Source organism: Nerophis lumbriciformis, linkage group LG24, assembly GCF_033978685.3.
Source record: "Nerophis lumbriciformis linkage group LG24, RoL_Nlum_v2.1, whole genome shotgun sequence".
Classification (NCBI taxonomy): domain Eukaryota; kingdom Metazoa; phylum Chordata; class Actinopteri; order Syngnathiformes; family Syngnathidae; genus Nerophis; species Nerophis lumbriciformis.
The window spans coordinates 34,340,028-34,412,116 of record NC_084571.2 but is presented as its reverse complement, the minus strand read 5'-3'; the positions used below and the strand labels follow the sequence as shown (position 1 = coordinate 34,412,116).

Sequence of the window (72,089 nt, the reverse complement as noted above, 5' to 3'; positions counted from 1 at the left end):
AATAAGCCGGAGTTCTTTGAACGCAGATTTCTTGCCGGGACATATGGTACAATGCAATCGACAAGATAGGAAGGAGCTAGACCGTGTAGTATTTTATACGTAAGTAGTAAAACCTTAAAGTCACATCTTAAGTGCACAGGAAGCCAGTGCAGGTGAGCCAGTATAGGCGTAATATGATCAAACTTTCTTGTTCTTGTCAAAAGTCTAGCAGCCACATTTTGTACCAACTGTAATCTTTTAATGCTAGACATAGGGAGACCCGAAAATAATACGTTACAGTAGTCGAGACGAGACGTAACGAATGCTTGAATAATGATCTCAGCGTCGCTAGTGGACAAAATGGAACAAATTTTTGCGATATGTGGGCTTTGTACCGAGGATGTCGTTGTGGCTTGTGCAGCCCTTTGAGACACTTGTGATTTAGGGCTATATAAATAAAGATTGATTGAGATTGATTGATTGATATTACGGAGATGAAAGAAGGCCGTTTTAGTAACACTCTTAATGTGTGATTCAAAGGAGAGAGTTGGGTGGAAGATAATACTCAGATTCTTTACTGATTCGCCTTGTGTAATTGTTTGGTTGTCAAATGTTAAGGTGGTATTATTAAATAAATGTCGGTGTTTAGCAGGACCGATAATCAGCATTTCCGTTTTCTTGGCGTTGAGTTGCAAGAAGTTAGCGGACATCCATTGTTTAATTTCATTAAGACACGCCTCCAGCTGACTACAATCCGGCGTGTTGGTCAGCTTTAGGGGCATGTAGAGTTGGGTGTCATCAGCATAACAATGAAAGCTAACACCGTATTTACGTATGATGTCGCCTAGCGGCAGCATGTAAATACTAAAGAGTGCAGGGCCAAGAACCGAACCCTGAGGAACTCCGCACGTTACCTTAACATAGTCCGAGGTCACATTATTATGGGAGACGCATTGCATCCTGTCAGTAAGATAAGAGTTAAACCACGACAAAGCTAAGTCTGACATACCAATACGTGTTTTGATACGCTCTAATAAAATATTATGATCGACGGTATCGAAAGCAGCGCTAAGATCAAGAAGCAGCAACATAGATGACGCATCAGAATCCATCGTTAGCAGTAGATCATTAGTCATTTTTGCGAGGGCTGTCTCCGTAGAGTGATTTGCCCTGAAACCGGATTGAAAAGGTTCACAGAGATTGTTAGACACTAAGTGTTCATTTAGCTGCTGTGCGACAATTTTTTCGAGGATTTTCGAAATAAAGGGAAGGTGGGACACCAGTCGGTAGTTTACCATGAGGTCAGGATCAAGGATCAACATGGAGGTTGACGGCTGTTATATCTGTGGAAGTGTAGAGGATGTCAATCATCTATTTGTGGTATGTGATACTGTACATGTGTTTTTGGACGAGATCAGAGATTGGCTGAGAGACAAGGGTGTGGAGATGTCCTCATTCACTATAGAAGAAATCAAATTTGTCATATTTACAAATGATGGTAACATAGAAATGCTTGTCAATCATATTATGCTGCGAGCAACATTTTTCATACATAGATGTCGATTTCTGAAAGTAAAACCTTAATTTTCTAATTGGCTTAATAGATTCAAATGATCAATTACATCTTGGAAAATAGTTAAAAGTACAAATACCCTTAAATTGATGTCGTTATTGAATTATATTTTAAGTGATTTAAATGAGCCCTTTTTTGTATTTTATATTTTATCATCATTATTATCATTGTTTATTGCTATTTTTAATACTCTTTTTGTATTTGCTTTTATTTTTTTTTCCTTGACATGTTTTGTTAATGTCATATTTGCTCAGTCCGATGGATGTCTAAAATTGTTGAATATGTGGCAAGTGCTTTAATTTGGTTATATGTTTGTTCAATAAATAAAAAATAAATTAAAAAAGCACTCTCCAGTCTTTATGTACATCCGGTTGGGTCACATTGCAAATATGTATTGCGAATGATATTTATATTTATATTTATAAAAAAAATATATTTTATACAAGGTCATTGAAAATAAAATAAACCATATGAATATTGATAATTCTAAATGATATGCAGTATTTTCTTGTTATTATTAGTGTACGGCGACAAAAGCAACCCGGAAATAAAGCGTACTGACGTCATCAGGAAACATAAAGCACATTTAGAAAACAACAAGGTTTTTACAACCACACTTATACACATACAATGAATAGTTAATTTCAAATAATCAAAATATTTAATTTTTTAATTTGTCTTATTTCGGTATATTACCTTGACAAACGCAACCAGGAAGTGTAGAGCGTGACGTCATCACGCACAATGCAGCTGCGAGAACGCGCTCGTTCCAAACTGGAAGCAAAAACACGCTAACTTTTAACGGAGCAAAGTGTGAACGAATACTGAAAGTAAAGCGTCCTGGTGCGTCGTGAGGGGGTAAGAAATCGCAACATTTAGGTCCGAAGACTATTCTTAATGTTTGGTAGTGTTCTTTTTTTTTTAGACGCTAGTAACATTATCATGGCTAATGTTAGCATCGTGCAAGCTAACGCTAGACAAGTAGTCTAGCAGATGATGGATTTGATCCATTTTTGTGCAAGATGGGAGGTCATTGTCATGATTGTGATGATCTTTTACTGCCTTTTTCTTGATTTGGGCATCATTTGTGGAGAAAATAATGCAACCTAAAGAAATCAAGCTGATAGTATATATTTGTACCATGAATTGATTAACGTGGACCCCGACTTAAACAAGTGGAAAAAGTTATTGGGCTGTTACCATTTAGTGGTCAATTGTACGGAATATGAACTGTACTGTGCAATCTACTAATAAAAGTTTCAATCAATCATCCATCCATCCATCTTCTTCCGCTTATCCGAGGTCGGGTCGCGGGGGCAGCAGCCTAAGCAGGGAAGCCCAGACTTCCCTCTCCCCAGCCACTTAGTCCAGCTCTTCCCGGGGGATCCCGAGGCGTTCCCAGCTGGGAGACATAGTCTTCCCAACGTGTCCTGGGTCTTCCCCGTGGCCTCCTACCGGTCGGACGTGCCCTAAACACCTCCCTAGGGAGGCGATCGGGTGCCATCCTGATCTTGATCCTCAATCAATCAATCAATCAAAGTTTATTTATATAGCTCTAAATCACAAGTGTCTCAAAGGGCTGCACAAGCCACAACGACATCCTCGAAGAAATAATGATGTGAATACCAAAGCATTTGTAAATTCCACCCATTTTCTGGGAGAAGTGGTGCATTATCTGACAGAAATGCAGGGGTGCCGATATTTTTGGCCATGACTGTATATATTCATTATGATTCTGCTTTTTTTTTTTTGGTTGATTGAAACTTTTATTAGTAGATTGCACACCCAAACTTTTTCCACATGTTTAAGTCGGTCCACGTTAAGCAATTCATGGTACAAATTAGGGATGTCCCGATCCAGGTTTTTGCACTTCCGATCCGATACCGATATTGTTTTTGCACTTCCGATCCGATACCGATACCGACCGATAATGTATTAAAGTTTAACGTTATTTAGCCTATTTAGTTGTCAGAATCATGCTGAAAAGGGTTTTAGTACTCTTGATAACAACTAGCCAGCTGAATTAGGGGAGTTTGAATAATACACAATGGTTGGTAACAAGAAACTGACCTGTTTATTCAAGGAAAAACACAAAATAGACAAAATTATACATGACAAACAGAAATGGCATCATTGAAACTAGGGCTGGGCGATATGGCCTTTTTTTAATATTGCGATATTTTAAGGCCATATTGCGATACACGATATATATCTCGATATTTTGCCTTAGCCTTGAATGAACACTTGATGCATATAATCACAGCAGTATGATGATTCTATGTGTTTTGATTGATTGATTGAGACTTTTATTAGTAGATTGCACAGTGAAGTACATATTCCGTACAATTGACCACTAAATGGTAACACCCCAATAAGTTTTTCAACTTGTTTAAGTCGGAGTCCACTTAAATTGATTCATGATACAGATATATACTATCATCATAATACAGTCATCACACAAGATAATCACATTGAATTATTTACATTATTTATAATCCGGGGTGTGGAGGGGGGCGCCGGATGTAAGTGTCAAAAAGACAGCCAAAAGAGTTTGATATGAGAATAAATCTAAAGTTAAAATATAGGGTAGAAATGCATCCATTTGCAGGAAATGTAGTCTTGATTTTCAACATTTTCTTTCAAGGCTTGCATGTCTACATTAAAACATTCTTCTTCATACTGCATTAATATATGCTACTTTTAAACTTTCATGCAGAGAAGGAAATCACAACTAAAAAAATCACAAATTTTTTCATACGGTGTTGATGTGGAAATTTTTGCCTCGGCATTTTGATGGTGTGGGCGTGTGGTACCAAATGGAGATAAGCGTCTCGACAGACGTTACAATATTTGAACAATGATGACGAAAACTGTTTTCTCTGTCGTGTCCGTGTGACGAAAATTGCGCTTATTTTTTTATTTGATTTTGTGCGTGGCATATAATTGCTATGCGCAGAGGACGTTTAAACAGTGCGCAATTGTACAAGCGCGCACCTTAGAGGGAGCGTTGGTCACACGGCTGCGCTAGCATCACAGCTAACGTTAGCCATGCTGCTACCTCTCTGCTGGGAGAGGACGTATACGTATGTGACGTGTGACGTGACAGTATGTGACGTGTGTAAGAAGGTGCGCTTGCTGTCTGTGAGAGGGAGACACAGGAAAGAGTGAGAAGAGCCTGTCGTGTAATGCCAGCAGCTAAAAGCAACTGCGTGAGAATCCACAGACCTGTGGATGTGTTGAAGGTGTGCTGGAAAATGCGGAACGGAAATTAGGGAGCTGCAGAAAAGTGGAATGTATTATTTAAATAGGTGCGTTGGAAAACGCGGAGCGGATTTTTTTTTAACTGGATCTGGATCGGCATTTTCCCATGCCTTGCCGATACGCATTTTTTTGCAAATATCGGCGGCCGATCCGATCCAAATATCGGATCGGGACATCCCTAGTACAAATATATACTATCAGCATAATACAGTCATCACACAAGTTAATCATCAGAGTATATACATTGAATTATTTACATTTTTTACAATCCGGGGGGTGGAATGTGGAGGGGGTTCAGTCATCAACAATTATATCATCTGAGAAATGGACATTGTAACAGTGTAGGACTGACTTGGTAGGATATGTACAGCGAGCAGTGAACATAGTGAGCTCAGAAAGCATAAGAACAAGTATATACATTTGATTATTTACAATCCGGGGAGGTGGGATGTGGTGGGGGGAGGGTGTTAGTCTAGGGTTGTAGTTGACTGGAGGTGTTCTTTTAGTGCGGTTTTGAAGGAGGATAGAGATGCCCTTTCTTTTACACCTGTTGGGAGTGCATTCCATATTGATGTGGCATAGAAGGAGAATGAGTTAAGACCTTTGTTAGATCGGAATCTGGGTTTAACGTGGTTAGTGGAGCTCCCTCTGGTGTTGTGGTTATGGCGGTCATTTACGTTAAGGAAGTAGTTTGACATGTACTTCGGTATCAGGGAGGTGTAGCGAATTTTATAGACTAGGCTCGGTGCAAGTTGTTTTACTCTGTCCTCCACCCTGAGCCAGCCCACTTTGGAGAAGTGGGTAGGAGTGAGGTGTGATCTGGGGTGGAGGTCTAGAAGTAACATAACTAGCTTGTTCTGGGATGTTTATAGTCTTGATTTGAGGTGTTTTGGAGGTGCTGGGGTACCGTAATCGAAAATGGGTCGAATGAGAGTTCCCGCTAGAATCTTCATGGTGCTTTTGTTGACCAGAGAGGAGATTCTGTAGAGAAATCTTGTTCGTTGGTTGACCTTTTTGATTACCTTGGTTGCCATTTTATCACAGGAAAGATTAGCCTCTAGAATGGAACCTAGGTAGGTGACCTCATCTTTCCTGGTGATAACAATCTCACCCACTTTTATAGTGAAGTCACTGACTTTCTTAAGGTTGATTTGGGACCCAAATAGGATGGATTCCGTTTTACCTAAGCCACAACGACGTCCTCGAAGAAATAATAATGTGAATACCAAAGTATTTGTAAATTCAACAATTTTCTGGGAGAAGTGGTGCATTATCTGACAGAAATGCAGGGGTGCCAATATTGTTGGCCATGGCTGTATATATTCATTATGAGTTTGCTTTGCATAGAATAGAAAGTACTTTATTGATCCCTGAGGGAAATTCAGCACCACAGTTCGCTCACAATAGACAACAAACACTTAAGTATTTTTTACATGTGAATAATATAAATACAGTCTATTATTCACAAAGGTGTGGATCAAGATGATCACAACCGCAGTAAAGTGAAAAACACTGTTAGGAATAGGGATGTCCCTATATTTGCCAAAAATTGCGTATCGGCAAGGCATGGGAAAATGCCGATCCAGATCCAGTTTTAAAAAAAACTCGGGTCCGTGTTTTCCAACCGATTTAAATAATACATTCCACTTTTCTGCTGCTCCGTAATTTCCGTTCCGCATTTTCCAGCACACCTTCAACACATCCACAGGTCTGTGGATTCTCACGCAGTTGCTTTTAGCTGCTGGCATTACACGACAGGCTCTTCTCACTCTTTTCTGTGTCTCCCTCTCACAGACAGCAAGTGCACCTTCTTACACACGTCACATACTGTCACATCATACGTCACATACGTATACGTCCTCCCCGAGCAGAGAGGTAGCAGCATGGCTAACGTTAGCTGTGATGCTAGCGCAACCGTGCGAGCAACGTTCTCTCTAAGGTGCGCGCTTGTGCAATTGCGCACTGTTTAAACGTCCTCTGCGCATAGCAATTATATGCCACGCACAAAATCAAATAAAAAAATAAGCGCATAACAATTTTCGACACACGGACACGACAGAGAAAACAGTTTTCGTCATCATTGTTCAAATATTGTGACGTCTGTCGAGACGCTTATCTCCATTCGGTGCCACACGTCCACACCATCAAAATGCCGAGGCAAAAATTTCCACATCAACACCGTATGAAAAAATTAGTGATTTTTTTAGTTGTGATTTCCTTCTCTGCATGAAAGTTTAAAAGTAGCATATATTAATGCAGTATGAAGAAGAATGTTTTAATGTAGACATGCAAGCCTTGAAAGAAAATTTTGAAAATCAAGACTACATTTCCTGCAAATGGGTGCATTTCTACCCTATATTTTAACTTTAGATTTATTCTCATATCAAACTCTTTTGACTGTCTTTTTGACACTTACATCCGGCGCCCCCCTCCACACCCTGGATTATAAATAATGTAAATAATTCAATGTGATTATCTTGTGTGATGACTGTATTATGATGATAGTATATATCTGATAGTATATATCTGTATCATGAATCAATTTAAGTGGACCCCGACTTAGACAAGTTGAAAAACTTATTGGGGTGTTACCATTTAGTGGTCAATTGTACGGAATATGTACTTCACTGTGCAACCTACTAATAAAAGTCTCAATCAATCAATCAAAACACATAGAATCATCATACTGCTGTGATTATATGCATCAAGTTTTCATTCAAGGCTAAGGCAAAATATCGAGATATATATTGTGTATCGCTATATGGCCTTAAAATATCGCAATATTAAAAAAAGGCCATATCGCCCAGCCCTAGTTCAATGATGCCATTTCTGTTTGTCATGTATAATTTTGTCTATTTTGTGTTTATCCTTGAATAAACAGGTCAGTTTCTTGTTACCAACCATTGTGTATTATTCAAACTCCCCTAATTCAGCTGGCTAGTTGTTATCAAGAGTACTAAAACCCTTTTCAACATGATTCTGACAACTACCGGTAAGTAGGCTAAATAACTTAAAACTTTAATACATGCTCGGATAGGCCAGTATCGGTCAGTATCGGTATCGGTCGGTATCGGATCGTAAATGCAAAAACAATATCGGTATCGGATCGGAAGTGCAAAAACCTGGATCGGGACATCCCTACTCACAATAGACAATAAACACTTAGGTATTTTTTACATGTAAATAATATAAATACAGTCTATTATTCTCAAAGGTGTGGATCAAGATGATCACAACCGCAGTAAAGGGAAAAACACTGTTAGGAATACTAACTTTTCTTTGTTTGTTTCCTCCCAAGGGTTAATAAAAAATGTCTGCTGCCGAGCCCATCATCAGGTCCAAACAAACCCAGAAAGATGTCAATGGGATTTCCACAGAAGTGGTTTGCACGGAGTTCAGCAACTATATATTCGTGGTCATCACTCAGTACGGTAAGATCGGAACACTGATATCTGTCACGCCCGAGTCCAGATGCGACGATTATAGCACCCCGATGTTCTCCACCAAAGTGCTTCTGGGAAAAGATGAGGTAAGAGTGGGGATTTTTCTGATTTGCTGGGGGGTTTTTTTGTATTAATGATATGTTTGTTTTTCTAGCCTTTGACACACGTTTGTGGCAAAAACCTGGCATCGTTTGTGTCGCAAGAGGCCGGCAACAAGCCCGTCTTGGTAGGATTGGCGCTTAAGGATTCTTCGGTGGACGCCATTAAGCAAATCAAAGATGTGATCAAAAGTTGTCAGGTGTGGTAGAAATGTAAATAGACAAGAGGGATGATTTTTTATTTTATTTTTTTTTCTGAAAAAATAATCCCTAATACTGTACCAAGATGTCATGTGAATTTTTAATGCGCTGTAAATATTCAAGTAAACTCATGTAAAGAAATGTACATTAAAACATGGATAAAAACTTTGAAGGTTTGTCCATTTCTGTGCTTGCAACTTCATTACCGTATTTTTCGGACCATAAGTCGCAGTTTTTTTTCATAGTTTGGCCGGGGGTGCGACTTATATAATGTACAAGTTACACCTTTTGAATGCAATTACTGAAATAAATCAAGTTTTTCAAAATATTCTAATTTACTGGCTTATACCTGTAAGTCGCACCGGCCGAAAATGCATTATAAAGAAGGAAAAAAAACATATATAAGTCGCACTGGAGTATAAGTCGCATTTTTTGGGGAAATGTATTTGATAAAAGCCAACAGCAAGAATAGACATTTGAAAGGCAATTTAAAATAAATAAAGAATAGTGAACAACAGGCTGAATAAGTGTACGTTATATGAGGCATAAATAACCAACTGGTATGTTAACGTAACATATTATGGTAAGAGTCATTCAAATAACTATAACATATAGAACATGCTATACGTTTACCAAACAATCTGTCACTCCTAATCGCTAAATTCCATGAAATCTTATACGTCTAGTCTCTTACGTGAATGAGATAAATATTATTATTTGGGATTTTACGCTAATGTGCTAATAATTTCCACACATAAGTCGGTCCACTCTGTTTCCTGAGATCCAGGGTCAACGCAGCCGTCTACCAGCAAGTTTTAGAGCACTTCATGCTTCCTGCTGCTGACCTGCTCTATGGAGATGGAGATTTCAAGTTCCAACAGGACTTGGCGCCTGCACACAGCGCAAAATCTACCCGTGCCTGGTTTACGGACCATGGTATTTCTGTTCTAAATTGGCCCGCCAACTCCCCTGACCTTAGCCCCATAGAAAATCTGTGGGGTATTGTGAAAAGGAAGATGCAGAATGCCAGACCCAAAAACGCAGAAGAGTTGAAGGCCACTATCAGAGCAACCTGGGCTCTCATAACACCTGAGCAGTGCCAGAAACTCATCGACTCCATGCCACGCCGCATTAACGCAGTAATTGAGGCAAAAGGAGCTCCAACCAAGTATTGAGTATTGTACATGCTCATATTTTTCATTTTCATACTTTTCAGTTGGCCAACATTTCTAAAAATCCCTTTTTTGTATTAGCCTTAAGTAATATTCTAATTTTGTGACACACGGAACTTTGGATTTTCATTTTTTGCCACTTCAAATCATCAAAATTAAATGAAATAAACATTTGAATGCATCAGTCTGTGTGCAATGAATAAATATAATGTACAAGTTACACCTTTTGAATGCAATTACTGAAATAAATCAAGTTTTTTCAAAATATTCTAATTTACTGGCTTTTACCTGTATACTCCGAAAAATACGGTTTACGGATTTCCCCAAACAGTTAGTGCTCATAAGTTTACATACCCTGCGAGAATTTATGATTTCTTGGCCATTCTTCAGAGAATATGAATGATAACACAAAAACTTTTTTTGCACTCATGCTTAATGGTTGTGTGAAGATATTTATTGGCAAACAACTGTGTCTACTCTTTTTAAATCAAAATGACAAAAGAAAGTACCCAAATGACCCTGATCAAAAGTTTACATACCCCAGTGACTTTGATCTGATAACATGCACAAAAGTTGACACAAACAGGTTTGAATGGCTAATCAAGGTTCCAATCCTCACCTGTGACCTGTTTGTTTGTAATTAATGTGTGTGTATACAAGGTCAGTGAGTTTCTGGGCTTCTGACAGACCATTGCATCTTTCATCCAGTGCTGCACAGATGTTTCTGGATTCTGAGTCATGGGGAAGGCAAAATGATTGTCAAAGGATCTGAGAGAAAAGGTAATTGGACTGCATAAAACAGGAAAGGGGTATAAAAAGATATCCAAGGAGTTGAGAATGCCAATCAGCAGTGTTCAAACGCTGATTGAGAAGTAGAAAATGAGGGATTCAGGTAGACCAACAAAGATTTGAGCCACAACTGGCAGGAAAATTGTTGAAGATGCAAAGAAAAATCTACAAATAACTTCAGCTGAAATACAGGACTCTCTGAAAAATTGTGGTGTGGCTGTTTCAAGATGCACAATAAGGAGGCACTTGAAGAAGAGAAGCCTCAAAACTTCTGGAACAAAGTAATTTGGAGTGATGGCTTTCTTCTGGCGACTCGACCATGCAGCCCATTTTTCTTCAAGTGCCTCCTTATTGTGCATCTTGAAACAGCCACACCACAATTTTTCAGAGAGTCCTGTATTTCAGCTGAAGTTATTTGTGGATTTTTTTTTTGCATCTCGAACAATTTTCCTGGCAGTTGTGGCTGAAATCTTTGCTGGTCTACCTGAATCCCTCATTTTCCACTTCTTAATCAGCGTTTGAACACTGCTGATTAGCATTCTCAATTCCTTGGATTTCTTTTTATACCCCTTTCCTGTTTTATGCGGTTCAATTACCTTTTCTCGCAGATCCTTTGACAATTATTTTGCCTTCCCCGTGACTCAGAATCCAGAAACATCTGTGCAGCACTGGATGAAAGATGCAATGGTCTGTCAGAAGCCCAGAAACTCACTGACCTTTTATACACACACATTCATTACAAACAGGTCACAGGTGAGGATTGGAACCTTGATTAGCCATTCAAACCGGTTTGTGTCAACTTCTGTGCATGTTATCAGATCAAAGTCACTGGGGTATGTAAACTTTTGATCAGGGTCATTTGCGTACTTTCTTTTGTCATTTTGATTTAAAAAGTGTAAACACAGTTGTTTGCCAATAATTAGCTTCACACAACAATTAAGCATGAGCGGAAGAAAGGTTTTTGTGTTATCATTCATATTCTCTGAAGAATGGCCAAGAAATCATCAATTCTCCCAGGGTATGTAAACTTATGAGCACGACTGTATAACCAAGTGCCCATCCATCCATTTTCTACCGCTTGTCCCTTGTTCTGATGAAATGCAAGACAGTACCTGTGTCAAATATTCATATTCTAAGCAGGAGCGATGTGAACGGAAGCATGATGTAATGATTTAATATTACAAAATTATACAATAATCATTTCTTACTGGTATAACGAGTTGTCAACAGTCGAACATTTTTTGAAAGTTTTGAAGATCCGTTCCATCCCAACCTTACAAACTTCATCTTGGTGAAAACAACGTAAATGGTGGCGTCCCATTAAGTCAGAGGTGTCAAAGTCGTTTTCCACTGAGGGCCACGTCGCACTTATGTGTGGCCCCAGAGGGCCGTTCTAACAGTGAATACTCTTATTACACCATTTTTTGGTAGATTAAAAAAAAAACTAAAATGTAAAAAAAAAACATGGTAAGTTGCAATAAATTCACCTCAAAATGTTGTGTATATTACTGTAAATGGAACTCGCTGGAATAAAAAAGACAATATAACATACATCCATAAACGTGGACGCATGTGGAAGAAGTGCAATATATTTATCTGTACAGTAATCTATTTATTTAGTTATATACATATATATTTATATATATATATATATTTATTTATTTTATATATATATTTATATATTATTTATATATATTTATTTATTTATATATGCACCTTATTGCTTTTTTTAATCCTGCACTACCATGAGCTTATGTAACTAAATTTTGTTCTTATCTCTGCTGTAAAGTTCAAATTTGAATGACAATAAAAAGGAAGTCTAAGTCTAAGTGGCAAAACAGTACTGCTGTTTTTATGGTAAAAAAGAAAAAGGCAGTTCAGTTGCCAGAATTTTACTGTAAAATTGACTCTTTTTTTTTTTTTTTTTACTGTAAATTTTTTAAAAAAATGCAATTTTGCAGTAAACTTTTGGCACCTGAGCCGCCAGTTTTATTTGGTTGCTGTTGTTTTTTTTTACCGCAAATCAAAAACTGAAGATTTTTCCAGTGAAAAAATTTACTTTTTTTTTTTTATTTAGAGAAAAATGCTGTAAAAACCACAGTAAATTGCACAATTTTACCATGAAATCTATTGCTACTTTTACATTGCACAATTTGATGGATAACTGGCTTTGAAATAATTATTAATAGTATTTATTTCTTTTTTTTTTTTTTTAATGTTTAATGTTTGATAATATATTTTTGCATAATTAGACAATATTTAAGTGAACATACATATATAGATAGATAGTATTTTATTGATTCCTTCAGGAGAGTTCCCTCAGGAAAATTAAAAGTGGACTACATATATTTTTTTTCTCCCATAATAGAAAGAAAGAATGCAATTAGTTAGACAAGTTACAGTGCTTTATTGATACATGTTATTTCCAAGCTTTCGAGGGCCAAATAGAATGAAGTGGCGGGCCACGTCTGGCCCCAGGGCCTGGAGTTTGACACCTGTGTACTAAGTTGTGGTCAATATGTGTTAGAAGTAAGGCTGTCACACGCCATTAAAATATCTAATTGTGATTAATCGCATTTTGTCTGGAGTTAGCTTGTAATATTGTGCATTAATTTCAGATATATTTTTTTTTTTCAATCTTTAACAAACTTAGGTTATTTTCAATACTGTCACAATAAGACTGGACAATTTGTTTGCTTTAAGAACATCTTTGTTTACTAGAATTCTTTTTTTAAACAGCTCAACACAAAATGGACAAAAACACTCTAACAGACACACAGAAACACTTGCTCTCATGGAGGCTTGTTTAAAAAACAAGTGTTAAGGTTTCATAACAGCGCCACCTTGTGGAATTTTTGTTCAAAACAATAATAGCACAGACAAGTGCATGTTTTGTCAAATGGTTTACATTTATGTGTGTTGTGGTTCATATATGTATATATATATATAGTTACTTTTTTGAATTTGAATTCACTTTTATAGTTTATTGTTCCGATGTAGTAGGTCAAGCGTAGACACTGTAGGGTTGTGCAACTTTATTATTATTATTATTCTAATATAATTGACACTTTTATATACATGTTAGTTATTCTTACTAATTTGTGTATTTTTATCTGTATTATTAAAATTATAAAAAGTTATTTAAGTTAGGAATATTTACAGTAAAACTTTTTTTTTTTTTACAGTTAATATTTGTATATATATTAAAGTGAGTACATTTCAATCATTCTGATCCACATCTTAAAAAATAACAAAAATAAAGAGCCAGTTTTTTGAACGGCTTTTTTAAAGAAACGGCTACACAAAATCCTGCTCCCTTCAAAGAGCCATAAACTCCAGTTCAGGAGAATACAAGTTTCCTAATTTTCCTTCACATGACTATACGATATATTGTTGGTGACCACGTTGTTAATGACTGAACGATTTGAAAATCATAATTATGTGAAATACTCTGAACTACGACTGTAATACCAACCCTATTTTTGTTTATTCGTCGTCATTTTAAATGGTATACGTAACGTCCTGAAATGTCCGAGTCGTCTTTGCGGGCCCATGAAGGCACCGCCATGACGTCACCACGCTTTAAAATAAACAATGTACAAACAACACAAGCTTTGCACTTTGTTTTATATATATATATATATAGTGTATTCTATTTTAGTTACTTTATTGAGTTTACAACCCCCTGGCGCTGATTTGTACTGTTTTTGTACTTATTTTGAATATTATTATTTATTGATTGTTTGGAAATGTAGCAGTTTATTAATAAAGATTTATAAAATTAAAAAAAAAAAGTAAAAAAATAATGTACAAACTACACAGAGGTGCATGTTTTGCCAAATGGTTCTTATTTTTGTGTGTGGACTAAAAAACGTAACCTAAAAAATATATATATATATTTATATATATAGTTATATACACACACACACACACACACATATATATATATATATATATATATATATATATATATATATATATATATATATATATATATATCCACATATATATATATTATTGTTTTATTTAGTTACTTTTTAAAATTTGGATTCACTTTGATAGTTGATTGTAGGTCAAGTGTAGACACTAGGTAGGGTTGAGCAACTTTCTATTAATTTATTTTTTACTTTTTTTATCATGTAGTAATTATTAGTCTAATATCATTTACACTTTTATGTACATGTTGGTTATTCTTACTTATTTGTGTATTTTTATCTGTATTTAAATGCTAAAAAGTTATTTAGGTTAGGAATATTTACAGTAAAAAAAAATTACAATTATGACATTTGTATATATTAAAGTCATATTTGAGTACATTTCAATTATTCTGATCCACATCTTAAAAAAGAAGAAAAATAGAGAGCCAGTGTTTTGAACGGTTCTTTTAAAGAATCAGCTGCACAAGATCACGCTCTCTTCAAAGAACCGTAAATCCCACCCCTCGTTCAGGAAAATACAAGTTTCCTAATTACATCACTATACGATATATTGTTGGGGACCATGTTGTTAATGGCTGAACAATTTTAAAATCATAATTCTGCATGATGCACTGAACTACGACTGTAATACCAACCCTGTTTTTGTTTCACCGTCGTCATTTTAAATGGTATACGTAACGTTCTCCCATGTCCGAATCGTCTTTGCGGGCCCGTGAAGGCACCGCAGTGACGTCACCACGCTTTATCTTTCCCACGTGACGCGTTCACCTGTTTCCCCAACCTGTTTACCGACTGCCGACCGAAAGCCGCTCCCCGAGCGGTCAATTTCAAACACTCTCGGTGTTTTCGCTCCATATTTTTTTGTTTAAAACTAATTCGGGGGGTTGAATACATTCAACAGGTGACTTAGCGAGGTAAAAGTTTGGATTTTGTAGGTTTTTTTGGGGGCGTGTTTTACCCCGGACTACGACCTCACTGTCAGCTTGGGCCTACCTGACAAACAAGGAAGTGGGGGAATTCGCTTTGTTTTCTAATATTATTAAATGATGCCTCATGTGCTTGGTCGGTGACTCTCTAAGGCGATCAAACTTTGATGGTGAACTGTAGACGTTGGACCCGGAACCCGAACTGACTGTACAGTAAACAAGATAAAGGTTACAAGGTGAGCTCATTTTTCATATACTAGCATACTGTACACATGCAAAATGATCATTCTGCCTGTACAAAGACAACAATACTTAGACTTAGACTAACTTTATTGATCCACCAGGCAAATTGTTCCACACAGTAGCTCAGTTTGAAAGGATGGAAAGGATAATGCAGGTATTAAGTAGACTAAAAATGTACCGTAGTAGCAATTTAAGATATATATGTAATATTTACATATTAAATATACAGTATATAATATATACTGATATATTCCATCCATCCATTTTCTACTGCTTGTCCCTTTTGGGGTCGAGGGGGGTGCTGGAGCCTATCCCAGCTGCATTCCGGCGGTAGGTGGGCTACACCCCGGACAAGTCGCCACCTCATCGCAGCATACAGGTAAAAGCCAGTAAATTAGAATATTTTGAAAAACTTGATTTATTTCAGTAATTGCATTCAAAAGGTGAAACTTGTACATTATATTTATTCATTGCACACATGAAATAAACATTCAAATGTTTATTTCATTTAATTTTGATGATTTGAAGTGGCAACAAATGAAAATCCAAAATTCCGTGTGTCACAAAATTAGAATATTACTTAAGGCTAATACAAAAAAGGGATTTTTAGAAATGTTGGCCAACTGAAAAGTATGAAAATGAAAAATATGAGCATGTACAATACTCAATACTTGGTTGGAGCTCCTTTTGCCTCAATTACTGCGTTAATGCGGCGTGGCATGGAGTCGATGAGTTTCTGGCACTGCTCAGGTGTTATGAGAGCCCAGGTTGCTCTGATAGTGGCCTTCAACTCTTCTGCGTTTTTGGGTCTGGCATTCTGCATCTTCCTTTTCACAATACCCCACAGATTTTCTATGGGGCTAAGGTCAGGGGAGTTGGCGGGCCAATTTAGAACAGAAATACCATGGTCCGTAAACCATGCACGGGTAGATTTTGCGCTGTGTGCAGGCGCCAAGTTCTGTTGGAACTTGAAATCTCCATCTCCATAGAGCAGGTCAGCAGCAGGAAGCATGAAGTGCTCTAAAACTTGCTGGTAGACGGCTGCGTTGACCCTGGATCTCAGGAAACAGAGTGGACCGACACCAGCAGATGACATGGCACCCCAAACCATCACCCAACCATGCAAATTTTGCATTTCCTTTGGAAATCGAGGTCCCAGAGTCTGGAGGAAGACAGGAGAGGCACAGGATCCACGTTGCCTGAAGTCTAGTGTAAAGTTTCCACCATCAGTGATGGTTTGGGGTGCCATGTCATCTGCTGGTGTCGGTTTTTCAAAATATTCTAATTTACTGGCTTTTACCTGTATATTCCATGCATCCATCTTCTTCCGCTTATCCGAGGGTCGGGTCGCGGGGGCAGCAGCCTAAGCAGGGAAGCCCAGACTTTCCTCTCCCCAGCCACTTAGTCCAGCTCTTCCCGGGGGATCCCGAGGCGTTCCCAGGCCAGCCGGGAGACATAGTCTACCCAATTTGGATATATTATTTTATTTTATATTTGTATATAATATATACATATAACAAATTCCAATTACCATGTACAGGCTTCGAATTTTAACTTTTTAAGGTCAAGGCAAGTGTTGCCTTAAATGAGGGCAAGTTAGAAGGGCACTATATATCGGTTGGTATCGGTAATTAAAGAGTTGGACAATATCGGGATATCGGTAAAAAGCCATTATCGGACATCCCTAATTATAAACAAAGAGAGGTAGCTAACATAGAGGCGGTCAGGTAATAGACAGATATCATCTATTGCTGTATGGCGAGTGATTATGTAGCTGGATGGAGTGCGGAATGAAGGAGTTCTTGAATCGGAGCCTGTTGTCGTATGAGCTCCGCTGTCAATCAATTGTCTGGTGGAGGTTGGTGGGCAGGATTGTCCATGATGGTGAGCAGTTTGTCCAATGTCCTCCTGTCCCTCACTAACACAAACACCTCAAACTCTGTGCCAATAGTTTGGCCGGCTTTCCGGATCAGTTTGTCAATCCGGTTTAAGTCCCATTTGCTGGTGCTGCTCCCCCAACAAACCGTTGCAAAGTACAGGGCACTGGCCACAGCAAACTGGAAAAAGATCTCCAACAGCTTACTGCACACATTATAGCAGTGTTTTTCAACCTTTTTTGAGTGAAGGCACATTTTTTGCACACCATCAGCAGAAATCATTAAAAATCTAAACTCAGTTGACAGTAAAAAGTCGTTGTCGCAATTGTTGGATGTGACTTTAAAGCATAACCAAGCATGCATCAATATAGCTCTTGTCTCAAAGTAGGTGTACTGTCACCACCTGTCACATCACACCCTGACTTATTTGGAGTTTTTTTGCTGTTTTCCTGTGTGTAGTGTTTTAGTTCTTGTCTTGCGCTCCTATTTTGGTGGCTTTTTCTCTTTTTTTGGTATTTTCCTGTCGAAGTTTCATGTCTTCCTTTGAGCGATATTTCCCGCATCTACTTTCTTTTAGCAATCAAGAATATTTCATTTGTTTTTATCCTTCTTTGTGGGGACATTGTTGATTGTCATGTCATGTTCGGATGTACATTGTGGACGCCGTCTTTGCTCCACAGTAAGTCTTTGCTGTCGTCCAGCATTCTGTTTTTGTTTACTTTGTAGCCATCAGTTGTCTGCATAGCCTTCCCTAAGCTTCAATGCCTTTTCTTAGGGGCACTCACCTTTTGTTTATTTTTGGTTTGAACATTAGACACCTTTTTACATGTGCGCTGCCTCCCGTTGTTTCCGACATCTACAAAGCAATTAGCTACCGGCTGCCACCTACTGATATGGAAGAGTATTACACGGTTACTCTGCCGAGCTATAGACAACACCGACACTCAACAACAACACATCATTTGCAGACTATAATTACTGGTTTGCAAAACATATTTTTAACCCAAATAGGTGAAATTAGCAGTGACGTGCAGTCACTAGAGGCAGGTGAGGCGGGGCCTCACCTGCCATCATGGAAAGAAAAAAAATGTAAAAAGAAAAAAAAATAATTAAATTGTTATATGTATCCAGTGATTATACTATAAAGTTATTTTCCATTTAACTTCACCAGTTTTAGCTTATTTTTATTCAAAATCGCTGAATTTTCACATTTGCCATTCAATTACTGAGAAGAGACGGTGCGGTGAACAGCAGCCAGTTGAGGCACGTCACTCAGTGCCTCAACAAGGATTGCGGACTCGGCTAACTGCTGGCCTGCTGTGCAGTGAGACTGTATTGCTATATGAACTATATTATACATTTCCATAGTTTAGTTAGCTGAGGTATATAATGTACAGTGTATGTTGTCAACAACTGTATGTGTGTAACGTATTTCTTGTGCTGAGCGATCGTAAAACGGCTGCAAAAGACGCACTGGCTGAGGCTCCAGTAACCCCGCCTACTGCACCCCCGCCGTAGAATTATTATATCAACTAAAGCCCACACTTAAACTTTCCACGTGCAAGATTGAATCTATTTAAAACAATTATTTCATAAGAAGCCAAAAAGTGCAAAAACAATAATGTTGGTGTTGGAGGAGTTGTGAATGACTGCAGGGCCGCAACATTAGGTACACCTGCAGTCTGCAGGTGTACCTAATTCACAACTCCTCCAACACCAACATTATTGTTTTTGCACTTTTTGGCTTCTTATTAAATAACTTTTGTAACCTATTTTCATGGGCTTTTTCTCTTTGTGATGTTATGTTCCTATTCCTGTATATATGTTATACAGTATATGCCTTGAGCTCTTATTTTGAAGGCGCTAAGAGCGGAAGTGATGTCACGTTGCGGAGGTTTTTGAAAGAAGGTAAATAAAGTGGTCCTCGTGTAAACTGGAGACTCCGTGTTTGTTATTTTGTAGTTTCATACAGTATAGGCGACATTTATAAACCCTCGGTTACACTTTTTTAAATAGATTCAATCTTGCACGTGGAAAGTTTAAGTGAGGGCTTTAGTTGCGGCGCATTGACTTAATTTCTAAGTAAAGGTAAGACCATAATAACGTTTTTTTTATTAAATGTGCTTTTTTGTGTGCTACAGTTTGTATGTGTAAAGTTAAAGTACCAATGATTGTCACACACACACTAGGTGTGGTGAAATTTGTCGTCTGTATTTGACCCATCCCCTTGTTCACCCCCTGGGAGGTGAGGGGAGCAGTGGGCAGCACCGGCGCCGCGCCTGGGAATCACTGTTGGTGATTTAACCCCCAATTCCAACCCTTGATGCTGAGTGCCAAGCAGGGAAGAATGCTGGTATGAGCTTTTAAACATAACCCGTTAACTGCTGCCAATCAAATGGTGAATAAGATACTCTTTAGGGTTCATATGTTTGTAAATCTGACTATGATGAAGTCAGTGCCTCACTGCACGTCACTGGAAATTAGATAATATCCCACGGCACACCAGACTGTATCTCACGGCACACCAGAAAAAGAGTCTGCTCATGCCCTTCTTGTATACAGCTTTGCTGTTGTCCTACTAGTCCAGTCTGCTGTTCAAGTGGACTCCCAGGTACTTGTACTGCCCCACCACTGCCACCTCCCGGCCCTGGATTTTGATGGGCTCCACAGGGGTCATTTTCTTCTTGCTCGTGAAAAAGTTAGCTTTTAAAGTGTCATACAATATTAGTCATCTTTTACCATACATAATGTATTGACCCCCCTCGTTTTCTAGCTAACAGGTGAGCATCACAATGGAGGACATGGACCTTTCATTAGAGAACACCTCCATTGTTCACCTGACCGCGCCCATACTTCCGGACACAGCGGACATCTCCAACATGACCATCCTTCGCACGGGCAATGGCACCATCGTGCATGACCAGATGTTCCTAAACACGCTGCCCGCCCGCGGCCTCTCCGGTATCTTTGTGTGGTCCGCCTTGCTTATCACCTGCCATCAGGTAAGCTTATCCAGGAAGCTCATTTGTGTTTATTACAGGGCTGGGCGATATGGCTGAAAACTGTACCATGATATACGGTACAGGCCAAAAGTTTGGATACACCTTCTCATTTCAATGCGTTTTCTTTATTTTCATGACTATTTACATTGTAGATTGTCACTGAAGGCATCACAATTATGACACCTGTGAAGTGAAAACCAATTCAGGTGACTGCATCTTGAAGCTCATCGAGAGAATGCCAAGAGTGTGCAAAACACAATAAAACTAGCAAAATTATGTGTTAAATGGTTTTTAAAGTAATACCTCTGTGACATGAAAAAACACAATTACCGTATTTTCCGCACCATAAGGCGCCCTGGGTTATAAGCCGCGCCTTCAATGAACGGCATATTTCAAAACTTTGTCCACCTATAAGCCGCCCCGTGTTGTAAGCCGCATCTAACTGCGCTAAAGGAATGTCAAAAAAACAGTCAGATAGGTCAGTCAAACTTTAATAATATATTAAAAACCAGCGTGATGTGGGCGCGCATGGAGTCGTATATCAACATGGACGGAGCTGCGTGAAAAAAGCCACCCGGCCTCTTCGCGTAAACTTCCCTTAACCACTCGCTCATCTTTTCTACATCCATCCATCCTTTCGAGTTAGCTTTTATGATGACGCCGGCTGGAAAGGTCTCTTTTGGCAAGGTCTTCCTTTTGAATATCACCATGGGAGGAAGTTTCTGGCCATTAGCATGGCAAGCTAGAACCACAGTGAAGGATGACTTCTCATTCCCTGTGGTGCGAATATTCACCGTACGTGCTCCCGTTGTATCCACAGTGCGGTTCACAGGAATATCAAAAGTCAGTGGAACCTCGTCCATGTTGATAATGTTCTCTGGCCGGATCTTTTTTTCAGCTATCTTGTTTTTACAATATGCACGGAAAGTAGCCAGCTTTTCTTGAAAGTCTTTAGGCAGTTGCTGTGAAATAGTAGTCCGTGTGCGGATGGAGAGATTGCGTCTTTTCATGAACCGGAAACCTGTCGCTTAGTAGGAGCCATTTTGTGGTCTTTACAGATGTAAACACACAAAGGAAATGAAACGTAATATCCGCGCGCTTCTTCTTCTTCTACATGGGCGGGTGGTTGCTTACAGTAGAAGAAGAAGCGCTTCCTGTTCTATGGGGGCGGGTGCTTACCTTGGCGGTTGCTTGCGTAGAAGAAGAAGCACTTCCTCTTCTACGGGGAAAAAAGATGGCGGCTGTTTACCGTAGTTGCAAGACCGAAACTTTATGAAAATGAATCTTAATATTAATCCATATATAAAGCGCACCGGGTTATAAGCCGCACTGTCAGCTTTTGAGTAAATTTGTGGTTTTTAGGTGCGGCTAATAGTGCGGAAAATACGGTATTGTAAAAAAAAACCAAAAAAACCCGGTGTTTACTTTTTGATATCAAAATAAAACACAAAGCAGTTTGACTAATGAAGATAAAGTCTAATAAACAAAATGTGTTCTTCTCCAACGCCCCCTTGTGGTTCAGTACAACAGTTTGGCCAACAACAATGTTTCCTCACCTCATTAACTCTCAGTCACAGCAGCTGATGGACGCTGTATTGTCAAAATGTGAGCAACGTCACATAGTTTTTCTCCTTCGCTGTTTACTTTTATTGTGAGGACAAGTGTCTCCAATATTGTCCACACCTGTCTCCATCTAACAGCAGTGCCCTCTTAAACGCACGGCGGGGAGCGAGGGAAAATGACTGTAGCGTTTTTGATTGATTGATTGAAACTTTTATTAGTAATTTGCACAGTTCAGTACATATTCCGTACAATTGACCACTAAATGGTAACACCCGAATAAGTTTTTCAACTTGTTTAAGTCGGGGTCCACGTAAATCAATTCATGGTCCCGGACGAGTGGGTGCTGCAAGGAATTCTGGGAATATGTTCTGTTGTGTTTACGTTGTGTTGCGGTGATCAGAGCAAAGGTTGGCTATTTTGAAGAAACTAGAATATAAATCATGTTTTCAGTTATTTCACCTTTTTTTGTTAAGTACATAACTCCACATGTGTTCATTCATAGTTTTGATGCCTTCACTGACAATCTACAATGTAAACAGTCATGAAAATAAAGAAAACGCATTGAAATGAAAAGGTGTGTCCAAACGTTCGGCCTTATATTGTTTGATAACCACTGTTCTTTTTTATGACCTATGGAAATATGGACCAGGGGAAAACTATATTAAATTAAAATAGATTTTTTTTATTTCAAATGTAGCCTTCATCTGATTATAATCCTCTCAGCTATCAAGACGGAAAGGAAATGTCAACACAACCATGAAAAACACCCATCAATAAGTGTACCGTATTTTTTGGACTATAAGTCGCAGTTTTTTTCATAGTTTGGCCGGGGGTGCGACTTAAAGTCAGGAGCGACTTATGTGTGAAATTATTAACATGAAACGAAATCCGATATTCCGATATTCCGATATTGTCCAACTCTTAATTACCGATTCCGATATCAACCGATACCGATATATATATACAGTCGTGGAGTTAACACATTATTATGCCTAATTTTATTGTGATGCCCCGCTGGATGCATTAAACAATGTAACAAGGTTTTTCAAAATAAATCAACTCAAGTTATGGAAAAAAAAAGGCCAACATGGCACTGCCATATTTATTATTGAAGTCACAAAGTGCATTATTTTTTTTAACATGCCTCAAAACAGCAGCTTGGAATTTGGGACATGAGGAGGTTGAGGTGGGCGGGGTTGGGGGGGGTGTATATTGTAGCGTCCTGGAAGAGTTAGTGCTGCAAGGGCTTCTGGGTATTTGTTCTGTTGTGTTTATGTTGTGTTACGGTGCGGATGTTCTCCCGAAATGTGTTTGTCATTCTTGTTTGGCGTGGGTTCACAGTGTGGCGCATATTTGTAACAGTGTTAAAGTTGTTTATACGGCCACCTTCAGTGTGACCTGTATGGCTGTTGACCAAGTATGCAATTGCATTCACTTGTGTGTGTGAAAAGCCGTAGATATTATGTGATGGGGCCAGCACGCAAAGGCAGTGCCTTTAAGGTTTATTGGCGCTCTGTACTTCTCCCTACGTCCGTGTACACAGCGGCGTTTTAAAAAGTCATACATTTTACTTTTTGAAACCGATACCGATAATTTCCGATATTACATTTTAAAGCATTATAATATCGGGAGTCCGATATTATCGGACATCTCTACTTAGTAACTATCAAAATCATCCTCCTAGTTCAGGGGTCGGCAACCCGCGGCTCTAGAGCCGTATGCGGCTCTTTAGCGCCGTCCTAGTGGCTCTCTGGAGCTTTTTCAAAAATGTATGAAAAATGTAAAAAGTTGAGGGGAAAATATTTTTTGTGTTGTTTTAATATGGTTTCTGTAGGAGGACAAACATGACACAAACCTCCCTAATTGTTATAAAGCACACTGTTTACATTAAACATGCTTCACTGATTCCAGTATTTGGCGAGCGCCGTTTTGTCCGACTAATTTTGGCGGTCCTTGAACTCACCGTAGTTTGTTTACATCATACTTGCCAACCCTCCCGAATTTTCCGGGAGACTCCCGAAATTCAGCGCCTCTCCCGAAAACCTCCCGGGACAAATATTCTCCCGAAAAACTCCCGATTTTCAGCCGGAGCTGGAGGCCACGCCCCCTCCAGCTCCATGCGGACCTGAGTGAGGACAGCCTTTTTTCATGACGGGAGGACAACAGGGTGACAAGAACTAAATCATCCAGACTAGAGATAAATTGTATTATTATGTTCATTTTACCTAAAAATAAATATATTTATTAATGTAAAAAACAAACAAAAAAAATAAAAAAAAATTATATTTTGCTAAAAACATCAAAATTAATTGTATTTTTATTTCTATTTTTTCGTGACTCCTTATTACATCCAGCCATACAATTATACATTAAAATAAACATATTTGAAATAATTGATTTTAAATTATCATAATAATTCATTTAAAATGACCATATTTAATTATTAAAATAATTGCTTGTTTATCAACAACTTTAGCATTTATTCATTACATTTTGAAACTCTCAGAAGCCAAGTTATGTTATATTCCTTAATATTTATTTATGCAAGTTTGAAGTATCAATTATCTAAACACAGTTTTGTTTGCATATTTTCAGGATGTAGTTATATATATTATTATATTATATATATATATAATATATATATATATATATATATATATATATATATATATTATATTATATATTATATATAATATATATATATATATATATATATATATATTATATATATATATAATATAATAATATATATATATATATATATATATAATATATATATATATATATATATATATTATATATATATATAATATAATAATATATATATATATATATATAATACTTGACTTGGTGAATTCTAGCTGTCAATATACTTCTCCCCTCTTAACCACGCCCCGCCCCCGACCACCCCCCCACCCCCCACCTCCCGAAATCGGAGGTCTCAAGGTTGGCAAGTATGGTTTACATGTATAACTTTCTAGGACGTGTTTTATGCCACTTCATTTTGTCCACCAAACTTTTAACGTTGTGCATGAAAGGTGAGTTTTGTTGATGTTATTGACTTGTGTGGAGTGCTAATCAGACATATTTGGTCACTGCATGACTGCAAGCTAATCGATGCTAACATGCTATTTAGGCTAGCTATATGTACATATTGCATCATTATTCCTCATTTGTAGCTATATTTGAGCTTAGTTTCCTTTAAGTCATCTTAATTCAATTTATATCTCATGACACACTATCTGTATGTAATATGGCTTTTATTTTTTTGCGGCTCCAGACAGATTTGTTTTTGTATTTTTGCTCCAATATGGCTCTTTCAACATTTTGGGTTGCCGACCCCTGTCCTAGTTGGTCGCTTTAGGACTTTTGTACTGAGCAGCCTGGACAGGTATCACTTTACTTGCAATTAGTTTCTTTCCTTTTTCTATGGTTACTATCACATTTTCCCTCGCTGCATTTATGCCTGTCATTCTGAAAAAAACCGAGGCAAATAAACAACACAGTTTATGTGCGAAATATTAAGGCACGTGTTTCCTGACATTTTAGATCGTGTGATGTTTCTATGGCGGTTTATATCCACATCAAGGAGAGTGCACCACATAATAATACATCATAATGTAAGGTGTAATTAAAGATGGCTGGGAAATGACACGCTGCGCGCACCGCCGCCGTCACCGCCCTCGCCAGAGGACCAAGAGCAATTGTTCAATCCATAAAGGTTTATTACCTCACTCTTTACCTTTTCCGAGCTCAGTGTTTGAGGCCACGCTCCGCTGTAACCGGGAGTTACAGTACATGGCCCGGCTCGCTCTGTACGTGGTCACTGTTTGAACAGCTTGGCGCTTTATTAAGTGTAAAAATAAAAAGAAGAGTCAGATAACAAGGCATATTTCTATATGTGCATACAGTATGTCCCACTGTGTGCTGATAGCTTATCATGGTTTCATCATTGACTCACCGAGCCCAGCTATCAGTCTTGACATCAGGAGAGGCGGTGCACCAGGCAAAGTTCTACTTTTAAAACCGGGGTCGGCAACCCGAAATGTTGAAAGAGCAATATTGGACCAAAAGTACCAAAAAAAATCTGTCTGGAGCCGCAAAATATTAAATCTTTCTATAAGTGAACACATGATGTACGTGTCTATAGATAGATAGATAGTACAAACCCCGTTTCCATATGAGTTGGGAAATTGTGTTAGATGTAAATATAAACGGAATACAATGATTTGCAAATCATTTTCAACCCATCCATCCATCTTCTTCCGCTTATCCGAGGTCGGGTCGCGGGGGCAGCAGCCTAAGCAGGGAAGCCCAGACTTCCCTCTCCCCAGCCACTTCGTTCAGCTCTTCCTGTGGGACCCCGAGGCGTTCCCAGGCCAGCCGGGAGACATAGTCTTCCCAACGTGTCCTGGGTCTTCCCCGCGGCCTCCTACCGGTCGGACATGCCCTAAACACCTCCCTAGGGAGGCGTTCGGGTGGCATCCTGACCAGATGCCCGAACCACCTCATCTGGCTCCTCTCGATGTGGAGGAGCAGCGGCTTTACTTTGAGCTCCCCCCGGATGACAGAGCTTCTCACCCTATCTCTAAGGGAGAGCCCCGCCACCCGGCGGAGGAAACTCATATCGGCCCTTTGTACCCGTGATCTTGTCCTTTCGGTCATAACCCAAAGCTCATGACCATAGGTGAGGATGGGAACGTAGATCGACCGGTAAATTGAGAGCTTTGCCTTCCGGCTCAGCTCCTTCTTCACCACAACGGATCGATACAGCGTCCGCATTACTGAAGACGCCGCACCGATCCGCCTGTCGATCTCACGATCCACTCTTCCCTCACTCGTGAACAAGACTCCGAGGTACTTGAACTCCTCCACTTGGGGCAAGATCTCAACCCATATTCAGTTGAATATGCTACAAAGACAACATATTTGATGTTCAAACTGATAAACTTTTTTTTTTTTTGTGCAAATAATCATTAACTTTCGAATTTGATGCCAGCAACACGTGACAAAGAAGTTGGGAAAGGTGGCAATAAATACTGATAAAGTTGAGGAATGCTCATCAAACACTTATTTGGAACATCCCACAGGTGAGCAGGCAAATTGGGAACAGGTGGGATGCCATGATTGGGTATAAAAGTAGATTCCATGAAATGCTCAGTCATTCACAAACAAGGATGGGGCGAGGGTCACCACTTTGTCAACAAATGCGTGAGCAAATTGTTGAACAGTTTAAGAAAAACCTTTCTCAAGCAGCAATTGCAAGGAATTTAGGGATTTCGCCATCTACGGTCCGTAATATCATCAAAGGGTTCAGAGAATCTGGAGAAATCACTGCACGTAAGCAGCTAAGCCCGTGACCTTCGATCCCTCAGGCTGTACTGCATCAACAAGCGACATCAGTGTGTAAAGGATATCCCCACATGGGCTCAGGAACACTTCAGAAACCCACTGTCAGTAACTACAGTTGGTCGCTACATCTGTAAGTGCAATTTAAAACTCTCCTATGCAAGGCGAAAACCATTTATCAACAACACCCAGAAACGCCGTCGGCTTCGCTGGGCCTGAGCTCATCTAAGATGGACTGATACAAAGTGGAAAAGTGTTCTGTGGTCTGACGAGTCCACATTTCAAATTGTTTTTGGAAACTGCGGACGTCGTGTCCTCCGGACCAAAGAGGAAAAGAACCATCTGGATTGTTCTAGGCGCAAAGTTGAAAAGCCAGCATGTGTGATGGTATGGGGGTGTATTAGTGCCAAAGACATGGGTAACTTACACATCTGTGAAGGCGCCATTAATGCTGTAAAGTACATACAGGTTTTGGAGCAACATATGTTGCCATCCAAGCAACGTTACCATAGACGCCCCTGCTTATATCAGCAAGACAATGCCAAGCCACGTGTTACATCAACATGGCTTCATAGTAAAAGAGTGCGGGTACTAGACTGGCCTGCCTGTAGTCCAGACCTGTCTCCCATTGAAAATGTGTGGCGCATTATGAAGCCTAAAATACCACAATGGAGACCCCCGGACTGTTGAACAACTTAAGCTGTACATCAAGCAAGAATGGGAAATAATTTCACCTGCAACAAAACAAACAGGACCTTGTCTCTCTTGTTTTGTCATCTGTGCATGTGTGTTTACTCGCTCTTTTTTTAATTACAAAAATATAAAATTCAAGTCTCACACAGTCAAGATGATGGTAATTATTATGGCTCATTAGTGGACTAATTAAGCATGAACTAATAGGCTTAAAAGTGTTTTCCAGAAGAATACACAACATCGCGGACGTGCTTTTTCTCTTTCTGCAGACAGCTGCAAATCCAAACACTTTAAAACTGAGGTCTGCAACCTGCGGCTATAGAGACGCATGCGGCTCTTTAGCGCCGCCCTAGTGGCTCCCTGGAGCTTTTTCAAAAATGTATGAAAATAGAAAAAATGGGGGGTGGAAATATATGTTTGTTTTAATATGGTTTCTGCAGGACAGACCTGGGCAAATTAAGGCCCGGGGACCACATGCGGCCCGTTGAGCTTTTCAATCTGGCCCGCCGGACATTCCCAAAAAAATTTTTTAGATCTTTAAGATGGAAACTGTAGCTGCTTTTATGATGTGCAGTGATGTTTTCTAATGACTAAGTCTTGAACTATACAAAGTATTTCAATGGTTGGAATCTGCGCTTTTGCATGGTATACTAGTTACTAGAGATGTCCGATAATATCGGACTGCCGATAAATGCTTTAAAATGTAATATCGGAAAGTATCGGTATCGGTTTCTAAAAGTAAAATGTATGACTTTTTAAAACGCCGCTGTACGGAGTGGTACATGAACGTAGGGAGAAGCACAGAGCAGTTGTGTCTCCCAGTCATACTAGCTCTGTTATTTTCCGTTTTTTTCGACTGTTTTCCGTACCTTGGAGACATCATGCCTCGTCGGTGTGTTGTTGAAGGGTGTAACAACACGAACAGGGACGGATTCAAGTTGCACCAGTGGCCCAAAGATGCGAAAGTGGCAAGAAATTGGACGTTTGTTCCGCACACTTTACCGACGAAAGCTATGCTACGACAGAGATGGCAAGAATGTGTGGATATCCTGCGACACTCAAAGCAGATGCATTTCCAACGATAAAGTCAAAGAAATCTGCCGCCAGACCCCCATTGAATCTGCCGGAGTGTGTGAGCAATTCAGGGACAAAGGACCTCGGTAGCACGGCAAGCAATGGCGGCAGTTTGTTCCCGCAGACGAGCGAGCTAAACCCCCTATCGACCCTAGCTTCCCTGGCTTGCTGACATCAACTCCAAAACTGGACAGATCAGCTTTCAGGAAAAGAGCGCGGATGAGGGTATGTCTACAGAATATATTAATTGATGAAAACTGGGCTGTCTGCACTCTCAAAGTGCATGTTGTTGCCAAATGTATTTCATATGCTGTAAACCTAGTTCATAGTTGTTAGTTTCCTTTAATGCCAAACAAACACATACCAATCGTTGGTTAGAAGGCGATCGCCGAATTCGTTCTCGCTTTCTCCCGTGTCGCTGGCTGTCGTGTCGTTTTCGTCGGTTTCGCTTGCATACGGTTCAAACCGATATGGCTCAATAGCTTCAGTTTCTTCTTCAATTTCGTTTTCGCTACCTGCCTCCACACTACAACCATCCGTTTCAATACATTCGTAATCTGTTGAATCGCTTAAGCCGCTGAAATCCAAGTCTGAATCCAAGCTAATGTCGCTATAGCTTGCTGTTCTTTCCGCCATGTTTGTTTGTGTTGGCTTCACTATGTGACGTCACAGGAAAATGGACGGGTGTTTATAACGATGGTTAAAATCAGGCACTTTGAAGCTTTTTTTTAGGGATATTGCGTGATGGGTAAAATCTTGAAAAAAACTTCGAAAAATATAATAAGCCACTGGGAACTGATTTTCAATGGTTTTAACAATTCTGAAATTGTGATAATGTTCCCCTTTAACATGTACAAGACACATAAGAACTGAAATTTCATTTTCGGCACAGTCCCACTTAGGGATGTCCCGATCCAGGTTTTTGCACTTCCGATCCGATACCGATATTGTTTTTGCATTTCCGATCCGATACCGATACTGACCGATACTGGCCTATCCGAGCATGTATTAAAGTTTAAAGTTATTTAGCCTACTTAGTTGTCAGAATCATGTTGAAAAGGGTTTTAGTACTCTTGATAACAACTAGCCAGCTGAATTAGGGGAGTTTGAATAATACACAATGGTTGGTAACAAGAAACTGACCTGTTTATTCAAGAATAAACACAAAATAGACAAAATTATACATGACAAACAGAAATGGCATCATTGAACTAGGGCTGGGCGATATGGCCTTTTTTTAATATTGCGATATTTTAAGGCCATATTGCGATACACGATATATATCTCGATATTTTGCCTTAGCCTTGAATGAACACTTGATGCATATAATCACAGCAGTATGATGATTCTATGTGTTTTGATTGATTGATTGAGACTTTTATTAGTAGGTTGCACAGTGAATTATTACATATTCCGTACAATTGACCACTAAATGGTAACACCCGAATAAGTTTTTCAACTTGTTTAAGTTGATTCATGATACAGATATATACTATCAGATATATACTATCATCATAATACAGTCATCACACAAGATAATCACATTGAATTATTTACATTATTTATAATCCAGGGTGTGGAGGGGGGCGCCGGATGTAAGTGTCAAAAAGACAGCCAAAAGAGTTTGATATGAGAATAAATCTAAAGTTAAAATATAGAGTAGAAATGCACCCATTTGCAGGAAATGTAGTCTTGATTTTCAAAACGTTCTTTCAAGGCTTGCATGTCTACATTAAAACATTCTTCTTCATACTGCATTAATATATGCTACTTTTAAACTTTCATGCAGAGAAGGAAATCACAACTAAAAAAATCACTAATTTTTTCATACGGTGTTGATCTGGAAATTTTTGCCTCTGCATTTCGATGGTGTGGACGTGTGGCACCGAATGGAGATAAGCGTCTCGACAGACGTCACAATATTTGAACAATGATGACGAAAACTGTTGTCTCTGTCGTGTCCGTGTGTCGAAAATTGTTATGCGCTTATTTTTTTATTTGATTTTGTGCGTGGCATAGATTTGCCGTGCGCAGAGGACGCTTGAGCAGGCGCGCACCTTAGCGGCTGCGCTAGCATCACAGCTAACGTTAGCCATGCCGCTACCTCGCTCTCTGCTGGGAGAGGACGTATACGTATACGTATGACGTGACAGTATGTGACGTATGACGTGACAGTATGTGACGTGTGTAAGAAGGTGCGCTCGCTGTCTGTGAGAGGGAGACACAGGAAAGAGTGAGAAGAGCCTTTCATGTAATGCCAGCAGCTAAAAGCAACTGCGTGAGAATTGTGGATGTGTTGAAGGTGTGCTGGAAAATGCGGAACGGAAATTACGGAGCAGCAGAAAAGTGGAATGTATTATTTAAATCGGTGCGTTGGAAAACACGGACCGGAGTTTTTTTTAAATCTGGATCGGCATTTTCCCATGCCTTGCCGATACGCAATTTTTGGCAAATATCGGCAGCCGATCCGATCCAAATATCGGATCGGGACATCCCTAGTCCCACTAAGAGCAGACATACGTTACAAGGGGACAAGACGGGACCGCCAACGGATCAGCCACTTACGGCGCTCCTCATTAAAGGTGGGAAAAAGGTGACATTGGGAAAGGGGGGAAAGAGTAAAAAAAATATCAGTCTAAGGCTGGACCCTCAGGAGGGGTCCAGACTGAGTCCGAGGGAAAAAACCTCACATAGCATAGCACACATACCCATGATACATGTAATCACAACAACTCGCAACAGTGGGAGGGTGGGGGGGGGGGATTTGGGGCCACTCAGCCATCCACAACCCCGGAGGAATTAAGCAGTGGTGAAGGCGTTGATTGGGGGCGGGGCGGATGCGTGCATGTATGCCCAATTAACTTTGGTGAGATGTTGAAATGTTTTTGTGGACTGGGGCCGATCTCAAAGTTCGACACCAGGTGTGATTGGGGGGAAAAAAGGAAGGTCAAAAGCGTCCATCGTTGAGGAGTCCTCGGGGGAGTTCTTCAGAACAGCCTGTTCCTGATAGCATCAAGGCCATTCGAGGGAGTCAAATCCTAGATGAATAACCAATTATGTAATGTTAGTTTGTGTGTTTTCATTTGTAGATGTTGGAAAATGTGCTGTGGACCAAATACCGTCGCTGCTTGTGTCACAATGTGCAGGCCAAACAATAAATCGTTGAACTTGGAAGAGATTGCAATTGTATTTTCCCGTTCAAATAAATCCATTTATCTGCACATAGCAGTGGGAAAAATGTATTATTTATTCTCATCTGAATTTCTGTCATTGTGTTTGCGCTGGCAGCTCTTTACACAGAAAGGAATAGATTTTCAGCAATTAATCACAGCCAGGCTGCACTGACCAAGCGGATTATTAATGTGCAAGAAGATACTCTGCATACTTCTGATAAACACAGACTATCACAACAGCAGTCTGTTGTTTTGATTCCCATGCGGCTTTAACCCTGTTACGTCTTGTTTGCCAACGTTGATATTGGATTTGTGATTTGCCAACAGATCTACACGCACCTGAGCTCCTACACCGTCCCCAACGAGCAGCGCTACATCATCCGAATCCTCCTCATCGTGCCCATTTACGCCTTCGACTCCTGGCTCAGCCTGCTGTTCATCAGCAACAACCAGTACTACGTGTACTTCGACTCGGTCCGAGACTGCTATGAAGGTACGTGCACCGTGGAGGACGGTCTGAGCATCACCGCCGCCCCACTCGGATTTCAACATTTGCCAGGGGGAGAAAAAAAAAAAGGAACTCGCCAAACCAGTCAAGGTTGTCATGTTAATTGAAAGCTGATACTGCATGAAGAGGGCATTGTTTTTTTTCACTTTAACCAATAGACCTTATTCAGTTCATTGAGGGCCACATTGTAGTTATGGATGTCCTCAGAGGGCCGCTTGTAACAACGAATGATATATGAATTTGCCTATGCATTTGATTATTATATGTATTTTTGGCAGTGTTGGGTTAGTTACTGAAAACCAGTAACTAGTTACAGTTACTAGTTACTTTATTTCAAAAGTAACTCAGTTACTTACTCAGTTAGTAACTTCCCCCCACCCACACAAAGCACGCCTTTTCTTTCCACCGCTGCAATAAAACACACTCAGATCTTCTGTTTCTATCCGATACTACATGAAAAATAACGTAAAATAACGCAGTAACGCATCATGTAGCAACGGTAACTGAGTTACTGAATATAAAAAATAACGCGTTAGATTACTAGTTACCGCCGAAACTAACGGTGTTACAGTAACGCGTTACTTTGTAACGCGTTAGTCCCAACACTGATTTTTGGTAACACTTTAGTATGGGGAGCATATTCCAAGTAACAAAGACTTAATTTAGAGTTATTTGGACACTAGGGGAACATATAAGGGTTAGGGTTAGGGTTAGGAATAAGCAATAATTCTGAGGTTATTGAGGGAAGACTCTTAGGTCCACTAGTGTGCCGTGAGAAATTATGCAACTTCACCTAATTGGTCCAAAAAAAATTTTTTGCAAATCAATAATTATAATAATGTGCTGATGTCTAGTGCAGTGTTTTTCAACCACTGTGAAATACAGTCTGGTGTGCCGTGGGAGATTATCTCATTTCACCTATTTGGGTTAAAAATATTTTTTGCAAACCAGTAATTATAGTCTGCAAATGATGTGTTGTTGTTGAGTGAAATCAGCCTCCTCCATTTTGAAAATGATGACAGGTGACGTGACGAGTTTGACCCGGCGGAAATTCTAGGCATATGCTAATTATTTTGCGAAACGAGTTTGACCCGTCGGTAATTCGAGACATGCGCTGATAAAAATAATATTTTGCGTAACGAGTTTGACCCGCCGGTAATTCTGACAAGGCGGTAATGCTATGCATGCGCTGATTATTTTGCGAAACGAGTTTGACCCGGCGGTAAATCTAGGCAGGCGCATACTATATACCCGGCGGCAATTCAAGGAAATACGGTATGCATTGTCATGCGGTACCTGCATTTTTTTTTTCTGTTAAAATGGAAAAAACAAATACAATTAGTAAGAAAAGATAAAGTACTTTATTGACGCATATTATTTCCAGGCCATGGCGGGCCACATATAAAGATGTGGTGGGCCAGATCTGGCCCCCGGGCCTTGAGTTTGACATCTCTGAGTTACAGCCTCAACTTGAGGTACACAAGTTCCAACGCTTAAATCCAGTGACGTGCCTCACCTGCCATCATGGAAAGAAAAAAAATGTAAAAAGAAAAAAAATTAATTAAATTGTTATATGTATCCAGTGATTATACTATAAAGTTATTTTCCATTTAACTTCACCAGTTTTAGATTATTTTTATTCAAAATCGCTGAATTTTCACATTTGCCGTTCAAATACTGAGAAGATACGGTGCGGTGAACAGCAGCCAGTTGAGGCATGTCACTCAGTGCCTCAACAAGGATTCCGGATTCGGCTAACTGCTGGCCTGCTGTGCAGTGAGACTGTATTGCTATATGAACTATATTATACATTTCCATAGTTTAGTTAGCTGAGGTATATAATGTACAGTGTATTTTGTCAACAACTGTATGTGTGTAACGTATTTTTTGTGCTGAGCGATCATAAAACGGCTGCAAAAGACGCACTGGCTGAGGCTCCAATAATCCCGCTTCCTGCACCCCCGCCGTAGAATTGTTATATCAACTAAAGCCCACACTTAAACTTTCCACGTGCAAGATTGAATCTATTTAAAAAAGTTATTTCATAAGAAGCCAAAAAGTGCAAAAACAATAATGTTCGTGTTGGAGGAGTTGTGAATGACTGCAGGGCCACAACATTAGGTACACCTGCAGACTGCAGGTGTACCTAATTCACAACTCCTCCAACACGAACATTATTGTTTTTGCACTTTTTGGCTTCTTATTAAATAACTTTTGGAACCTATTTTCATGGGCTTTCCTCTTTGTGATGTTAAGTTCCTGTTATGCGCTGTTATACAGTATATGCCTTGAGCTCTTATTTTGAAGGCGCTAAGAGCGGAAGTGATGACACGGAGTGGAGCGGAGGTTTTTGAAAGAAGGTAAATAAAGTGGTCCTCGTGTAAACTGGAGCCTCCGTGTTTGTTATTTTGTAGTTTCATACAGTATAGGCGACATTTATAAACCCTCGGTTACACTTTTTTAAATAGATTCAATCTTGCACGTGGAAAGTTTAAGCGAGGGCTTTAGATGCGGCGCATGGACTTAATTTATAAGTAAAGGTAAGACCATAATAACGTTTTTTTTATTAAATGTGCTTTTTTGTGTGCTACAGTTTGTATGTGTAAAGTTAAAGTTAAGTTAAAGTACCAATGATTGTCACACACACACTAGGTGTAATTAAATTTGTCCTCTGCATTTGCCCCATCCCCTTGTTCACCCCCTGGGAGGTGAGGGGAGCAGTGGGCAGCAGCGGCGCCGCGCCCGGGAATAATTTTTGGTAATTTAACCCCCAATTCCAAGCCTTGATGCTGAGTGCCAAGCAGGGAAGAATGCTGGTATGAGCTTTTAAACATAACCCGTTAACTGCTGCCAATCAAATGGTGAATAAGATACTCTTTAGGGTTCATATGTTTGTAAATCTGACTGTGATGAAGTCAGTGCCTCACCAGCCATCAACCTCACCGCACGTCACTGCTTAAATCCCGCCTCAAAGATAATAATACTGAGTTTTGATTGACAGCGTCAGAAAGGCATAAATTGTTTTCCACCAGAATGCGTTGGATTTATTGTTTCAATTCTTGCTAAGTTGTAATTGTAATTCTGCATTTTAGAATGCATGACAAAATACAGTATATATATAATTGAGCAGATTAGTTTCAACTTTGCAGGCCAATTTAGTGGCTGATTGATGGCGGGGGTCACATCAAGAGGCGGGAAGAAGGGAATCCCACGCAGCCAGCCCTTTCCTCCCTCGACTGGACACCATCTGCATTAGCTTCCTTTTAATCCCTCCTTTAAATAGCAACAAAGGATTAGGAAGGGATTTCCAAGACACACAACCTTTGCAAGCTTCTTAATGTAAGAAGCGAAACATTTATTGTTCCATAATGTCGCACTAATTATCCTTTATCGCGCGGAAGTTGGATTGGCCTTTTTTAAATGAAGTTCTAGTTAAAGGGGCTGGGAACTTAGTCTGCACTTTTTGAAATGACTGGCATGCATTGGACAATGTGGAGTTAATTAATTGGTAATATAAAGGGAAAATCTCCTTTTTTTTTTGTTGCAGCATTCGTCATTTATAATTTCCTGAGTCTGTCCTTTGAGTACCTGGGAGGAGAGAGTGCAATTATGTCCGAGATCCGAGGGAAGCCAATACAGTGAGTATTCTGCATGATCTAAATAATGTCTATGGCAGGGGTCGGTAACCCAAAATGTTGAAAGGGCCATATTGAACCAAGAATACAGAAAGAAAATCTGTCTGGAGCTGCAAAAAATGAAAAGCCTTGTATAAGTGTTATCATGATCTGTTTGTATTAGCTATTAGGGATGTCCCGATCCAGGTTTTTGCACTTTCGATCCGATACCGATATTGTTTTTGCATTTCCGATCCGATACCGATACTGACCGATACTGGCCTATCCGAGCATGTATTAAAGTTTAAAGTTATTTAGCCTACTTAGTTGTCAGAATCATGTTGAAAAGGGTTTTAGTACTCTTGATAACAACTAGCCAGCTGAATTAGGGGAGTTTGAATAATACACAATGGTTGGTAACAAGAAACTGACCTGTTTATTCAAGGATAAACACAAAATAGACAAAATTATACATGACAAACAGAAATGGCATCATTGAACTAGGGCTGGGCGATATGGCCTTTTTTTTAAATTGCGATATTTTAAGGCCATATTGCGATACACAATATATATCTCGATATTTTGCCTTAGCCTTGAATGAACACTTGATGCATATAATCACAGCAGTATGATGATTCTGTGTGTTTTGATTGATTGATTGAGACTTTTATTAGTAGGTTGCACAGTGAAGTACATATTCCGTACAATTGACCACTAAATGGTAACACCCGAATAAGTTTTTCAACTTGTTTAAGTCGGGGTCCACTTAAATTGATTCATGATACAGATATATACTATCAGATATATACTATCATCATAATGCAGTCATCACACAAGATAATCACATTGAATTATTTACATTATTTATAATCCAGGGTGTGGAGGGGGGCGCCGGATGTAAGTGTCAAAAAGACAGCCAAAAGAGTTTGATATGAGAATAAATCTAAAGTTAAAATATAGGGTAGAAATGCACCCATTTGCAGGAAATGTAGTCTTGATTTTCAAAATGTTCTTTCAAGGCTTGCATGTCTACATTAAAACATTCTTCTTCATACTGCATTAATATATGCTACTTTTAAACTTTCATGCAGAGAAGGAAATCACAACTAAAAAAATCACTAATTTTTTCATACGGTGTCGATGTGGAAATTTTTGCCTCAGCATTTTGATGGTGTGGACGTGTGGCACCGAATGGAGATGAGCGTCTCGACAGACGTCACAATATTTGAACAATGATGACGAAAACTGTTGTCTCTGTCGTGTCCGTGTGTCGAAAATTGTTATGCGCTTATTTTTTTATTTGATTTTGTGCGTGGCATAGATTTGCTATGCGCACAGGTGCGCACCTTAGAGGGAACGTTGGCTGCGCTAGCATCACAGCTAACGTTAGCCATGCTGCTACGTCTCTGCTGGGAGAGGAAGTATACGTATGTGACGTATGACGTGACAGTATGTGACGTGTGTAAGAAGGTGCGCTTGCTGTCTGTGAGAGGGAGACACAGAAAAGAGTGAGAAGAGCCTGTAGTGTAATGCCAGCAGCTAAAAGCAACTGCGTGAGAATCCACAGACCTGTGGATGTGTTGAAGGTGTGCTGGAAAATGCGGAACGGAAATTACGGAGCAGCAGAAAAGTGGAATGTATTATTTAAATCGGTGCGTTGGAAAACACGGACCGGAGTTTTTTTTTTAAACTGGATCTGGATCGGCATTTTCCCATGCCTTGCCGATACACATTTTTTGGCAAATATAGGCGGCCGATCCGATCCAAATATCGGATCGGGACATCCCTATGTGATACGGTCAGTGATCAGGTCAATGCATGCGCCAATGCAAAAAGGCTCTGGCAAATTTCACTAAAATTCACCCTGACTGGGTTTTAGATAAAACTGTTACCAAGTTTTGAGGGAATAAATGTGAAACATTTTTAAAATGTTCCTTTATGACATTCTGACAATAAAATTGCATGTGTGTCCAGACATTGTGATCTTGTTTTAGGGTACTTGAATTCATGCAAGCTAGTAATAACCTGTAATTAATCAAAATTTATCAAAATTCAAAGTGTGATTTCTTTTTGTTAGCCTTTTTGAAAAATATGTATAAATATATGAATTTAGTGTGCGGTCCTCTGTTTAAACAACACTGATGTAATTGAACAAAGACAAGTAGATCAGATACAAGCTGTTAGCTATCATTGTTCAGCCAATAAGGAAGTGCAATAAAAATAAAACAATCATTTACCCGTACACTGTTCATACTATTACAGTTTCACTTACTTACATTGTTCCACTTTCCTAAAAAGGAACCATAGCAATTATGATGTAGTGGATCATATCTATTTATTACCTTTTGATGCGAGAATTGTACTTATTTAAGAACGGTTTGCCGGCAGATTTCATTCAAAAATGAACACAAAAGCGAAGCATTTTAATGTATTATGCTACTTTTAAGACCCTTCTTAAAACCCATTTTTATTCACTGGCTTTTAACCCAGCATGAGACTTTAAACTGTTATTAACTTTTTTAACTGTTTTTAACTTTTTAACTGCTTTTTATCTAACAAATTGTTCTTAGGATAATTAGGGACAGAGGACCCTATTGTATTTCTAGCGTTTTATTATTATACCTCCGCCTCTTTGAGCTGTAATTTGACCCACTTAACATGCTTCAAAATTCACCAAATTGGACACACACATCAGGACTGGCAAAAATTGCGATCTAATCAAAAAACCACACCCCAAAATTGCGCTCTAGCGCCCCCTAGGAAGAAAACACAGACAAAACTGCCTGTAACTCCCAGTAGGAATGTCGTAGAGACATGAAGCAAACACCTCTATGTAGGTCTCACTTAGACCTATATTTCATACACTGACAACCCCCAGCAAAAATCAACAGGAAGTTTGCAATTCCCCCTTCAAAACAAAAGTTGTGTAAAAGCAGTCACCTTTTTTCAAACATTATCTCCTCTGAGCGCGTTTGTCGTGTCGGATTCAAATTAACACAGTAGAGAGATTGAACCCTTCTGATTAAAAGTTGATGAAAGAGTTTTAATTACTGCTCCGGTTTGGATTTTATGAGCCCTCAAAGTCGGTCCCGTCCATCGCTGCTTGCAGCTTTAATTTGTATTTGCTTTTTCAATGTTTTAAATGTTATTTTTTAGTCTGTCCTTTGCCTCTATTTCTTTGTGGTGTACAGCCCTTTGTTCTTCAACTGTGTTTGTTTTTAAAGGGCTTTATAAATAAAGTTGGTATGGTATGGTATTTTGTACACTATTCTGTACCAAAAATGAACTGAGTATACATTTTTGTCACATTCGGTGCTCTCGGGACACACATTACTGTAAAAACGTCATTCAAAAGTCACTTTTGCATAGCAAGGGACCTGTGACTGAAGAGTGACTTGAATGTTTCTCCTCTTCTCCGTGCAGATCGAGCTGCCTGTATGGTACCTGCTGTCTGGGCGGAATGAGCTACTCCATCGGATTCTTACGATTTTGTAAACAGGTGAGCTGCAGATTGTCACTCCTTTGACCGAAACAGCGTGAAATATGGGGTAATTCCGTTTAAGAGAATATAAATTAGATAAATTGCGTTAAAGCGCCAGAAAAAAAATACATATACAAATGGATATTTTTAATACTCTTCTTCTGCCTTGGAGACTTTGTATGTGTAAGTAAGATGCAACTCTAATTATTTGATAGTTGTTTATATTGACACATTTGTGGTTTAGACTGCAAAATCGTTCAATTTAGGGCATGCATCACATATGTCTAGCTTGTGGAATTGTCTCGATACCAATATTTTGATACCGGTTCCAAAAATGTATTTTAATACTTTTTGATAATTTTCTAAATAAAGGGGGCCACAAAAAATGCCATTATTGGCTTTATTTTGACAAAAAATCATCTTAGGGTGCATTAAACATATGTTTATTATTGTAATTTTTACCTTAAATGAAATAGTGAACGTACTAGACAACTTGTCTTTTAGTAGTAAGTAAGTAAACAAAGGCTCCTAATTAGTCTGCTGACGTATGCAGTAACATATTGTGTCATTCCCCATTCTATTATTATTTTGTCAACATTATTAAGGACAAGCTTAATGGGGGTGGGTGGTTCCCGTGGCCCTGTGCCTGGGTGGTCCTGCGGCGGCCGGTTTGGGTGGGGTGGCCGGGGGCTGGCCTCGCCGCGCTCTCCGGGGGTGGGGGGTGGGCTCGTGGGGGCCCGGTTGCCGGTGGGGCGGGGGCGGTCTTCCCGTCCGGTTGCGGGGAGTCTCTGGGTCCCTCGGGCGGGGCGTCTCGCCTTTCTGCCCGTGTGGGGTGTGGTCTCTCGCTGGCTTGGGGTCTGGCTGTCCCCTGCTTTTCTCGTGCCCTGTCCTCTGCCGGGTGCGTCTGTCTGCGGCCTGCTGCTGGCCCTTGTGGGCGGTACGGTGGGTCGGGCTCTGGGGTTCCTGTCGCTGGCCGGCTTGGCTGCGTGGGGGCGGTGGTCCCTGGTTCCCTGGGCACCACGCCTCCTGTTTGTGGGTTGGGCTCTCGGGGGTGATGGGGCCGTGCTCTGGCTCCCACGCACTCTGGGAGTCGAATGTATTGTACATGCAAATTCACATATGCTCACATACGTACATAGGTACCTACGCTCCCACATACATACACAAATACAGTACATATTTACCTACCTAATGTTCGTACATCCACACGCACATTCAATATACAAACATACACATACACATACTGTACATATACATTCACTGTACAAACACATATACACATTCTGTACATATACATTCATTGTACAAACACATATACACATTCTGTACATATACAAGTACATATGCATACTTACACTCATGCACATAATCACGTTTCATCAAACATATATTAACGTTGTTGCCCTAGGGTAAACTGGGTGTAACACATGGCACACTGACAAAGCTTAACCTATTGTGACTATAACAATCTACAAGGTTAATGTAGGTTGCTTCTCTTTCTCCCCCTCCATTTTTCTGCATTCTTTCGTATCTCAAGTTATCATTACGTATATGTATTGTTGCATTTAAACAACTGTATTGTTGATAATAAAGGTAAATTATTGGTATTGTTCATTATCAATAGCGCTATTTCTATTGGTATTTGTATTGATCCATTTGTAGTGTAATAATGCTCATTGTCATTTCTGTATTATTTTTTATTTTTCGCTAACTGCTTATTTGCTATTACTTTTACCATCATATTTGTACATGTCATATTTGCTGATGTTGCTCTATTGTTGTTGTTGTTGTTGTTTGCTGTTGTTGTTTTTGTCTCTCTGTCTAATCCCCCTCTTGTCCCCACAATTTCCCCCTCTGTCTTCTTTTTTTCTCTCTTTCTATCCCCTCCTGCTCCGGCCCGGCTGCACTAAATGATAATATAAATACATTTAATAAAGTCAAATACAAATAAGGCAACAAGAGAAGTATCCTACACTTCTCTTTTGTAAAGTAAATCTGAACAGCCGACATGGGCATCTACATCAACTATATGATTTGCCTGAGAAGCTGGACAGGACATTAAAAAAAAATTTTAAAAAAAATAAAAAATAAAAAAAATAAAAAAAATGGCTTATTAATCCACTTGGTCATTTACTGTAAATATCTGCTTATTTTCTGTTTTAACATGTTCTATGTACCGTATTTTTCGGAGTATAAGTCGCACCAGAGTATAAGTCGCACCTGCCGAAAATGCATAATAAAAAAGGAAAAAAACATATATAAGTCGCACTGGAGCCCAGGCCAAACTATGAAAAAAAAACTGCGACTTATAGTCCGAAAAATACGGTACACTTCTGTTAAAATGTAATAATCACTTATTCTGTTGTTGTTTGGATACTTTACATTAGTTTTGGATGATACCACAAATTTAGGTATCGATCCGATACCAAGTAGTTTTTAAATTTTTCTTGTGGATCATTAAAGTTAGTTACAGGGTCATACATTAGTCATAATTTAAGTCCTCATGTGTCCAGGGACATATTTCCTGAGTTTCTAAACATAATATGAATTTAAAAAGAAAAATATTGATGTAATCATAGTAATATCGACTGGATATGCTCTTGGACTTGGTATCATTACAGTGGATGTCAGGTGTAGATCCACCCATGGCATTTGTTTACATTGTGACGCCACTGAGCTATTGTATCCTTCTACGGTGTGTAGTGAAGCATTCCTCGTCCTCCAGGGATGATACTTGTAAGAAACTCACTTTATTTGTCGCCATGCAGGCGAGGATTAGTGATTTAGAAGAAGCTAAAATTCTGCCGATTGCGGATGGACATTAGCCGCTAACAAGCGAGCCATGTCTTAAAGCACCTCTTCCTGAGGGAGTTTTATTACCATCACTTCACCTTTATCCTTAGTTTTTAAGCCAAAACACGTCCATTCTCCCTTTTCTGTCTACACACTGTGTCTGCTTGTAAGTATCGTATTTTTCGGAGTATAAGTCGCACCGGAGTATAAGCCGCACCTTCCGAAAATGCATAATAAAGAAGGAAAAAAACATATATAAATCGCACTGGAGCCCGGCCAAACTATGAAAAAAACTGCGACTTGTAGTCCGAAAAATACAGTACTCGGTGATTGTGCGCTGCCGAACATGCTCCTCTGCTTGTAAAATCAGCAATGTGAAGGAAAAAAATATATATGGCGAACCAGCAAACTTTTCAAACAGAGTATAGTACGGTTTTTGATTCATTAGTACCGGTATACCGTACAACCCTACGAGCTTGTGTGCTATTGTGTGCTTAGCTGTTGTGTAACTGCGATCTCCTAGTAGAATATAGTCTACCGTGTTTACATTTTGTAAATGACTTGACTTAAAAAGAAGGGAAGACCAACCTCGTGTGCTTATTGGACATTTTGCATGCAAGCGAATATAATCAGATACTTGTATTTCCGTTTGGACGGATATCAATGTCGGATCGAGACATCTCAGGATTCAGGATGTTTATTATTTTATTATTGTCCATTCTTTAACATGTACAAGACACATAAGAACTGAAATTACATTTTCGGCACAGTCCCACTAAAAGCAGACATACGTTACAGGGAGACAAGACGGGACCGCCAACGGATCAGCCACTTACGGCGCTCCTTAAAAAAAGGTGGGACAAAGGTGATATTGGGAAAGGGGGGAAGAGTAAAAAATATCGTCAAAGGCTGGACCCTCGGGAGGGGGTTCAGACTGAGTCCAAGGGAAAAAAACTCATTTGCCATAGCACACATAAACATGTTACATATAATCACAACAACTCGCTATAAAGCGCTACTCAGCCGTTTATCACCCCGAAGGGGAATGAAGCCGTGGTGAAGGCGTGGGGTGGGGGTGGGGAGTGTGTTTGAGTATATGCTAGGGGTGTAACGGTACACAAAAATTTCGGTTCGGTACGTACCTCGGTTTAGAGGTCACGGTTCGGTTCATTTTCGGTCCAGTAAGAAAACAACAAAATATACATTTTTTTGGTTATTTATTTACCAAATTTGTAAACAATGGCTTTATCCTTTTAACATTGGGAACACTATCATAATTCTTCCCACGTTAATCAACATTAAACTGCCTCACGTTGTTGCTCAGATTAAATACAATGACAAAACTTTTCTTCTACATATAAAAAGTGCAACATTAAACAGTTTCAAGTGAACTCATCATGCTTAATTTATTACAGCATTTGGGAAGCCTGTAGTTGATTTTTATTATGTAAATGTTATATTTGTATCAACATGTGATAGCAGGGACCCTGCCATTCAAAACTAGGCTGCTGTATTTCTAATGATTAATGTAACTATAGCTGAAAAAATGGTACAATAGCAATAGGAGAGACTATTCATCCCTGAACACCATGGAGTTCATGTAGGCTTAATGATGCACTTACATTATTATATCAACTATCAGAGACAGAAACTCTTCATTTAACATAATGTCCTTTTTTTGCTGCTTCAACACAGCTCAATCAACACAGAAAAAGGTCAAGTGAAATAACAAACAGACAGGGCTTTGCTGTCCGTAACACACACACACACCGCAAAATGAGCTAACGTTACGCTAAAAGCGAATTAGCCTTCACCTCAAGCCAGGACTGCGAGCGAGCTGAACTGCCTTTTATATCTCTAGAAGGTCAACGGGCTCATAGTGATGTTACTAGTAGTTGACTGGGAGGTGTCTATTATCATTTGGGGAGAGTCCGCTGCCTGATGATTACCTGCTAAACGCTAAGCACTGACTACATGCGCTCTGAATACGCATTGCTGATTGGCTGTTACCGCTCTGAATGTAACCAATCAGATGGTTGTGTGGGTGGGACAATGCTGGGTGCTGTGTAGAGGACTGACAGAGGCAGAATGAAGCGAAGGTGGCTACTTAATATGTTCGTGTGCAAACTCGTTCGGTACACCTCCGAACCGAATCGAAACCCCCGTACCGAAACGGTTCAATACAAATACACGTACCGTTACACCCCTAGTATATGCCCATTGTCTTTGGGTGTAGTGGAGTTGTGTTCATAGGCCTGGGGACGTTCTGCATGCTATGCAAGCAAAGTTCGACTTCCAGGTGTCGTTGAGGAGGGAGGGAGGTCAAAAACTGCCATCTTTGAAATTCCTCAGGGGATGATTACAGAACAGCCTGTTTCTCTAATAAATACTACAGTTAAATTGACTTAATGCAAAAACCTCAGATGCAATAGATAAAATATGTCCTGGGATTAACAATTTTCATGAGTTTAAAGGCCTACTGAAATGCGATTTTCTTATTTAAACGGGGATAGCAGGTCCATTCTATGTGTCATACTTGATCATTTCGCGATATTGCCATATTTTTGCTGAAAGGATTTAGTAGAGAACATCGACGATAAAGTTCCCAACTTTTGGTCGCTGATAAAAAAGCCTTGCCTGTACCGGAAGTAGCAGACGAGTAGCGTGACGTCACAGGTTGTGGAGCTCCTCACATCTGCACATTGTTTACAATCATGGCCACCAGCAGCGAGAGCGATTCGGACCGAGAAAGCGACGATTTCCCCATTAATTTGAGCGAGGATGAAAGATTCGTGGATGAGGAAAGTGAGAGTGAAGGACTAGAGGGCAGTGGGAGCGATTCAGATAGGGAAGATGCTGTGAGAGGCGGGTGGGACCTGATATTCAGCTGGGAATGACTAAAACAGTAAATAAACACAAGACATATATATACTCTATTAGCCACAACACAACCAGGCTTATATTTAATATGCCACAAATTAATCCCGCATAACAAACACCTCCCCCTTCTCGTCCATATAACCCGCCAATACAACTCAAACACCTGCACAACACACTCAATCCCACAGCCCAAAGTACCGTTCACCTCCCCAAAGTTCATACAGCACATATATTTCCCCAAAGTTACGTACGTGACATGCACATAGCGGCACGCACGTACGGGCAAGCGATCAAATGTTTGGAAGCCGCAGCTGCATGCGTACTCACGGTACCGTGTCAGCGTATCCAACTCAAAGTCCTCCTGGTAAGAGTCTCTGTTGTCCCAGTTCTCCACAGGCCAATGGTAAAGCTTGACTGTCATCTTCCGGGAATGTAAACAATGAAACACCGGCTGTGTTTGTGTTGCTGCAGTCGGCCGCAATACACCGCTTCCCACCTACAGCTTTCTTCTTTGCTGTCTCCATTGTTCATTGAACAAATTGCAAAAGATTCACCAACACAGATGTCCAGAATACTGTGGAATTTTCCGATGAAAACAGACGACTTAATAGCTGGCCACCATGCTGTCCCAAAATGTCCTCTACAATCCGTGACGTCACGCGCTGACGTCATCATACCGAGACGTTTTCAGCAGGATATTTTGCGCGAAATTTAAAATTGCACTTTAGTAAGCTAACCCGGCCGTATTGGCATGTGTTGCAATGTTAAGATTTCATCATTGATATATAAACTATCAGACTGCGTGGTCGGTAGTAGTGGGTTTCAGTAGGCCTTTAAATAAGTCCGATATTCATCAATTTTAGATGCTGAGCTTTGGATAGGAGGGGTCGTACTGCAAGTCACAGAATAGCAGCTTTGCTCCTAATGAATACTCAGGAGAACGTGACAAATCTGGCCTGTCGATAGTTGCCACCAGCAAATTATTGCTGGGAACTCAAAAGTGCAAACCGTATCATAAAAAAGTAAGGGCGTTGGGGTTGTTTCAAGCTGGGAATTGATCATGAACAATTGATTTAGTCATGTTTTAATGGAAAATGCCAGCAGGTTGCCTTTGCGCTAAGCAACATAGAACACAGACTTTTAATGCATGTGTACTTTCTTCCCAAGTCACTGGACTGTTTGATTCCCTTCTTTGTAAAATATACCTGCGATTAAAGGAGCTAACAAAGTGGCCGCAAGTGAATAAATTAAACGTTAAAGCTGTTGAATAAAGACACTCTGCACAAATGCGTGCACCCTCTCTCTCAATTAATTTGAGGCAGCAGGCACACCGTTGACTTCTGGACGTGAACTGTGTCCCCCTGAATGTCACGCTTGTCAGACACTATCATGCAAAACTTGTTTTTTCTTTGCTGGCGTCAGAGCAGGCCAAAGGACAAGCACAGACTCTCTTATAGAATTTACCCGTTATTGCCACTTCCCCTGCACTCCTGACCCGACCCGGCCGACATCTGTCTACTCAAACCATCCTTGGGATTTTTTTCCCCCCTTCTAATTAAGGACTCATTATGCAATAAAGTGGGCGTGAAAGATGTGAACTGCTGTTCCGTATATCCTGTATACCAGTGTTTTTCGACCACTGTGAGATACAGTCTGGTGTGCCGTGGGAGATTATCTAATTTCACCTATTTGGGTTAAAAATATTTTTTGCAAACCAGTAATTATAGTCTGCAAATGATGTGTTGTTGTTGAGTGTCGGTGCTGTCTAGAGCTCAGCAGAGTAACCGTGTAATACTCTCCCATATCAGTAGGTGGCAGCCGGTAGCTAATAGCTTTGTAGCGGGATGGAGTGTGCAAGTAAAAAGGTGTCTAATGCTTAAAGGTCGGCAACCTTTACCAGTCAAAGAGCCATTTTGACCAGTTTCGCAAATTATAGAAAACAATGGGAGCCGCAAATTTATTTTGAAATTTTAAATGAATTAACACTGCATACAAAGTTTTTTTTTTGCTTTGTGCTATGTATAAACTAGGGGTCTCAGACACGCTGTCTACATCTTTATATGGAATTTGAAAGCTGGTGCGGCACGCGGGTTTTAAATGAATGGCGCTTGTCAGCGTTATGCGTGCCGTGATGGTACAGCATATAGCACCCACTACAACCAGCGTGCATGATCAGCCATACGTTGTATGGTGTTTCCGCTTGCTCACGTAGGTGACAGCAAGGCATACTTGGTCAACAACCACACAGGTTACACTGACGGTGGCGGTATAAAAAAAACTATAACACACTTACTAATAATGCGCCACACTGTGAACCCACACCAAACAAGAATGACAAACACATTTCGGGAGAACATCTGCACAGTAACACAACATAAACACAACAGGACAAATACCCAGAATCCCATGCAGCCCTAACTCTTCCGGGATACATTATACACCTCCGCTACCAAACCCCGCCCACCTCAACCGACGCACACAGGGGGGGGGGGGGGGGGGGGTTTGATGTGTGAGGGAGCAGGGTTGGGGTGGGGGCGGGGTTTGGTGGTAGCAGGGGTGTGTAATGTAGCCCGGAAGAGTCAGGGCTGCATGGGATTCTGGGTGTTTGTTCTGTTGTGTTTATGTTGTGTTAAGGTGCAGATGTTCTCCCGAAATGTGTTTGTCATTCTTGTTTGGTTTTGGTTCAAAGTGTGGCGCATTATTAGTAAGAGTGTTAAAGTTGTTTTATATGGTCACCGTCAGTGAAGTATGCCTTGCTGTCACGTACGTGTGCAAGCAGAAGATGTATGTTGTATAACAAGTGTTGGGCTGTCACGCTGTTAATACAGATTGTAGAGAGCGCCAAATGTTGTACCATCATGGCACGCCCTTATTATAGCTGTAAGGGTGAAAATTGGTGAATATTAATCCTGGGAGTTTTCTGCGAGAGGCACTGAAATCCGGAAGTCTCACGGGAAAATTGGGGGGTTCAGCAAGTAAGCCGCTGAGCCGCATCAGAGTGATCAAAGAGCCGCATGCGGCTCCGCAGCCGCGGGTTGCCGACCCCTGCCCTAAGAAAAGGCATGGAAGCTTAGGGAAGGCTATGCTGAACGAGACTAAAACTGAACTGGCTACAAAGTAAACAAAAAACAGAATGCTGGACGACAGCAAAGACTTACTGTGGAGCAAAGACGGCGTCCACAATGTACATCCGAACATGACATGACAATCGACAATGTCCCCACGAAGGAGGTTAAAAACAACTGAAATATTCTTGATTGCTAAAACAAAGTAGATGCAGGAAATATCGCTCAAAGGAAGACATGAAGCTGCTACGGGAAAATACCAAAAAAAAAGAGAAAAAGCCACCAAAATAGGAGCGCAAGACAAGAACTAAAACACTACACACAGGAAAACAGCAAAAAAGTCAAAATAAGTCAGGGTGTGATGTGACAGGTGGTGACAGTACACCTACTTTGAGACAAGAGCTATAGTGATGCATGCTTGGTTATGCTTTAAAGTCATATCCGACAATTGCGACGACGATTTTTTACTGTCAACTGAGTTTCGTTTTTTTTAATGATTTCTGCTGGTGGTGTGCCTCCGCATTTTTTCAACGCAGAAAATGTGCTTTGGCTCAAAAAAGGTTGAAAAACACTTCATTAGGTACACCTCAACAGCCCAGTGTAAGAACTATATGAAAAATGCAGCCATCACAAATCATTTTAGTCATTTTTTGCATTTTTGCGAAGCTAAATGAGGTATAGGGGCGGTATAGCTCGGTTGGTAGAGTGGCCGTGCCAGCAACTTGAGGGTTCCAGGTTCGATTCTTGCTTCCGCCATCCTAGTCACTGCGGTTGTGCAGTCCTTGGGCAAGACACTTTACCCACCTGCTCCCAGTGCCACCCACACTGGTTTAAATGTAACTCAGATATTGGGTTTCACTATGTAAAGCGCTTTGAGTCACTAGAGAAAAAGTGCTATATAAATACAATTCACTTCACTAATAATATAGATGCAGTGCAGTTGTACACAACTCCAACCCCAGTAAAGCAAGTTGTATTGATGATGAAACTCAACTTTATTGACCTTATATTAGGGCTGCACAATTAATCAATATTGAATCAACATTGAGGTTTCAGTCAGTGCGTTTTGTTTTTTTCCGCTGTCACCGGCATTTGAGTGATAGCCATGTTTGCCAATCAGAATTGTTGAGCCTCGCGTTTGTTCGTCTCTTCAAACACTCTTTGCGTTGATCCCAACGAGGGCTGGGCGATATGGCCTAAAACTATATCACGATACACAGAACAGGCCAAAATTTTGGACTTACCTTCCCATTTCAATGCGTTTTCTTTATTTTCATTACTATTTACATTGTAGATTGTCACTGAAGGCATTAAAACAATGAATGAACACATGTGGAGTTATGTACTTGACAAAACATAAGGTGAAATAACTGAAAACATGCACCTGGGGATAGGTTGATTGGCAACACTAAATTGGTCCTAGTGTGTGAATGTTGTCTGTCTATCTGTTTGCCCTGTGATGAGGTGGCGACTTGTCCAGGGTGTACCCCGCCTTCCGCTCGATTGTAGCTGAGATAGGCTCCAGCACCCCCCGCGACCCCGAAAGGGATAAGCGGTAGAAAATGGATCGATGTGTGTATGTATGTATGTATATATATATACTGTATGTATATATATATATATATATATATATATTAGGGATGTCCCGATCCGATATTTGGATCAGATCGGCCGCCGATATTTGCCAAAAAATGCGTATCGGCAAGGCATGGGAAAATGCCGATCCAGGTCCAGTTTAAAAAAAAAAACTCCGGTCCGTGTTTTCCAACGCACCGATTTAAATAATACATTCCACTTTTCTGCTGCTCCCTAATTTCCGTTCCGCATTTTCCAGCACACCTTCAACACATCCACAGGTCTGAGGATCCTCACGCAGTTGCTTTTAGCTGCTGGCATTACACGACAGGCTCTTCTCACTCTTTCCTGTGTCTCCCTCTCACAGACAGCAAGCGCACTTTCTTACACACGTCACATACTGTCACGACATACGTCATATAGGTATACGCCCTCCCCGAGCAGAGAGGTAGCAGCATGGCTAACGTTAGCTGTGATGCTAGCGCAGCCATGAGAGCAACGCTCCCTTTAAGGTGCACGCCTGTGCAATTGCGCACTGCTCAAGCGTCCTCTGCGCACGGCAAATCTATGCCACGCACAAAATCAAATAAAAAAATAAGCGCATAACAATTTTCGACACGACACGGACACGACAGCGAAAACAGTTTTCGTCATCATTGTTCAAATATTATAACGTCTGTCGAGACGCTTATCTCCATTCGGTGCCACACGCCCACACCATCAAAATGCCGAGGCAAACATTTCCACATCAAAACCGTATGAAAAAAATAGTGATTTCTTTAGTTGTGATTTCCTTCTCTGCTTGAAAGTTTAAAAGTAGCATATATTAATGCAGTATTAAGAAGAATGTTTTAATGTAGACACATAGAATCATCATACTGCTGTGATTATATGCATCAAGTGTTCATTCAAGGCTAAGGCAAAATATCCAGATATATATCGTGTATCGCAATATGGCCTTAAAATATCGCAATATTAAAAAAGGCCATATCGCCCAGCCCTAGTTCAATGATGCCATTTCTGTTTGTCATGTATAATTTTGTCTAGTTTGTGTTTATCCTGCTGATATTCCGATATTGTCCAACTCTTAATTACCGATTCCGATATCAACCGATATATACAGTCGTGGAATGAACACATTATTATGCCTAATTTTGTTGTGATGCCCCGCTGGATGCATTAAACAACGTAACAAGGTTTTCCAAAATAAATCAACTCAACTTTTAGGGACGGCGTGGCGAAGTTGGTAGAGTGGCCGTGCCAGCAATCGGAGTGTTGCTGGTTACTGGGGTTCAATCCCCACCTTCTACCATCCTAGTCACGTCCGTTGTGTCCTTGGGCAAGACACTTCACCCCTTGCTCCTGATGGCTGCTGGTTAGCGCCTTGCATGGCAGCTCCCGCCATCAGTGTGTGAATGTGTGTGTGAATGGGTGAATGTGGTAATACTGTCAAAGCGGTTTGAGTACCTTGAAGGTAGAAAAGCGCTATACAAGTATAACCCATTTATCATTTATTTATTTAACTCAAGTTATGGAAAAAAAAATGCCAACATGGCACTGCCATATTTATTATTGAAATCACAAAGTGCATTTTTTTTTTTAACATGCCTCAAAACAGCAGCTTGGAATTTGGGACATGCTCTCCCTGAGAGAGCATGAGGAGGTTGAGGTGGGCGCGGTAGGGGGTGGCGGGGTGGTGTATATTGTAGCGTCCCGGAAGAGTTAGTGCTGCAAGGGGTTCTGGGTATTTGTTCTGTTGTGTTTATGTTGTGTTACGGTGCGGATGTTCTCCCGAAATGTGTTTGTCATTCCTGTTTGGTGTGGGTTCACAGTGTGACGCATATTTGTAACTGTAAGGAAGGGTTAGTAGTTCTTTTAGAGTTAGGACACGATGGACAGATTCCGGCCAGAGAATCCTTTAATCATCATTATTGCTGAAAGGTAGATGTGAATGTGTGTGGTTTTGTGTGTGTGTTTGTGTGTGTGGTATTTAGTCATCAACGCACACAAGGCTGGCTGCCACCATTGATTGAAACCGGCTATTCTGACAAAGACGTGCTTTAAAGGGGAAATGACGTCACAGATTGACCTATCAACTTAAAGACACAGGAACATTACAAAACTGGTTAAAAACACACCATAGGCTTTCGTACAGTAACAGTGTTAAAGTTGTTTACACGGCCACCCTCAGTGTGACCTGTATGGCTGTTGACCAAGTATGCATTAGCATTCACTTGTGTGTGTGAAAAGCCGTAGATATAATGTGACTGGGCCGGCACGCAAAGGAAGTGCCTTTAAGGTTTATTGGCGCTCTGTACTTCTCCCTACGTCCGTGTACAAAGCGGCTTTTTAAAAAGTCATAAATTTACCGATAATTTCCGATATTACATTTTAAAGCATTTATCGGCCGATAATATCGGCAGTCTGACATTATCGGACATCCCTAGTCTCCACATTGCATAAGTGTGTCTAACGCAGTGTCCGGTAGTTAGCCTTCTTGCGACTTATAAGATATGCAAACTTATTTATAGACTGATTGCTTATTTGTGTGTGTGTGTGTGTTTCCCAGGCGACGCTTCAATACTGCATCGTCAAGCCCATCATGGCGGCCATCACCATCCTCCTGCAGGCCTACGGAAAGTACCACGACGGAGATTTTAAGTGAGCCGGCGTCGCATTCATCATACAATGCATATAAATGATCACGGCGTATGTGAGGAGAGGTTACAGCTGGAGATGCTTGATAGATCACCAATCTCCCCATAAACTCTCGAGTCAAGTCCCATCCTGCCAGTGTCTTCTCTTTATATTCCCACTTAGTCCGTCTTTCTGCCAGCTGTGTTTACCTCTAAAAACTTCAGCGGTATGAGCTTTGTACCACCCACCCCTTAACGCCAGTCTGTAAGATAGAAAGACTATGTTTAAGTGGAGAATGTCAGAATATATTCTCCTCAACGGCGTGATGATTCAGATTGTTTACTGAGCCTCAGAAGTAATTAGTCTCTACAGTTCTCAGAGAGGTCCTTTGGAACCTGGAAGGCAGGCTGACAATTAGATAAACACAAGCGATTTGATCAGATGCAAGCAGGAATGAGAAATATGAACAGACTATTAGCTGCTTGGTGAGACACTAACAGCTGGGATGTGTGGCTGCAATTACTCAATGGCTCTACAAATGCAACAATCCCTTATGAGACTCTGACTAGATTTTAAAATTAATTTCCCCCAAATGAAATAATGGAAAAATAATCTGTTCCAGGGTCAAACTGTCGCTATCGTAGAGCTGTTAAAGGCCTACTGAAATGCGATTTTCTTATTTAAACAGGTCCATTCTATGTGTCATACTTGATCATTTCGCGATATTGCCATATTTTTGCTGAAAGGATTTAGTAGAGAACATCGACGATAAAGTACGCAACTTTTGGTCGCTGATAAAAAAATACCTTGCCTGTACCAGACGAGTAGCGTGATGTCACAGGTTGTGGAGCTCCTCACATCTGCACATTGTTTACAATCATGGCCACCAGCAGCGAGAGCGATTCGGACCGAGAAAGCGACGATTTCCCCATTAATTTGAGCGAGGATGAAAGATTGGTGGATGAGGAAAGTGAGAGTGAAGGACTAGAAGGCAGTGGGAGCGATTCAGATAGGGAAGATGCTGTGAGAGGCGGGTGGGACCTGATATTCAGCTGGGAATGACTAAAACAGTAAATAAACACAAGTCTATTAGCCACAACACAACCAGGCTTATATTTAATATGCCACAAATTAATCCCGCATAACAAACACCCCCCCCCCCCCTCCCGTCCATATAACCCGCCAATACAACTCAAACACCTGCACAACACACTCAATCCCACAGCCCAAAGTACCGTTCACCTCCCCAAAGTTCATACAGCACATATATTTCCCCAAAGTCCCCAAAGTTACGTACGTGACATGCACATAGCGACACGCACGTACGGGCGAGCGATCAAATATTTGGAAGCCGCAGCTGCATGCGTACTCACGGTACCGCGTCTACGCATCCGACTCAAAGTCCTCCTGGTAAGAGTCTCTGTTGTCTCAGTTCTCCAAAGGCCAATGGTAAAGCTTGACTGTCATCTTTCGGGAATGTAAACAATGAAACACCGGCTGTGTTTGTGTTGCTGCAGCCACCGCCCGCAATACACCGCTTCCCACCTACAGCTTTCTTCTTTGCTGTCTTCATTGGTTCATTGAACAAATTGCAAAAGATTCACCAACACAGATGTCCAGAATACTGTGGAATTTTGCGATGAAAACAGACGACTTAATAGCTGGCCACCATGCTGTCCCAAAATGTCCTCTACAATCCGTGACGTCACGCGCAGGCGTTATCATACCGAGACGTTTTCAGCAGGATATTTCGGCGCAAAATTTAAAATTGCACTTTAGTATTGGCATGTGTTGCAATGTTAAGATTTCATCATTGATATATAAACTATCAGACTGCGTGGTCGGTAGTAGTGGGTTTCAGTAGGCCTTTAATAACTGTACAGGAAAGGTTATATGGAACATTGCATCCAAGCTACCGTATTTTTTGGAGTATAAGACGCACTGGCCGAAAATGCATAATAAAGAAGGAAAAAAACATATATAAGTCGCACTGGAGTATAAGTCGCATTTTTGGGGGAAATTTATTTGATAAAAGCCAACACCAAGAATAGACATTTGAAAGGCAATTTAAAATAAATAAAGAATAGTGAACAACAGGCTGAATAAGTGTACGTTATATGAGGCATAAATAACCAACTGGTATGTTAACGTAACATATTATGGTAAGAGTCATTCAAATAACTATAGAAGAAGGGGAGAAGGGGTCCAGACTGAGGCCAAGAAAAAAAACTCATAGCCATAGCACACATAAGCATGTGTGTAAGAGGGAAGCATCAAAGAACACAAAGGCATTAAATTGACATTAGGGGTGTAACGGTACGTGTATTTGTATTGAACCGTTTCAGTACGGGGGTTCCGTTTCGGTTCGGAAGTGTACCGAACGTGTTTCCACACGGACATACTAAGTAGCGTAACGCACGTTGTGTAAACAATGCACACCGAGGCACAACACACGGCACGCTAGCAGCTAACGGGCTACGATAGACTGACCATACGTCCTCTTTTCACCGGACATGTCCTCTTTGGCGGGGCTGTCAGGGCGGAGTTTCTTAAATGCTTTGAATGTCCGGCATTTTGAGTTAGGGTTGCGTGTATTTTCAATGTGGGTTAAGAAGGGGTTAAAAACAAAACAAATTGTGCGCGCAGCAGCGTTGGTGAGGGAGGGGCAGAGACAGAGAGAGAGAGAGAGTTATGATAAACGCGCATGCGTCGCCAGGCTCTGCTTTTTATCCATAGATTTATCACATTTAATTTTTTATTATCTATAGCAGGGGTGTCAAAAGTGTGCCCCGGAGGCCATTTGCGGCCCACAGCTAATGTTTTAAAGGCCCACGGCACATTCTAAAAATACTATTAAAACAAACAAAAGTGAAATAAAAAAGCTTAAAGGTTAAATGTAATTTAGAAAACGTTGCAATGTTGACTAATAAAACAAAGCTGTTTTTTTTTTCTTTCAAACTGTCATTACTCATAACATAATATTGAATCAAAATCAATATTATTATGCATTATTGACCTATCCAAGGTTCCCATTACTTCACATCAAAATATTCCACTAAGAATAATATTTTTGGTGGAAGATTTTGCAAATTTGGTAAATAAATAACCCAAAAATTTAGATTTTGTTGTTTTCTTACTGTACCGAAAATGAACCGAACCGTGACCTCTAAACCGAGGTACGTACCGAACCAAAATTTTTGTGTACCGTTACACCCCTAGTTCATAAGTAATATTGTAAATCCCACTCTCTTTATTTTCATGTACATTTTGGCTGTCCCATTTAGTAAAAAACTGTAAAATTACATTCCGTTTTTTTTAGGTGGTCTGTCATAACTTTTTTACAACTCTATGGGACATTGTGACTTTTGGTATTAGTGTTCCTGGAAAAAAAAAAAAAAAAGGGACCCAACCTACTACCAAAGACTATAAAATTGGGAGCCATAACCTCCCTGCTTGGCACTCAGCATCAAGGGATGGAATCGGGAGGTTAAATCCCCAAAAAATGATTCCCGGGCGCGGCCACCGCTGCTGCTCCCCTCACCTCCCAGGGGGGGTGAACAAGGGTGCAGAGAATAATTTCGCCACACCTAGTGTGTGTGTGACAATCATTGGTACTTTAAAGGGGAACATTATCACAATTTCAGAATGGTTAAAACCATTAAAAATCAGTTCCCAGTGGCTTATTATATTTTTCGAAGTTTTTTTCAAAATTTTACCCATCACGCAATATCCCTAAAAAAAGCTTCAAAGTGCCTGATTTTAACCATCGTTATAAACACCCGTCCATTTTCCTGTGACGTCACATAGTGAAGCCAACACAAACAAACATGGCGGAAAGAACAGCAAGCTATAGCGACATTAGCTCGGATTCAGACTCGGATTCCAGCGGCTTAAGCGATTTAACAGATTATGCATGTATTGAAGCGGATGGTTGTAGTGTGGAGGCAGGTAGCGAAAACGAAATTGAAGAAGAAACTGAAGCTATTGAGCCATATCGGTTTGAACCGTATGCAAGCGAAACCGACGAAAACGACACGACAGCCAGCGACACGGGAGAAAGCGAGGACGAATTCGGCGATCGCCTTCTAACCAACGATTGGTATGTGTTTGTTTGGCATTAAAGGAAACTAACAACTATGAGCTAGGTTTACAGCATATGAAATACATTTGGCAACAACATGCACTTTGAGAGTGCAGACAGCCCAATTTTCATCAATTAATATATTCTGTAGACATACCCTCATGTCAGCAGGCCAGGGAAGCTAGGGTCGATATTCTTCTCTTGATCATCTTGGGACGGTGTGAGCCAAGACATCCAGGGGGTTTAGCTCGCTCGTCTGCGGGAACAAACTGCCGCCATTGCTTGCCGTGTTACCGAGGCTCTTTGTCCCTGAATTGCTCACACACTCCGGCAGATTCAATGGGGGTCTGGCGGCAGATTTCTTTGACTTTATCGTTGGAAATGCATCTGCTTTGAGTGTCGCAGGATATCCACACATTCTTGCCATCTCTGTCGTAGCATAGCTTTCGTCGGTAAAGTGTGCGGAACAAACGTCCAATTTCTTGCCACTTTCGCATCTTTGGGCCACTGGTGCAACTTGAATCCGTCCTTGTTGGTGTTGTTACACCCTACGACAACACACCGACGAGGCATGATGTCTCCAAGGTACGGAAAACAGTGGAAAAAACGGAAAATAACAGAGCTGATTTGACTCGGTGTTTGAGAAAATGGCGGATTGCTTCCCGATGTGACGTCACAACGCTCCGAGAGCGAATAATAGAAAGGCGTTTAATTCGCCAAAATTCACCCATTTAGAGTTCGGAAATCGGTTATAAAAATATATGGTCTTTTTTCTGCAACATCAAGGTATATATTGACGCTTACATAGGTCTGGTGATAATGTTCCCCTTTAAACACACATACTGTATAGCAGATTTTTACAGCTAAATGTGTACATATCATTTATACAGACACATTTTTTCTGTCAATGGGTCAAAATATTTGCCCAGACCGGGACTATCATAACAAAAGCATGATTGTTGCAGCAAATATAACCTTCTTATTTAATATGTAATTTACATTAGGGACGTTCAAAAGTTAGTAAATGATGTGGTGTTTTCTCCTTGTGTGCAGCGTGAACGGTGGATACCTGTACATCACCATCATCTACAACTTCTCCGTCAGCCTGGCGCTCTACGCCCTCTTCCTCTTCTTCTTTGCCACCAGCGACCTCCTCAGGCCGTACGAGCCCGTGCTCAAGTTCCTCACCATCAAGTCCGTCATCTTCTTATCCTTCTGGCAAGGTAAGGCGTCCGCTCTTGCCTTTTCCTTTTCGAAATGACATCGCACGTGACTGTGCGGCGTCCTTTCAGGGATGGTTCTCGCCATCCTGGAGCGCTGCGGCGTCATCCCCAAGGCGCTCTACATCGACGGACATGAGGTGGGCGCCGGCACGGTGGCGGCCGGCTGGCAGAACTTCATCATTTGCATCGAGATGTTCTTTGCCGCCATCGCCCTGCGGTACGCCTTCACATGCACCGTGTACCAGGAGAAGAAGAACAACGTGCCAGGTGAGACGCGTCTTCCCTCTCTCCTATACGCGTGAAATGAAATGTGTGTAGAGCAGTGGTTCTCAAATGGGGGACACGTACCCCTCTGATTGCCGACCCGCCCGATTTTCCCAGGAGACTTCCGGATTTCAGTGCCTCTCGCAGAAAACTCCCGGGATTAATATTCTCCGATTTTCACCCCTACAATAATAATAAGGGCGTGCCATGATGGTGCAGCATTTAGCGCCCTCTACAATATGTATCAACAGCGTACCAGTCCAGCCTCTTGTAATATGCATCTTCTGCTTGCACACGTAAGTGACAGCAAGGCATACTTGGTCAACAGCCATACAGGTTACACCAGGGGTGCTCACACTTTTTCTGCAGGCAAGCTACTTTTCAATTGATCAAGTCGTGGGGATCTACCTCATTCATATATATCATTTATATTTACTTATTTATGAAATATATGTTTTTGTTAATAAGTTAAAGGTGTTTAATGATAATGCAAGCGTGTTTAACACATAGTTAATATTGTTAATAAATTATAGGTGTTTAATGATAATACAAGAATGTTTAATACATATAGTTAATATTGTTAATAAATTAAAGGTGTTTAATGATAATACAAGTATGTTTAATACATATAGTTAATATTGTTAACAAGTTAAAGGTGTTTAAAGATATTGCAAGCATGTTTAATACATATAATTAATATTGTTAACAAGTTAAAGGTGTTTAAAGATAATACAAGCATGTTTAATACATATAGTTAATATTATTAATAAGTTAAAGGTGTTTAAAGATAATACAATCATGTTTAACACATATAGTTAATATTGTTAACAAGTTAAGGTGTTTAAAGATAATACAGGCATGTTTAACACATATAGTTAATATTGTTAACAAGTTAAAAGTGTTTAAAGATAATACAAGCATGTGTAACACATATAGATTCCTTTCTTTCATGAAGACAAGAATATAAGTTGGTGTATTACCTGATTCTGATGACTTGCATTGATAGGAATCAGACAGTGGTGCTAAAAACGTCCGCATTTTCGAATGGAGGAGAAAAAAGTCCTCCTTTCTGTCCAATACCACATGAAAGTGGTTGGTTTTTGGCATCTTATTTGTCCAGCTTCCGTACTCCTTTGTATACACTTTACAAGAAATACATTGTCGGCAAACTCCGTAGCTTGCTAGCTTGTGCACGCCAGCTTTCTGAGACTCGTTTTGTTAGCGCAACTGTGCAGTCGGTCTTTGGAGTTTTGACGACAGGTACGGCGCCAGAGTCTGTTGAAATAAAGTGTTTCTCGCCTTCCAGTCGGTAATTTTAATGAGCTGGCAGCAGCCAGCGTCATCTCAGAAGACCCTCGGGTGCCGTGAATGTCAATCAAGTGACGAAAGTGACGTCATAGTGAAGATTTATGATCGCTCATTTTTAGGACTATTTTTTTTAATGCCTGGCTGGTGATCGACTGACACACCCTCCGAGATCGACCGGTAGCTCGCGATCGACGTAATGAGCACCCCTGGGTTACACTGACGGTGGCGGTATAAAACAACTTTAACACTCTTACTAATAATGCGCCACACTTTGAACCAAAACCAAACAAGAATGACAAACACATTTCGGGAGAACATCTGCACCTTAACACAACATAAACACAACAGAACAAATACCCAGAATCCCATGCAGCCCTGACTCTTCCGGGCTACATTATACACCCCTGCTACCACCAAACCCCGCCCCCACCCCAACCCTGCTCCCTCACACATCAACCCTTTATAATTAAATCAACACAAGTTTTTAGTTATTTGTATATCTTTTTTTCCAAATAGTTCAAGAAAGACCACTACAAATGAGCAATATCAGAAACTGACGACATAGTGCTGTATTTTACTTCTTTATCTCTTTTTTTTTCAACCAAAAATGCTTTGTTCTGATTAGGGGGTACTTGAATTAAAAAAAATGTTCACAGTGGGTACATCACTGAAAAAAGGTTGAGAACCACTGCGTTAGAGTAGTCAGTGTACAGTTTGTATGGCAGTAAAGGTTAACTATCCACTGAAAATGCAGCAACAGGCACATAATTGTCAAAATAACTTGTGCTCGCTATGCACTAGGGTTGTACGGTATAGTACCACGATACTAATGAATCATATTCGGTACTATACCGCCTCTAAAAAAGAACCGGTCAACCAACTCCCCGCCCGCCCTTCGTCGTCACACTGTGACATTCCTGGTTTTACGAGCAGAGGAGCATGTTCGGCAGTGCACAATCACAGAGTACTCACAAGCAGACACAGTGTGTAGACAGAAAAGGGAGAATGTACGAAATTAGGCTTAAAAAGTAAAGATAAAGGTGAAGTTATAACACTGAAACACCCTCAGGATGAGATGCTTTAAGACATGGCTAGCAAGTTAGCGGCTAACGTCCATCCGCAGTGTTTTAGCTACTTCTAAATCACTAATCCTGGTCTCCATGGCGACAAATAAAGTACGTTTTCTTACAAGTATCATTATCACTGGAGGACGAGGAATAGCTAAACATGCTTCACTACACACCGTAGCTCACCGGCGTCAAAATGTAAACAAACACCATGGGTGGATCTACACCTGACATCCACTGTAATGATACCAAGTACAGGGGCGTATCTAGTCGATACTGCTATGATTACATCGATATTTTTTGCCATTACATCTTCTTTGGGTTTTTTTAAATGTATATTATGTTTATAAATTCAGGAAATATGTCCCTGGACACATGAGGACTTTGAATATGACCAATGTCTACACACTGTGTCTGCTTGTAAGTACTTTGTGTGTGTGCACTGCCGAACATGCTCCTGTGCTCGTAAAACCAACAATGATACGACGTGACGACGGCGGGGGGTGGGGGACCGGTACTTTTTAGAGGCGGTATAGTACCGAATAGAATTCATTAGTATCACGCTACTATACTATTACCGGTATACCGCACAAGCCTAATATGAACATATCAGGGTTTTTTTTACTATTTTATTTTATTAGTACATTGTAACACAGGCTTCACTTTGTACACCCCTGGTTTAATGACATATATTATTCTGCCCTCCCTAAATGTTGGAATTTAGCTTGGCAGATAGGTAAACAGTCTTTTTAAATTAGAGATAGCAATCTTGTGGTTGTTTAGTAATAGTCTCTGCAGTGAAGTTACTGTAAAACTAAGCACACAAAAGAAAGTGCATTATTATACACATGAAGTACACATTATTATACACATGAAGTACACATTATTATACGCATTATTATACACATGAAGTACACATTATTATACACATGAAGTACACATTATTATACGCATTATTATACACATGAAGTACACATTATTATACACATGAAGTACACATTATTATACGCATTATTATACACATGAAGTACACATTATTATACACATGAAGTACACATTATTATACGCATTATTATACACATGAAGTACACATTATTATACACATGAAGTACACATTATTATACGCATTATTATACACATGAAGTACACATTATTATACATATGAAGTACACATTATTATACACATGAAGTACACATTATTATACGCATTATTATACACATGAAGTACACATTATTATACACATGAAGTACATATTATTATACACATTATTATACACATGAAGTACACATTATTATACACATGAAGTACACATTATTATACGCATTATTATACACATGAAGTACACATTATTATACACATGAAGTGCACATCATGATACACATTATTATACACATGAAGTACACATTATTATACGCATTATTATACACATGAAGTACACATTATTATACACATGAAGTACACATTATTATACACATTACACACATGAAGTACACATTATTATACACATTATTATACACATGAAGTACACATTATTATACACATGAAGTACACATTATTATACACATTATTATACACATGAAGTACACATTATTATACACATGAAGTACACATTATTATACGCATTATTATACACATGAAGTACACATTATTATACACATGAAGTACACATTATTATATGCATTATTATACACATGAAGTACACATTATTATACACATGAAGTACACATTATTATACGCATTATTATACACATGAAGTACACATTATTATACACATGAAGTACACATTATTATACGCATTATTATACGCATTATTATACACATGAAGTACACATTATTATACACATTATTATACACATGAAGTACACATTATATGCATTATTATACACATGAAGTACACATTATTATACACATGAAGTACACATTATTATACGCATTATTATACACATGAAGTACACATTATTATACACATGAAGTACACATTATTATATGCATTATTATACACATGAAGTACACATTATTATACACATGAAGTACACATTATTATACACATTATTATACACATGAAGTGCACATTATTATACACATTATTATACACATGAAGTACACATTATTATACACATGAAGTACACATTATTATACACATGAAGTACACATTATTATACGCATTATTATATACATGAAGTACACATTATTATACGCATTATTATACACATGAAGTACACATTATTATACACAGGAAGTACACATTATTATACGCATTATTATACACATAAAGTACACATTATTATACACATGAAGTACACATTATTATATGCATTATTATACACATTATTATACACATGAAGTACACATTATACACATGAAGTACACTTTATTATACACATGAACTACACATTATTATACACATTATTATACACATGAAGTGCACATTATTATACACATTATTATACACATGAAGTACACATTATTATACACATGAAGTACACATTATTATACACATGAAGTACACATTATTATACGCATTATTATATACATGAAGTACACATTATTATACGCATTATTATACACATGAAGTACACATTATTATACACAGGAAGTACACATTATTATACGCATTATTATACACATAAAGTACACATTATTATACACATGAAGTACACATTATTATATGCATTATTATACACATGAAGTACACATTATTATACACATGAAGTACACTTTATTATACACATGAAGTACACATTATTATACACATTATTATACACATGAAGTACACATTATACACATGAAGTACACTTTATTATACACATGAACTACACATTATTATACACATTATTATACACATGAAGTACACTTTATTATACACATGAAGTACACATTATTATACACATGAAGTACACATTATTATACACATGAAGTACACATTATTATACACATTATACACATGAAGTACACTTTATTATACACATGAAGTACACATTATTATATACATGAAGTACACATTATTATACACATACACATGAAGTACACTTTATTATACACATGAAGTACACTTTATTATACACATTATTATACACATGAAGTACACACTATACACATTATTATACACATGAAGTACACATTATTATACACATGAAGTACACATTATTATACGCATTATTATATACATGAAGTACACATTATTATACGCATTATTATACACATGAAGTACACATTATTATACACATGAAGTACACATTATTATACGCATTATTATACACATGAAGTACACATTATTATACACATGAAGTACGCATTATTATACGCATTATTATACACATGAAGTACACATTATTATACACATTATTATACACATGAAGTACACATTATATGCATTATTATACACATGAAGTACACATTATTATACACATGAAGTACACATTATTATACGCATTATTATACACATGAAGTACACATTATTATACACATGAAGTACACATTATTATATGCATTATTATACACATGAAGTACACATTATTATACACATGAAGTACACATTATTATACACATTATTATACACATGAAGTGCACATTATTATACACATTATTATACACATGAAGTACACATTATTATACACATGAAGTACACATTATTATACACATGAAGTACACATTATTATACGCATTATTATATACATGAAGTACACATTATTATACGCATTATTATACACATGAAGTACACATTATTATACACAGGAAGTACACATTATTATACGCATTATTATACACATAAAGTACACATTATTATACACATGAAGTACACATTATTATATGCATTATTATACACATGAAGTACACATTATTATACACATGAAGTACACTTTATTATACACATGAAGTACACATTATTATACACATTATTATACACATGAAGTACACATTATACACATGAAGTACACTTTATTATACACATGAACTACACATTATTATACACATTATTATACACATGAAGTACACTTTATTATACACATGAAGTACACATTATTATACACATGAAGTACACATTATTATACACATGAAGTACACATTATTATACACATTATACACATGAAGTACACTTTATTATACACATGAAGTACACATTATTATACACATGAAGTACACATTATTATACACATACACATGAAGTACACTTTATTATACACATGAAGTACACTTTATTATACACATTATTATACACATGAAGTACACACTATACACATTATTATACACATGAAGTACACATTATTATACACATTATGCACATGAAGTACACATTATTATACACATTATTATACACATGAAGTACACATTATTATACACATTATTATACACATGAAGTACACATTATTATACACATGAAGTACACATTATTATACACATGAAGTACACATTATTATACACATGAAGTATACATTATTATACACATTATTATACACATGAAGTACACATTATTATACACATGAAGTACACATTATACACATGAAGTACACATTATTATACACATTATTATACACATGAAGTACACATTATTATACACATGAAGTACACATTATTATACACATTAATATACACATAAAGTACACATTATTATACACATTATTATACACATGAAGTACACATTATTATACACATTATTATACACATGAAGTACACATTGTTATACACATTATACACATGAAGTACACATTATTATACATATGAAGTACACATTATTGTACACATTATACACATGAAGTACACATTATTATGCACATTATACACAGTATTATACACATGAAGTACACATTATTATACACATGAAGTACACGTTATACACAATATTATACAATTATTATACATATGAAGTACACATACACATTATTATACACATTATTATACACATGAAGTACACATTATACACATTATACACATGAAGTACACTATTATACACATGAAGTACACATTATTATACACATGAAGTACATATACGCATTATTACACACATGAAGTACACATTATTATACACTTTATTATACACATGAAGTACACATTATTATACACATTATTATACACATGAAGTACACATTATTATACACATGAAGTACACATTATTATACACATTATTATACATATGAAGTACACATTATTATACACATAAAGTACACATTATTATACACAGTATTATACACATGAAGTACACATTATTATACACATTATACACATGAAGTACACATTATTATACACAGTATTATACACATGAAGTACACATTATACACATGAGGTACACATTATTATACACATGAAGTACACATTATACACATTATACAATTATTATACATATGAAGTACACATACACTTTATTGTACACATTATTATACACATAAAGTACACATTATACACATTATTATACACACGAAGTACACATTATACACATTATTATACACATGAATTACACATTATTTTACACATTATTATACACATGAAGTACACATTATTATACACATGAAGTGCACATTATTATACACATTATTATACATATGAAGTACACATTATTATACACATTATTATACAATTATCATACATATGAAGTACACATGAAGTACACGTTATTATACACATTATTATACACATGAAGTACACATTATTATACACGTTATTATACACATTATTATACAATTATTATACACATGAAGTACACATTATACACATTATTATACACATTATTATACACATGAAGTACACATTATTATACACATGAAGTACACATTATTATACACATTATTATACACATTATTATACACATGAAGTACACATTATTATACACATTATACACATGAAGTACACTTTATTATACACATGAAGTACACATTATTATACACATTATACACATGAAGTACACATTATTATACACATGAAGTACACATTATTATACACATGAAGTACACATTATTATACACATGACGTACACTATTATACACATTATTATGCTCATGAAGTACACATTATTATACACATGAAGTACACATTATTATACACATTATTATGCTCATGAAGTACACATTATTATACACATGAAGTACACATTATTATACACATACACATGAAGTACACTTTATTATACACATGAAGTACACATTATTATACACATTATACACATGAAGTACACATTATTATACACATGAAGTACACATTATTATACACATTATACACATGAAGTACACATTATTATACACATGAAGTACACATTATTATACACATTATTATGCTCATAAAGTACACATTATTATACACATGAAGTACACATTATTATACACATTATTATGCTCATGAAGTACACATTATTATACACATGAAGTACAAATTATTATACACATTATTATGCTCATGAAGTACACATTATTATACACATGAAGTACACATACATGTAGGAATCATGTTAAATTCACTAAACATTTTTGCTAGAAACTAAAAAAAAGTAATACAGCCATACATTATAAAGTTTGGCTCTTATGCTGTGAGCTTAATGCTAACATACAATGGACCGAGCCATTGACAGGCTAACAAAAATTAGCATTGCAATCGTTTAAACTTGTACAAATGCATGTCCCAAATTCCAAGCTGCTGTTTTGAGGGATGTTAAAAAAAAAAATAATGCACTTTGTGACTTCAATAATAAATATGGCAGTGATTTGAGTTGATTTATTTTGGAAAACCTTGTTACATTGTTTAATGCATCCAGCGGGGCATCGCAACAAAATTAGGCATAATAATGTGTTAATTCCACCACTGTATATATCTGTATCGGTTGATATCGGAATCGGTAATTAAGAGTTGGACAATATCGGCAAAAAAGCCATTATCGGACATTTCTAGGTTGAACTACAATGTCAATACAATTAAAGTGTAGATGAAAATACAGCTTCACCACTTTATTCATCATTTGTGCGCTTAAGACATTTTTTCTGACTTAAGCCCCAGACTTTTTGTTTGTTTTATATTGTCATTACTGTGTTGGAACTGAGTACCACAGCTGATTAACAGATATCATTTTTGGCCCAACAATGGGTCCACGTTCTCTGGTTAAGAAACACTGCTTTAAAGTCAGAGGTGGGTAGTAACGCGCTACATTTACTCCGTTACATCTACTTGAGTAACTTTTGGGATAAATTGTACTTCTAAGAGTAGTTTTAATGCAACATACTTTTACTTTTACTTGAGTATATTTATAGAGAAGAAACGCTACTTTTACTCCGCTACTTTTATCTACATTCAGCTCGCTACTCGCTACTAATTTTTATCGATCTGTTAATGCACGCTTTGTTTGTTTTGGTCTGTCAGACAGACCTTCATAGTGCCTGCGTTTCACCAAATACAGTCACTGGTGACGTTTCACTCCGTTCCACCAATCAGATGCAGTCACTGGTGACGTTGGACCAATCAAACAGAGCCAGGGGTCACATGACCTGACTTAAACAAGTTGAAAAACTTATTGGGGTGTTACCATTTAGTGGTCAATTGTACGGAATATGTACTGTACTGTGCAATCTACTAATAAAAGTTCCAATCAATCAATCAAAAGTGTGAAGGAAAAAAGACCATTTTTTATTCCAACCGTACATCCCGTCAAAAGCCTAAAGACTGACTGCACAGTTCCTGTCTTCACAATAAAAGTGCCGCTCCATCGCGCCTGCGCTTTCAAAATAAGAGTCTCCGAAAGCCTGTGCAAACAAGCTAGCAAGCTACGGAGTTTGCCGCCAATGTATTTCTTGTAAAGTGTATAAAAACGAATATGGAAGCTGGACATATAAGATGCCAAAAACCAACAACTTTCATGTGGTATTAGACAGAAAGGAGGAACTTTTTTTCTCCTCCATTTGAAAACGTGGACGTTTGTCATCACTACTGTCTGATTACAATCAATGCAAGTCATCAGAATCAGGTAATACACCAACTTATATTCTTGTCTTCATGAAAGAAAGGAATCTATATGTGTTAAACATGCATGTATATTCATTAAAACACCTTTAACATGTAAACAAAAACGGCAAAAAAAAAAAATATAAATTATATACTGTATATATCAATGTATGTATATATATATATATATATATATTATGTGTGTGTGTGTGTATATATATATATATATATATATATATATATCTATCAATCAATGTTTATTTATATAGCCCTAAATCACAAGTGTCTCAAAGGGCTGCACAAGCCACAACGACATCCTCGGTACAGATATGTGTGTGTATGTTACTCATCAGTTACTCAGTACTTGAGTAGTTTTTTTACAACATACTTTTTACTTTTACTCAAGTAAATATTTGGGTGACTACTCCTTACTTTTACTTGAGTAATAAATCTCTAAAGTAACAGTACTCTTACTTGAGTACAATTTCTGGCTACTCTACCCACCTCTATTTAAAGTATATCCAAGTTTATTTCCTACAGTTGTGGCTAGAGAAGATGTACTGCCTTACTGTGAGGGGCGGATCACTTATAACACACCGCTTACTGTCGTCCTACAACGTTGACATCCTCTCGTCCCCCAGCCGAGAACATGCCGCCGATGCAGAGCATCTCCAGCGGTCTGAAGGAGACCATCAACCCCGGCGACATGGTCCAGGACGCCATCCACAACTTCTCCCCCGCCTACCAGCAGTACACCCAGCAGTCCATGCAGGAGGTGGTCCCGCCCTCCTGCCCCAACGGGAAAGCCGGCGCTTTTAAGTCCCGCAAGCCGGACAAAGTCCTGTTGATCACGTCCGACGACGAGTTCTAGGACGCCGGGTGCAGGTGCGTGTGTCCTCGCCTCGCTGCCACATATCTCTCCACAGCGCCTCTCAGAGGACCAAAAAAAAACTGTTCAATTAGTATTGACACGAGGGGTCTTAATGAACATTTATTTACAATAGTTTTTAACATATCAGTCAATCAAGGTTTCTCTATCTTGGCTTTATTATAAACACAGAAAAATACCTCTGTGGTATCTGACAAGCCAAACAAGCAAAGACTACCAGATGATGGCAAAGGCTTGGATCGCCATCTAGTGGACAACATTTGCCATTTTTTGACACATTTGTTCTCAAATCATGGAGGAATTCCTCGAAAGACAAACTTGTTTTGGAGCAGGTACTTCAAACTGTCTGTATTTTATGTCAACATCAAATCGACCCAGCCCTTCAAAGGAGCAGTTGATTGGTCTTTCTCACTACTTTGAGTAGCATCTGCACTATTATTATCACTATTTATAATTCCATTTTAATTATGCACAGAATTCGTTCATGTAATTCTAATATTAAAATGTTTTTTGCCTTCGGGAAAATGTCAAATATAGTAACTTAACACCTTTGTACGTACAATTACAAATACTGTAGTGCTCATTTGTGCCAATGATCGCTGGTTTTTAACAGGAGAGCAAAAATGACCAGCATATTGAGGTGTTTGGATATGAATTCATACAGAAATAAAATTGTGTGTGTGTGTGTGGCTGTTAAATTGAAGTGAGTCCATGTGTGTGACATTTCCAACGAGGAGGAAGCTTTATTTGCAAGTACAAAAAAAAAAAAAAGGAAGACACAGCAAGACACATTGTCATGGAATAATTTAGAAGAGTGGGGTTGAAAAAAAAAAATCACTCATTCATACACGTGGACGGAAAGGAAGCGAAAGTTGAGAAAAAATAATTTAGGCATTTTTAATACAGTGACTGAAATAAATATGCATGAGCAGCGTAATGGAATTTTGTCCATAAACATAACAAAGAACCAATGCATATTATTTGTTACAACTACATTTTCTGGTGATTAACCTATTTTATTCAACCTAAATCCTACACATTTAAAAAAAGAAAGTGTGTGTAGCTTGTCTGGCTGGTATAGCTTGGGTTTGGACAACCTTTCATTTACCAGGGAACCTTTGCAACCTCATTTTCTACCCGTGGCTCATGTCAGAATGTCGACGGGAGGACGGACAGGATCAAATACGCAACACAGGTAAGATATTTATCTTTATTTTGTTTGTTCAAATAAAACGTCACCTGGAGAAAGTGTTTTATTTTGGCACAAGAAAATGTTTAAATATTAAGTCAACAATATATGTTGTAGTTGTACTTAGTTTTTTATTTCTCTCTTTATTTCTTTATTTCACGAGAAAGTTTCTCGTGCACACGAGATACATGTCTAAAAAAAAAAAAATTATACTTTTAAAAAAAAAATGTTTTATAACTTTAGAAAAACTTTCTCGTGTGCACGAGAAAGTTTTTCTTGATGATGATGCATGTCTAAAAAAAATAAAAAGTAAAAAAAAAATTATAAATTTTTTTTTCCCCCCCATGTAAAGTGTATAGGTGCTCAGTATAAAACACTTTCTCCAAAAAAATTATACATTTTTCTTTTATAAAGTTATTAAAAACAATAAAATAATAATAAGAAATTTTTTTTGAGCAATGTATCTCGTGCGCGCAAGAAACTTTCTCGTGGGCACGAGATACATGTCTAAAACAAAAACAAAAAATTATACTTTTTTTTTTTTTTTAGACAAAATTATACTCTTTTTTTTTTTTAATAACTGAAAAAAAAATGTATGATTTTTTATTTTTTAGACATGTATCTCGTGCGCACGAGAGTTTCTCGTGCGCATGAGATACATGTCTTAAAAAAAATTATACTTTTTTTTTGTAACTTTATAAAAAGTTTCTCGTACGCACGAGAAACATGTCTTAAAAAAAAAAATTCTTATTTTAAAAAAAATTTTTTTATAACTTTATAAAGTTTCTCGTGCGCACGAGATGCATGTCTAAAAAAAATTATAATTTATTTTTTATTTTTTTTATAACTTTAGAAAAAGTTTCTCGTGCGCATGAGAAAGTTTCTCTTGATGATACATGTCTAAAAAAAAATTAAAAGTAAAAAAAAAAACAAAAAAATGTTTTTTATCCCCCCCATGTCCCTTTAGGGGCTCAGTACAAAACACTTTCTCCAAAAAAATTATATATTTTTTTTTATAAAGTTATAAAAAAAATAATAATAATAATAAACGTTTTTTTTTTATATTATATATATAATTATTATATATTTTTTGTATCTTGTGCGTGCGAGAAACTTTCTCGTGCGTGTCTAAAAAAAAAAGGTTATACTTTTTTTTTTAGACAAAATTATACTCTTTTTTTTTTTTAATAACTGAAAAAAAAATGTATGATTTTTTATTTTTTAGACATGTATCTCGTGCGCA

General features: G+C 38.7%; 2 protein-coding genes across 3 annotated transcripts; both read left to right on the top strand.

Annotated features, from left to right (window-relative positions):
* The first annotated feature begins 2,279 nt into the window (after positions 1-2,279).
* On the top strand, positions 2,280-8,727 carry psmg3 (proteasome (prosome, macropain) assembly chaperone 3). Its single transcript, XM_061982259.2, has 3 exons — positions 2,280-2,410; positions 8,112-8,342; positions 8,411-8,727. Exons 2-3 carry the CDS (start codon positions 8,124-8,126, stop codon positions 8,561-8,563), a joined length of 372 nt encoding a protein of 123 aa, XP_061838243.1. The 5' UTR covers positions 2,280-2,410; positions 8,112-8,123; the 3' UTR covers positions 8,564-8,727.
* A 6,300-nt stretch (positions 8,728-15,027) lies between these two features.
* tmem184a (transmembrane protein 184a) lies at positions 15,028-70,360 on the top strand. 2 transcript variants are annotated; one of them, XM_072916011.1, is made up of 10 exons: positions 15,028-15,616; positions 15,918-16,002; positions 20,274-20,502; positions 32,682-32,847; positions 36,410-36,500; positions 39,900-39,975; positions 52,840-52,931; positions 58,042-58,211; positions 58,281-58,478; positions 69,410-70,360. In XM_072916011.1, exons 3-10 carry the CDS (start codon positions 20,293-20,295, stop codon positions 69,637-69,639), a joined length of 1,233 nt encoding a protein of 410 aa, XP_072772112.1. In that variant the 5' UTR covers positions 15,028-15,616; positions 15,918-16,002; positions 20,274-20,292; the 3' UTR covers positions 69,640-70,360. The 2 variants fall into 2 exon arrangements, with proteins under 2 accessions (XP_072772112.1, XP_061838008.2); XM_061982024.2 differs by lacking the exon at positions 15,918-16,002 and having other exon boundaries at positions 15,031-15,616.
* Positions 70,361-72,089: the final 1,729 nt, after the last annotated feature.

What these genes read in the sequence shown, in the direction of transcription:
- psmg3 (XM_061982259.2), top strand. Translation starts at nt 8,124, where the DNA reads ATGTCTGCTGCCGAGCCCATCATCAGGTCCAAACAAACCCAGAAAGAT. An exon ending in TGCTTCTGGGAAAAGATGAG is followed by an intron (nt 8,343 to 8,410) that starts GTAAGAGTGGGG and finishes TTGTTTTTCTAG; the next exon opens with CCTTTGACACACGTTTGTGG.
- tmem184a (XM_072916011.1), top strand. Translation starts at nt 20,293, where the DNA reads ATGGAGGACATGGACCTTTCATTAGAGAACACCTCCATTGTTCACCTG. An exon ending in TACCACGACGGAGATTTTAA is followed by an intron (nt 52,932 to 58,041) that starts GTGAGCCGGCGT and finishes CCTTGTGTGCAG; the next exon opens with CGTGAACGGTGGATACCTGT. An exon ending in GAAGAAGAACAACGTGCCAG is followed by an intron (nt 58,479 to 69,409) that starts GTGAGACGCGTC and finishes CTCGTCCCCCAG; the next exon opens with CCGAGAACATGCCGCCGATG.